Here is a 72,089-nt window from a genome sequence, read left to right on the forward strand (position 1 = left end):
GGAAGGAAGCGGAAGATATAGAGAAAGTAGGGAAATGGGAGGGGAAAGATTAACTTATAAAGGGGACCTTATTCGGTCAGTGAGTGAAAGAAACAAGCGGGGGGCAAAAGCTAGAAGAATAAACAAGAGAAAAGGGAAGCAAAGTCCCCTAATAATTGGGGGTAAATAGTATAGATCAAAGAAGTGTGAAAGGTAAAAAAAAAAAAGAAAAAGAAAGGTTAACCGTAGAGTTAAACTCTACTAGACTAGTATGTAGATAGTCTAACAACAGGGGTAGTAACCCCTACACTCTCAGCAAAATAATTATTTCAATTAACATTATAACTTGTAGGCAAATACAGCAATCAACATAAATAACCTATAACATAGTCTTTGTTTTGCTCATTAATTTTCCTAACTTTCATTGACCTTTAAGTGTTTTGGCTGACTCATGAGTGAGCTACTGTTCTCTTTTGGGGTAATGCTACGTGTCAATTAGTGACACAGGGTGACTTCCCTTAGTGCTATATATAGGGGGTGTTATGTTGCACCTTTGATTTTTTTGTTTTTTTTGTTTTTTGCTTTGTTTTTTTAAAAAGTCCACAATAACCCCTGGGGGTCATGGTTGACTCTATCATGTAGCTATAGTAGTACATCTCTACAGGAGCTAAGGTGCTCTACCAGATGGCAACAGAATTACACATGTATGTACCTACAGCTCAACATTTACGGACAATGCCTGTGTGATAAGATTTAATCCCATGGGTCACTTTATATGTATCCTAAGCTTCGGAGTACACTATAAGCCACTGATCTCCACTATCACACAGTAGTTTAGTATAATTAATGACAGCAATTGGTCTAGTAGTGCAGTCAGCTCTACAGAGTTTGTGATATCAGTATAATCCTGACATTTTATAATCTACCCAAACCCTGATCGTGTCTGTAACTCATATAAAAATGGTAAAGGTAATCCGTCATATAAGGGTGGGGTTAGGCCTGTCTTTACTTCTATGTTTGGTTCCTATAGGTGAGTGCAGCCTTAGTATTCTGTGTCTCGACAGCATACTCTCTAGGACAGGTCTGGAGCACGTGCCCTTATTAGTATTTTACAGGCAATAGAGAGTAAGATTTCCATGTGCTTAGCTATCATACAATAGAAACATTTGTCAGTACCAGCTATCATGTATATTCAACCATCAGTAACTTAAGTGGAACAGTAACCCTAAAGGTATCCAGTGCCCTGGGGTTCTGGACTTATCCATCCCTTGCTTATCTATAGCAAATGCATTAATCTGTCTTTATAATGAGCATCAACCATTTACTTACAATAGGTCCCAGTGTTTACAGGCAAACGGAGCTACAGCACGCTAAACATTAAACTATTAAACCAGGTCTGAAGCATAAGTCACATCCACAAGTGTGCAAACAAACATGAAAAAGAAAAAGAAAAAGCAGATAATTCAGTATGACTTTGTACACTGAGCTGTCATAGTCTTTGTTTTACCCATTGATTTTTCCTAACTTTCATTGACCTTCAGGTGTTTTGGGCTAGCTCATAAGTGAGGGTCAGGGCAGTGGCGTAGCGTGGGTTGTCAGCGCCCAGGGCAAGGCAAGTATTGCGCCCCCCCTAACCCATTAGCAGTGACAGAGTCTCTTCCACCAGTACAGTAGGGAATGGGATTGGCAAATTTGCTTTGAATCTAGGAGCCTGCAGCTCTCCAGAGCTGGGCAAATATATACAATATTACATTTGAAGATTTATTCTAGTTTTACACATGGGGGAAAGCCCCCCTTAACCCCCATCTGGTGGTGATGCCCTGATCTGTGAAACTTCATGGTACAAATACTGCAGACCACAGGGTGCACCCACCCCCATATTGCAGCACCCCATATTGTATATGTGGTGCAATAGGTTTTTGGTAAGTCGTTAAAAAGAGGAAAAGGGGACACACAGGTTGGCAGCTGTTACATAAGGTTGTCCCTGCTGGGCAGACTGTCTTTTGGGTGCCAATGAGATATAAAAGTGGGGTATATATTCTACCTTAATAAATATAACAATTGTAAGTAATCAATATAAAAGGGGCATGGGACAGACAACCCAGCATTACATACATATATGGGGGGAGGGTGTATGGTATTTAGGGGTGCTGTTAAATTTATTTACCAACACAAATTATAGTTATTTTTTTTACTTTAAATGCAGTAAGGGTGGGTTTAATGTATATAAAAAAGGCAATGAGCACCCACACCCTAAAAATCGGTCCACACCTCAGGAGTCCAGCAAGAAATAGATTCAAGATTGTGAATTCATAGGACTTCTATGATAGGAGACAAACACAGTGAAATGCCTGGTGAGCAGCACAATCCTGGTGCCAGACAGCACACAAATCCCTAAATCTACTTCTGCTCTGGGAAGATCATAGAGGGGAAAAATCAAATACAGGAAACAAGGTCTCATTTTTGTCACAAATATACTTTTTTTTTGTGCAAGGACAAGATGGCGTAAGTTGTAAACCGGTCAAACATGAAAGTATGGTCTCTGATCACCCCACCATCCCACATTCCCACTAACTAGGTAACTGGGGTTAACAGAAAGGCAGAGCCCAGCCATGCTGCCACCAGTGCCATGGGTAGGTGGATTTGAAAGAGATTTATTGCAATTTTTAAGGATTCCTCCCCCTCCCTCTGCTTAGAGATCCTTAAAAAGTGCCCCGGGCAATGCATGGCATTCTAGCACGCTCTGGGTCCTTTGTTGGAAGGGAACTTACTTGTTGGGTAATAATATAACCATAATTAAGCTGCATTTTGCGCGTTGCTAGTATCAGGCAAAAGCAGAGCTGTAAGTAAGTCTGGTCCTGATACCTTACCTTAGTCGCGGCGCACTTGACAGTCTAACTCTGCTGCTCTTCTTCTTCTTCCCTCCTGACCTTCGCACTAGGATGGGATGGACAAAGTGATGTAGCAGGTAATGGTCCGGATAACACTTCAGGTCGCACTTCACAGTCACTTCAAATTCCTCAGTCTCTCAAGATATCAAAATCTGCCACCCGACGGAATGTGTGACCGTGACGTGACATCACCACATTCCTGACGGGTCGCAGAACAGAGTTGGGCACCTGTCAGATTTTTTAGCCTCCCTTCTTCCCTTTGCTAAGTTGAGTCTGGAAGCGCCCCTCAGAATTATGCGCCCGGGGCAACCGCCCCTGTGGCCCCCCCACGCTACGCCACTGGGTCAGGGGGTAACATGTTGTGCCTTCATTTTGTTTTAAAAAGTCGCCGATATCACCCAAGGGCAGAGGTGACACTATCATGTGGCTATAGTATTATATCTCTACAGGAGCTAAGGTGTCCTACTTGAGGGCTACAGCATTATACAAGTATGTACCTGCAGCTTTAAGTTTACGGGCGATGCCTATATGAAGTGATTCAATCCCATGGGCCGTTTTACCTATATCTTAAGCTGCGGAGTGTCCTATACAACTGATCTCCGCTATCATACAGTAGCTCAGTTCAATTGGTGACAACAAGTGATTTGGTAGTGCAGTTAGCTCTATAGGGTTTGTGATATCAGTATAATAATGGCATTCTGTATTTCACCCAAACCCTGATTATGCCTATAGCTCGTGTTGAAATGGTAAATGTAATCCGCCATATAATAGCGGGGTTAGGCCTATCATTACTTCTAATTTTGATTTCTGTAAGTGAGTGCAGCCTTAATATTCTGTGTCTACACAGCAGGTTTTCTAGGACAGATCTGGAACATGAGCCCTTACTAGTACTTTACAAGCAATAGAGAGCAAGAACTCCATGTGCTCAGCTATCATACGACAGGAGCACTTGACATCACAGGCTATCATGTACATTTAACCATCAATAACTTAAGTAAAACAGTAACAGTAAGTGCTCTAAATCTGCAGAACATATAAAATAAAAAGAAAAAACAGTTAAAACAGTATGACTTCATTCACTTAGCTGTCATATGAAAAAGGCATGGTCCTGAATGTTGCATTCGCTGTTTATAGTTCACAACAACTTTAACAGTTCTGACCATGCGCTGGTGGTGTGGCTCTTTAGTGAAGAGGCAATGGACTCAAGGGGGCCCTCTGCCATGAGGGTCTTCTAGTGCTCTGTGATTTTCTCTTATGGGCACTGGTTCTGCTGCGGGGCCCAATGGCCTGATCTGTATTCCAAGGGTTTGATTGAAGGTTGTAAGATCAGCTATTGTGCGGTATGTGGCTGTGGCTCCATCCTTAGATGCTATTAGGCAGGTTGGAAAGCCCCATCTATATGGGATCCTTTGTTCTTTGAGGCCCATTGTTAAAAAGCGCATTTCCCTCCTCTTTTGCAGGGTCGCGGGGCATAAGTCTGTGTATATTTGGATCTCCACTCCGTCATGCATAAGCGGTTGCTTGTTTCTGGCGTGCCGGAGTATGTCCTCCCTGTCCCTATAAGACAGAAGCTTAATAATAATGTCTCTAGGTGGGGCTCTCGTTGGTGGTTTAGGCCTTAGGGCTCTGTGGGCCCTTTCGATATGTATATCATCCTCCTCAGGGCTGTTTTTAATACATTTAAAGAGTCTCTGTACATAATCGTTAATTTCTGTTGGGGCCACAGTCTCAGGAACACCCCTGACCCTTAGGTTGTTCCGACGACTCCTATTTTCTAGATCTTCAATTCTTTCATTTAGATTAATGATAGTGGTGTCCTGCGACTGTATACAGCTAGAATTATGTTGCACATCTGAACGCAGTGCTTCTTGTGACTCCTCTACTAGTGTGACCTTATGGTCTATGTTGGCAATATCTTTTTTAAGTTCCCCAAACATGTTTCTCATTTCCAATATGGCTGCTTTTATGTCATTTTTAGAAGACAGGTGTCTGATATCTTCTTTTGTGACATAACCATGTTGTTTAGGGTCACAGTTAGAAGGGTGGGCAGGTTCTTGGGTGTTAGATTGATCTGGGGGATCCTTTTGTGAACCCTGCCCTGAGTCTGTTGATATTAGATAGCTGTCCATGTTTGTTGTTTGCAAAGTTTTCTGAGGTTTGGGGCCTCTTTTGGTTGACATGTTATTATTATAGTTCCCTGTTTATGCTTTTCTAACAGCCCTGAGTATTGCCAATTTATTAAATTTACGTGGAGGTTGCAAAGGTGAGAGAGGCTTAAAATTGGCGATTTAGACAAAAAGGAAAGCGTGGAGAGTTCTAGCACAGGCCTATATTGGTTTGTTATTTCCTGGCCAACTGGCGAACTCTGATATGTCTCAATAGCCCTTTGCAGCCTAACGTGTATGTATGCCTTGTGTCTGTTGCTTTCGCTTTCCAATTACTTATACATGCGTCTTTATACTAATTTAAGGCCCAGATGTAATTCGCGCCTAAAGGCGCAACTCACCGCTTAACGGACCCGGATCCTTCTCTCTTTGCGGGTCGTTTCTTCTTGTGGCGGCTTGAGCCTGACCTAGTTTTTGCTGGCCAGCGGTGTTAACGTGCCCCTACGATTTACTAGTGTGGCTGGGCACCGTCGATCGTGTTCCGGTAAGAGCCTCTCTGGTCAGTCTGTGGGCTACGAAGTGCTGCACGCAACTGAAATAGCCTCCCGAAGCTCCGGTATATTCGTTGCGGACAGGTTATGCTGTTGTGTTGCGCAGTTCTATTTCGGGAGCGCAAGATTTAAGAGGCCGCGGCTCCGTTTCTTCTGTCCTGCAGGCCTCGCCCTGCGTCTTGCCCTCCACTCGGGTCTTACTACAGATCGAGCTTCATTATTGATGTACTCTATTATCCTGAGTCAATAGGTCTCTTTTAGACATAGATTAATATATTTTGCTGTATTTAGCCTTATGCTGAGAGTGCATGGGTATCAGAGCACTTTCAGTGTGCAGCCATCAGCATTCGTGGCTAGGCTCCGCCCCTAGAGCATTCAATTTTAAGTAACTTTCTAATTTACTTCTATTATCAAATGTTCTTTGTTCTCTTGCTATCTTTATTTTTAAAAGAAGGCATCGAAGCTAAGGAGCCAGCAAATTATTGGTTCAGAACCATGGACAGCACTTGCTTATTGGTGCTGTCCAATCAGCAAGGACAACCTAGGTTGTTCACCAAAAATAGGCCGGCATCTAAACTTACATTCTTGCTTTTCAAATAAACATACCAAGAGAATGAAGAACATTTGATAATAGGAGTAAAATAGAAGGTTGTTTAAAATTGCATGCTCTATCTGAATCACGAAAGAAAAAATTTGGGTTCAGTGTCCCTTTAATCTTCCACTGGCTTGCATGCATAGACCTAAGCGGATGAAGTAATCTTCTTATAGTCTTTGTTATTGGTGTATCCTTTTCTAGTTCTGAGCTTGGAAGTCTCGGACCCCTGTTGGGCTGGTCCTGCGGGTCTGTCCGTTCTACCTGGGCGATAGCCTATGGGTTGCCTTATCTTTTATTTTAATCCAATGAGGATGATTTTTATTTGGTCTAAAGCTCAGGTTGTTGTGATGTTTCCATCTGGAACCTTCTTCTCTGGAATTGATACTTGCGATTTTTTGGTTGCACTGTTTATTTTTACAAAGGTTTGTTTAAGTGTGAGGACGTAATAGTCCTATGCTGTCTGACTGTTCTTTATCCCTCCATCTCAAGGGAGAATCTATGTGGCCTTGGCAGTGCTGGGGCCCTTGGTTTCAGGCTGGTCCTGACTGGGTACAAATCCTTCTGTCTTTAAGGCCTAGTTTAGACATGTGGTGCCTTTTTATGCCTATCTGGTCCAGTGAGGGCGCCTAGTGATCACAATATGATTTGTGTTGTTTACTTGTTTTATCTTACAAGCTTCAACTAGCATCCTGAGAGGACTTGATGGTCCGTGGTTGCTTAGGCCATGGGGGATTGCTTCAGTCCTCATTCACCTTTCAATCTAGTGGGACATGACTCCATTGAGATCCGCGGCGACATGCTCAGTTGTTTCTGATTTTTCCTGGAACTAGAGTGTTCCTTCCCGTTGTGGGTTGGAGGTTTGGAGGATTTAGGTCCTTCATACCACTGTTCTTACAGTTTTGCCTTTCATGGTCTCTTTGGAAGTGTCCTTTTAGGACTTGTTCCTTTTAGAGGTTCTCTTCCTTTGGGTTGAGACTTTCTGGAATTCGTCCGTTTTTTCTGGCGGCTTTGGCCACTTAATTTGGAAGTGAAGGCCGTGAGGCTCTGTCTTCCTTCGGGAATTAGTCGTCTCCATATCAGGGGCGATAGGAGGTGTTGTCTCTTTTTCCAAGCTTTTTGCTTAGGAGAGGTTTTTATGCATGGGTTCAGGATGCTTTGTATTCTTCTCTCTTGGGTGTGGTCCTCTGAAACGTTAATCTGAAAGGATTATGGAGACTAGCCTTTCTTTTCTACTCTCTCCTTCGGGTGACTCTGTTCTCATTCCCCTTAGTGTTGCCCTTGGGCCTTTGGGCTCCAGAGAATTTTTTTTTGGGGGGGTGTTGTCCTCTGGTTAAGGGTGTTCTCTTCCCGTTGGGCTGGGAATTACGAGTGAGTCCTGTACCCATTCCCTGGGGGTGTCGTTTGTTCTAGGGCGATTCTGGGTCCCGGGTCAAGGGTTCTTGTCTTGGATCCTTCTTGGATGTCTGGAGACTTAAGATGCTGTGGAATGGTTCGGGACAACCCAGTTTCTTTAGGGTCCCTATGTTGCGACATAGGGGCTAGCTCATTGGGCTTGCAAGCAGGAGGGTCAGAGTTCACATCTACTTTCGGGTACTGGTTATAAACTTTAAGGCCGGCTTGTCCTTCGGACGGAGTGTGCTCCTCTTCATGGGAAGCTTTTTTCTCTGTTAGGTCAACAGTGGTGTATGGATGATTTATTTATTTGGTCTGTGTTTTGAACATACTATGGCTTTATGTCTTGTGGACATATATGCTGGTCTTATCTGTGCCCTTCTCTTTTGAGGGGATAGTTTGTCTTCCTTATGAACTTGGGTTTCCTCTATCTGGAGGGTTATTGTCCTGCCCTGTGTATAGGGGGTTGGATCTGGTGGCTTATTTCTGTAAGTGGCAGCATCTGCTGCTCTGTGGGCTCTGTTCCACCTGTTGGAAATTGATCTCTCTACGTAGAGACTGTTTAAGAGAGTTGTGACAGGTCTTCCTACGGATCTATTGCACTTTTCTCTGTTCCAGGTCCTAGGGAGTTCTCCTTGGGAGTGCCTTATTTTGGAGGAGCGGATTGGGTTGGCACCCAAGCTCTGTTGGGATGGGTGAGTCCCCCCTTTTCTTTCCATTCCCTGTGGGCTTGTGGTTGGGGTCTTTCTGCCCCCACTGTCTATCAGACATATCTGACGCTTGGGCTGGTCCGGTGTTGGAGCAGGATCTGAGATCTGTTACTCTGCTAATTCGTCCTCAAAGCATTTGAGATACGGTAAGCCTCTTTGAGGTTTCTCCTTTCTCCACGTTCAAGTTTGTGGGAAGGACTGGTGGCTTTTAGATAGCCTGCAACGTTATCCACTAGTTAGTGGATTCTTAGCAATCTGAAGGATCCTATTTTCAGCTGTTTTCTACTTGCCCTGCAAGTATTTAAGTTTCAGGGTCATTTTTAGATGACTGCAGCTGTGTTTTTGCTTCAGGTGTTGTTCGTCAGACCTATCTGAGCTTGCTGCACGAGGTTTCATTTCTAAATATATCGGTATTCTGAGCTACCTTTTTGCGACTTGGGGACCTTCGTCTTCAGTTGCTTTTTAGATTGCAGTTGCACTGTGTTAGGGGAAGATCCTCTCTCTGTTTCATCCCGTGGTATATCCAGTGGTTTCTGTATTTCTGAGGTCTGGGCAGTGCCTCCCCTTGTTTCTATGAGACTGGTTGGGTCTCTGTTAGCCTGATCCGTTTTCTCTGGGTTTTTTTGCTCTGTTTTTATTTAGGACTCGTTGTGCCCTTTTTAGGATTTTTTTCTGGAGTTCCTTATGCTAGCTGGACAGCTAACTCAGCATACTAATGCACTGTGGCTATTCTGTACTGTAGCAATTCGAGGGTTGCAAGTTCGATCCCCGGCAAGGTCTACTCAGCCTTTTCTCCTTTCAAGGTTGATAAGATGAGCAGCGCCTTGAGTCCCTTAAGGGGGATTAGCCGTGCTTTACAAGTACAATGCTTGTGGACTATGTGTCCTTGGGCATTTTCCTTTTTTCAAAGCAGCATTTTGTTGGGTAAGGATTTTCAGGCCTGGTGCCCGCAGAATGGGTCGCCTCTTGTATCCTCCTGTTTCTGCATTCAGTGTCCTCTATAGCTTGGGTATTATTTTCCCAAAAGTAATGAATGCAGCTGTGGACTCCATTTATGAAGAAAAACTTAAATTATGCTTACCTGATAATTTTCTTTTCTTCAGATGGAAATAGTCCACAGCTCCCTGTCTGTATTTTTTCTGTGGGGCGTCTGTATTTTTGTTCTTCTGGCACCTTTTCACCCTGATATTTCTTCTACTGTTCCTTGTTCCCTCTGCAGAATGACTTGGGGATGAGGGAAGTGGGAGAGGTGTTTAAGCCTTTGGCTGGGGTGACTTTGCCTCCTCCTGGTGGCTAGGTTCTGAATTCCCAAAAGTAATGAATGCAGCTGTGGACTCTTTCCATCTGAAGAAAAGAAAATTATCAGGTAAGCATAATTTAAGTTTTTATATTTAATATCACAATAACGTGCCTTAAGATAACTAAGTTAGACCTAAAGTATGAAACCCAAAACACGTTATACATATTTTACATTCCTATGTTCTTCACAAAGAGTTTTATTTTTATTATTTAATATATATTTCTATATATATCTTATAATGTTAATGTAAAATATATAACTACAGGGAGTGCAGAATTATTAGGCAAGTTGTATTTTTGAGGATTAATTTTATTATTGAACAACAACCATGTTGTCAATGAACCCAAAAAACTCATTAATATCAAAGCTGAATAGTTTTGGAAGTAGTTTTTAGTTTGTTTTTAGTTATAGCTATTTTAGGGGGATATCTGTGTGTGCAGGTGACTATTACTGTGCATAATTATTAGGCAACTTAACAAAAAACAAATATATACCCATTTCAATTATTTATTTTTACCAGTGAAACCAATATAACATCTCAACATTCACAAATATACATTTCTGACATTCAAAAACAAAACAAAAACAAATCAGTGACCAATATAGCCACCTTTCTTTGCAAGGACACTCAAAAGCCTGCCATCCATGGATTCTGTCAGTGTTTTGATCTGTTCACCATCAACATTGCGTGCAGCAGCAACCACAGCCTCCCAGACACTGTTCAGAGAGGTGTACTGTTTTCCCTCCTTATAAATCTCACATTTGATGATGGACCACAGGTTCTCAATGGGGTTCAGATCAGGTGAACAAGGAGGCCATGTCATTAGATTTTCTTCTTTTATACCCTTTCTTGCCAGCCACGCTGTGGAGTACTTGGACGCGTGTGATGGAGCATTGTCCTGCATGAAAATCATGTTTTTCTTGAAGGATGCAGACTTCTTCCTGTACCACTGCTTGAAGAAGGTGTCTTCCAGAAACTGGCAGTAGGACTGGGAGTTGAGCTTGACTCCATCCTCAACCCGAAAAGGCCCCACAAGCTCATCTTTGATGATACCAGCCCAAACCAGTACTCCACCTCCACCTTGCTGGCGTCTGAGTCGGACTGGAGCTCTCTGCCCTTTACCAATCCAGCCACGGGCCCATCCATCTGGCCCATCAAGACTCACTCTCATTTCATCAGTCCATAAAACCTTAGAAAAATCAGTCTTGAGATATTTCTTGGCCCAGTCTTGACGTTTCAGCTTGTGTGTCTTGTTCAGTGGTGGTCGTCTTTCAGCCTTTCTTACCTTGGCCATGTCTCTGAGTATTGCACACCTTGTGCTTTTGGGAACTCCAGTGATGTTGCAGCTCTGAAATATGGCCAAACTGGTGGGAAGTGGCATCTTGGCAGCTGCACGCTTGACTTTTCTCAGTTCATGGGCAGTTATTTTGCGCCTTGGTTTTTCCACACGCTTCTTGCGACCCTGTTGACTATTTTGAATGAAACGCTTGATTGTTCGATGATCACGCTTCAGAAGCTTTGCAATTTTAAGAGTGCTGCATCCCTCTGCAAGATATCTCACTATTTTTTACTTTTCTGAGCCTGTCAAGTCCTTCTTTTGACCCATTTTGCCAAAGGAAAGGAAGTTGCCTAATAATTATGCACACCTGATATAGAGTGTTGATGTCATTAGACCACACCCCTTCTCATTACAGAGATGCACATCACCTAATATGCTTAATTGGTAGTAGGCTTTCGAGCCTATACAGCTTGGAGTAAGACAACATGCATAAAGAGGATGATGTGGTCAAAATACTAATTTGCCTAATAATTCTGCACTCCCTGTATACATATATATATATATATATATATATATATATATAAATATATACTATATAGAAATATGTATTTACAATAAAAATAATATATTCCTGTATGTGAAAAACATTGGAATGTGAAATATTAATAACACCTGTCGGGTTAGCACAAGAGCAAGAAGTGTTAGGGGCATATTTATTAATGTGTGAGCGGACATGATACGAAGCATGCGCTGTCGGCATTTATCATTGCACCAGCAGTTCTTGTGAACTGCTGGTGCAATGCCGCCCCCTGCAGATTTGTGGCCAATGCCGCTAGCAGGGGGTATCAATCAGCCCAATCGTATTTGATCAGGTTGATTTCTGTCCGTGGCCGGAGAGCAGGTGGACAAGTTACGTAGCAGCCGGAAACAAGGGGCGTCAAGCTCCATACGGAGCTTGATAAATATGCCCTTTAGGCTTTTTCTGTTACGGTCTCCTATAGGGAGAAGAAGTTAGCACGGTCATGAAATCCGAAGTCCTCAAGTTAGTATGTTTCGGGTTTCACTTGGGTTTTCAATGAAGAAATCTTCGCTTCTGGGTTTGACTATGCACAATTTTTCACACTAGTATAGCAGTCACCCTAGAAGGGAGGATTTGAGCTGTACGCATACACCATTTGAAAAGTTATGTATAATGAATTCCCCTCCTAGACACTCGATTTCTATCATTTATAAACTCCTCTTGCGTGGTGCTGACTTGCTCCCTTCACATATACACATAGGGCAAGATTACAAGTCGCGTGGCAAATCTGTTTTTCGTAGTTGCAAAAACAATATGGCTTGTTTTGTATCTGGGGTTGCGCACGTATAGCAAGTTTCAAAATAACTTATTTTGTGCGTGAGTTAACCCGCGTAATCCAAAAAGCCAAATCGCGTGCGAGTTCACGTATTCCCCCATAGAAGTCAAAGGAGAAGACAAATAGAAAAAAAACCCCACTAAAACCCTAATCTGTTGCGCAAAGTCCATGACGTATTCTCCTCAAAAAGTGTACATAAAAGTCTACATGAAAATGTTTTCTTAACTTAATATGTTCTATCCTATAATATAAAAGGCCAAGTGTGTCCGAAGCTGTCATGCACAGTAGAGACAGCACGAGGACAAACACACCTGGCCTTAGAGTCCCTACCTGATCTGCTGTTTGTAGCCGGTGCGGGCACAAGTGGACATGGTCGAGTGGGCGTGGCCAGGTGAGACAGGGGGTGGGTGATGGGCATGAAGGGGCGGAGGCGGTCGTGCACGCGAGATAGAGGGGAGAGAGATAGAGAGGGGGAGAGATAGAAAGAGGAAGAGAGAACAAAAGAGATGGGAAATAACTAAAGATAGGATAAGAGAGAGCAAAAGAGAGGGGGAAGAGCAAGAGAGGGGGAGAGAGAGCAAAAGAGAGGGGAAGAGACAGAGCAAAAGAAAAGGGGGAGAGAGAGCAAAAGAAGAGAGGTGGAGAGAGAAGGGGAGATAGAGAGAGGAGGGAGAGAGAGAGGGGGGGAGAGGGGAGAGAAAAAGAGAGGGGGGGTGAGAGAGAGCAAAAGAGGGGGAGAGAGAGAAAAAGAGAGGGGAGAAAGGGAGCAATAGAGAGGGGGAGAGAGAGCAATAGAGAGGGGGAGAGAGAGCAAAAGAGAGGGATGGAGAGAGAGAGCAGAAAAGAGGGGAGAGAGAGAGAGCAAAAGAGAGGGGGGAGAGAGAGAGAGATCAAATGAGAGGGGGGAGAGAGAGAGCTCAAAAGAGAGAGGGGAGAGAGAGAGAGCACAAAAGAGAGGGGGGAGAGAGAGGGCAAAAGAGAGGGGGGAGAGAGAGTGCAAAAGAGAGGGGGGAGAGAGCGCAAAAGAGAGGGGGGAGAGAGCGCAAAATAGAGGGGGGAGAGAGCGCAAAAGAGAGGGGGGAGAGAGTGCAAAAGAGAGGGGGAGAGAGAGAGCGCAAAAGAGGGGGAGAGAGCGCAAAAGAGAGGGGGAGAGAGAGAGAGAGCGCAAAAGAGAGGGGGAGATAGAGAGCACAAAAGAGGGGGAGAGAGAGAGCGCAAAAGAGAGAGGCAGAGAGAGAGAGCGCAAAAGAGAGGGGGAGAGAGAGAGAGCAAAAGAGAGGGGGGAGAGAGAGCGCAAAAGAGAGGGGGAGAGAGAGCAAAAGAGAGGGGGGGGAGAGAGAGCAAAAGAGAGGGGTGGGAGAGAGTGCAAGGGGTGGGACCACTGTACTGCAAAAAATGGCCCGTGCGAATGGGCTTTAGGATTAGTTTATTTCTAAATACATATTTCTCTATATATGAGATGATTTTTGGACTGATATATCTATTTTTTGCGAGATATGTATATGAATATATATGTTTAGATATCTCAAGATCTATATGCGAATATATCTTTGGAAATCCCTCTGAATATTGTTTAATGTGCATAGGATTGTAATGTGAAATATTTTCATTATCTCCATAGTTAAACATATCTATATACATATAAATCCATGTTTCTCTATGTATGTGTATGTATGTCAATGTAAAATCCTTTTGTCTGCTTTTTTTTTCTAACACCCGAGATTTAATATCTTTGAGCCTAATTTTTATTAGACAGTGTTAATATGAGTGTAACTGCCCTTTGTAATGTATTTTTGAATTGTTTTGTGAAACTTTTATTTTGCGGAAAACTACAGCTCTTCGAGTGCGGAAAAGATTGTTACGTAAATGGAGATTGCACATATGCAATCGCAATTTTTCAAGACTTTTAATATATGCGCAAAAATTGATTGCAAAAAGACCATATCGCGAGCGGAAAACCCATATTGCACGACTTGTTAACTGAATTGAACTCTCATATAGACACTAAGGGGCCTAAGTGTCCGCCGCACATCGATAAATGTCGACAGCATTTATCATTATACAAGCAGTTCTTGTGAACTGCTTGTGCAATGCCACCCCCTGCATATTTGCGGCCAGTCGGCCGCTAGCAGGGAGTGTCAATCAGCCTGATCGTATAGATCGGGCGGATTGATATCCACGGCCTCAGAGCAGGTGGACAACAGGCTTGTGCGGAAACAGGGGCATCAAATTCCATTCGGAGCTTCATAATTCAGCCCCTAAATCTTGGCAAAAAATCTCTAAAGCTCACAAATTCTCCTCTAATTCTGTGCAGGTCCAGGAAATTAATTTCAAGTTCCTATTAAGATGATACCTTTCCCCAGCAAGGATCAATCATATTTACAAGAGTGGGAGATGTTTGAGAAGGTATTGGGAAGAAGCCTCACTTCTTCATATCTGGTGGAACTTCCCGTGATTAGGAACCTTTTGGGCAGATACCATTCAAGCAATTTCCAATGTCTTGGGTATGTCAGTGGACACGGTCCCCGAATAGTGTTACTAGAACCCAATGGCAGGAGACAGAGAATAACCTAATATAGCTATATAAAAAGTAATCCGATACATCACAACAAATAAGGAAAAGGCAAACATTTGGTCAGGAGATCCGTGGTCAGGGCAGGCAGCCAGTAGCGTAGTCAGTAAACAAGCCGGAGGTCAAAGGCCAGGAATTCAAGGTATAATAAGGACTCAGGGAAAAGGTACTTGGAAGAAAATACTTGGTCTCTGGAAACAGACAAAATAACCTAGCACTGAACTAGGGGACTGCCCAAGGTTTATAGCTCATAGGGATAAAGAACACCCCCATAACTATGGTGAGGCTAGGAGTAACCCTCTAGGAGGCCAATCAGCATTCAGCTAGTGGAGGAATTTTCCCTGGACACTCCCCATATTGCTTTGATGCCAGGGACATGACACGTGCACCCGTGCCACGCACTTTCGCAGGTACCTATGCGCTCACACCCGCAACCAATATGTATATGTTGTAATAAGAGGCATATTTACATGTGTATGTATACATATGTTTTACAATAAAACAGTCCAAATAATAATACAGGGCAACTCTAGCTACCACAACCCCAATTTGTGCAACTCTAATAACTAAATAAAATAATCAGATAATTTTATCCCAGGAATACTTATCTCAATTCTCTAGTATCCAAAATCAGTCATCTTTATCAAGAGAGGGAAGGGAAGAGAGAGATAGAGAGTTTGGTTTCTCAATTTTATGCTCAATTCAAAAGGGTTTGGCCTATCATATGCCAGTCAAATGCCAAACTCTATATTTAAGTGTCTTTAAAAACTAGACTACTGTAAACACCTAGCCTTAGAGACAAAGGTGTATCTAGGTGGGGGGGATTTTAAAAACAGCTATGTGAATATTCCAGGGATAAAGTCTGTAAGCTATGTCACCACAACAATGATTCTTTTTCCTTGGTTTTAATTGGCATATTGTAACTATGATCCCAATCACTCATATTCCCTTTCCTTTCTCAATGCTTCCTTCCCGTCCCCTTTTTTCCTCCCTACCCCATTTCTGCTCTCTCACTGGGAAACTTGATCTTGTGTAATCACTGATTCACTCGGATAGAAAAACCAAAATGTTTATTTTCACTGATTAATTCTGTATTAACTACTCAGTGAAATAGTAAGTTGTATTTGATTTATGTTATAATGTTATGTTTTTTTAGAATATTTTCATATAATTCATAAATTTTTAAAATATTAGAGCTTTATCCCTTTTTTTTTTACATGTTATATTTTCTCTTCATTTATATATATATTGCAGTCTCTCACAAATTACTTATAAGTAAATTGTTCAATGCATACTGGATACAGCTTTTTGACAAAGATCCATCGTTGACAAATGTAAATGCAACTATAAATCTTTCATGGACATTTCCCTTCTTAATGTGTCTGCAATTATTTCAACCATTGTATTTTGTTGATTGCCAATAAAGCAAAAATAAATAAATAATAATAATAATAATACATTTTTTATATATATATATATATATATATATATATATATATATATATATATATATATATATATATATATATATATATATATATATCAGTGACGTGCAGTGAAGTCAGAGGTTGGTGAGGCACTTGCTATGATATGCCAGACAAACCCATATATGAACCTAATCGATGTAGCTTAAATATACAAATAATTTAGCAGGTTGCACAAGGGCAATTAGCACATTAATTACAACACACACTTTAACTATATTTTATTTGCTGTTTAGAGAGGTTAAATGACATATACATATTTGTGTCACTGGCTGTGTAATTGTATTAATGGTAAAAAGAAATCAAATAATTGCCTGAGAGTGACAGATGACAGTCAGACGCCATTTCTGCACTGTGGAAAGATTCTCCACAGTGCAGAAATGGCGTCTGACTGTCATCTGTCACTCTCAGGCAATTATTTGATTTCTTTTTACCATTAATACAATTACACAGCCAGTGACACAAATATTTATATGTCATTTAACCTCTCTAAACAGCAAATAAAATATAGTTAAAGGGACATGCTCTATTAGAATCATGCAAGTTTTATTTTTAATTTCCTATCCCTTTAAAGGAATATGAAACGCATATTTTTTCTGTCATGATTCAGAAAAAAGCAGCAGTTTTAAGCAGCTTTCTAATGTACTCCTATTATAATTTTTTGGAGTAGTACATTAGAAATTTGCTTCAAATTGCATGCTGTATCTGAATTATGAAATAAAAAAATATTGGTTTCAAATCCCTTGAAAGTTTTAAAGACACAAATGCTGCTGAGCATATCTAGATATTTTTATTTCAACAAAAATTAACAAGTGATCAATACTGCAAACACTACTGCTGCCACTCAAGAAACGCACATGCTCTATCCCACTAGGTATGCTTTTCAACAAAGGATTAAAAAGAGTTAATTAAATAATAATACAATTACATTAGAAAGTTTCCAATTTTTATCAGAATCATGGAAGTTTAATACTTTAGCCAAGACAGTTAGCAAGCACGTGGCATGCTAAGTTATGTAAACAGTGCTACTGTTAACCCAAAATGTACCAATGAATATCATTAATATGCAATGAATACAACATCTCTAAATTGGATTGTACATTCAAAATGCTATTCCTCATTTTCAGTCCCCTATTTCAGTGATATGGGTCTCTTTTATGCTGTTAGAGTCTGAGTTCAGGGGGTTAACATTAAACAGAAAATAAACACATAAAGGAAGTTGCATCTAAAAGGAAGATGTCTTTAAAATGTCAATGTCCTTTATATTATAGATGCATGAGCCATAACTGGTCACATTTATATTACATAATTCACATAAATGTGTATAGAAAGATTATATAATCTATTAAAGGCAGTTAAATACAGTGATATATTATTTCTGCAGTGCACATTCATTTTATTATTCTATCCCTTGATCATCATATCAGTCAGGACTAGTCTCTCTCTGGATCTGGTATATTAAAAAAAGAAAAGCAAAACGGACCAAAAGCATCATTACATAACTACTATTTGTGCACATTATTTTTTATTATAATATACCTTGATTCATGATCAGGGTATATTATAATAAAAATAATGTGGACAAATAGTAGTAAAACTATGTATTTCATTAACTCCCCTGCTGCTGCATCATTACATAACTACTATTTGTGCACATTATTTTTTATTATAATATACCTTGATTCATGATCAAGGTATATTATAATAAAAATAATGTGGACAAATAGTAGTAAAACTATGTATTTCATTAACTCCCCTGCTGCTGCATCATTACATAACTACTATTTGTGCACATTATTTTTTATTATAATATACCTTGATTCATGATCAAGGTATATTATAATAAAAATAATGTGGACAAATAGTACTAACTCCCCTGCTTCTGCCTAGATGCGCTCTCCCGCTTTAAAAATGAAAGCATTAGCATAGACCCTTTCTGTTGTGACTTACCCATCAGCAAGCTGAATATTTTCTAACAAATTAGTATATGGCCAGGCTCCGGTGCTCCGTCGCTCCGTCCGCGTCCAAGTGAACCAGAAGGGATGAGCTGATCAGGTGGTAACACACAGCCCTTCCTTCACAGACTTTGCTGCCAGCCTACGTCTCCAGTACTTCTGCACTGCGCTCTGGATTCTATCTTGCGCATGCGCAGGGAGCCAATCAATAACGGTCACGTTCTCCTGTTGTTGTCAATCACAGGAGAACATGACCGTCTGATTGGCTCCCTCTCTAAGAGGCATTACGAGTCATGCCTCTGATTGGCCTATATTTTCCTGGCTGACAATCAGTCAGCCTGTGACAGCCAGTGAGTGGTGTTTTGATCCTTCGCCGGTTATTTAAAAAATGCCATGATGTTACGCAATGGAGAGGTACAAAAGTACAGTGCCTCTCCATAGCGTAACTTGGGGAAAAAAGTGAATAGGTTGTGTTATGCCAGCAGGTGTCGCTAATGTTCATAATATGCACCCATGTTGCGCTATGGAGTATGTCTGCTCTGCATCTCCATAGCGTAACATGGGTGAGAAATTAAAAAGTAAATTTTTTTTTTTTTAACACAATTTTTTAATTTTATTTATATTATACATTTAAATAAACTTTGGGCCCATATGGCAGGGGAGGCTCTGCCTCCCCTGCCTCCTATGACTGCACGAGGTGGTAAATCGCCATAGAACAGGCTAACAATGGTATTGAGCCAGTTGTTCGTACCTGTGAGTGCACTTCTCTCTGTATGTATTTAGTCTCCCTATGGGAAAAAGGGGCAACCAGACGTGGACTCCTTGCTCAGTGTGCTTAGCGGAATATGGCTACACCTCACTGATGAGGCCCAATGAAGGCTGAAACGATCATCTGGGGTTGCTGTGTTCCTTGTTCAGAGTGGAATTGCCTGGTATTTAGGCGATGGACTGACCGTAATAGGCGGGGTCAGACTGATATATTACAGGAAAGTTCTACTCTGTGAAAAGCATTACTGGGCTAAAAAGCTGCACCCAGGTGGTAAATTACCATAGAACAGGCTAACAATGGTATTGAGACAGTTTTTCATTCCTGTGAGTGCACTTCTCTCTCTCTCTCTATCTCTCTCTCTCTCTCTCTCTCTCTCTCTATCTATATCTATATATATATATATATATATATATATATATATATATATATATATATATATATATATATATATATACAGGGCTCAAAATTTCAAGCCCTAAGCTACTAGCCAGCTCAAAATGTTACTCGCCACTTTTGATCCCAGCCACTACCCATCCATACCACACCCTCTAACCCACCCATACCACACCCACTAACCAACCCCATCTTTGCATATGTTTAGCCAATGTGAAACAACTTACTGTGAAGTAATTTTTTAATATTGTTTATGTTTTATACCATAAATTAAATTATGCTACATACAGTAATAAATTAACAAAAATAAGTACATAGCAGTGAGCCGCATCAACTAGGGTTCTGGGTAGGCAACAGCTGGATAGAAAAATGTTGTTGGACTCAGAGAGTGCAGAGAGTGGTCAGTGTTAACATTGATGTGAGGTCATAGCAGACCTGGAAATATTGTTTTATAATTATCATCTTTCATCTATCTTTTTCCACTCCCTCCTCTCTTCAATCACTTTTTACCCCTCTCTTCTCTCTCAGGCCATCTTTTAAATTCACTCTCTCTCTACTCTCTCATATCTTTTCACTCTTTCGTAAAGCGATTTTTTATCTACTCTCACTTTTCCTCTCCAATCTCTCTCTGCCCCTGTTTACCCTGACCACTCTTTCAGTTTAACATTTTTCTATCCAGCTGTTGTCTTCCCCAGAACCCTAGTTGATGTGGATCACTGCTATGTACTTATGTTTTTGTTAATTTATTACTGTATGTAGCATAATTTAATTTATGGTATAAAACATAAAAAATATTAAAAAATTACTTCACAGTAAGTTGTTTTACAGTGGCTAAACATATGGGTGTTGTATGGGTGGGTAGTGGCTGGGATCAAAAGTGGCGAGTAACATTTTGAGCTGGCTAGTAGCTTAGGGCTTGACATTTTGAGCCGCATATATATATATATATATATATATATATATACACACACACAAACTTTTGAGACGATCTGAGTTAAACACCTTGATATTAACCAGTGTTTCTCAACTCCAGTCCTCGGGACCCTTAACAAGCCAGATATTAATTATATCTTAACTAGAGAACAGGTGAAATAATCAGCTGATCAGTAACCATGGTTACTAACCTGCTCTCAGTTGATTATTTTACCTTTGCTCTAGTTAAGATATAATGAATATCTGGCCTGTTAAGGGTCCTGAGGACTGGAGTTGAGAAACAGTGATATCTCTTTTTATCTCTATTTATACGTTTATCAATAATAAACTTATATTTTACATGCAGTATATCTATATATGAGTGTAATCATTTATTTTAATATATTTTACATATTTAAAGTATAGGGCGCACTAAAGCTATGTCAGTTGCGCTAAACATTCTCTGGTAATTAATTTTTTCCATGGACTTGTAAAATCAATTTGCACGCTAATTTTAACATGGACGGGTGATATTGATTTTCAAGATAAACACAAATTCACAAATCTTGTTAGAAAAAAGTACGCCTAGAGATAGATGGGGAAAAGATTTTAATCTTTAGTGATTATTCTTTTGAAACATTAAACAAGAGAAGGAAAATGACACCACTTTGTACAAAGGTAATAGCAGCTGAAAACAAGGCAATAAATTAATTTATCCAGCTAAGTTAAAATACACTGGCTCAGAAGGTATAAAAGTTTTCAGTGATCCAGAAGAAGTTAAAACTTATTTTAATCTATTGGATGAGTAAGATATATAGTTATACTAGGAAGGTATTACTGTAATTATCTATGGATACTCAAGATGAATGTAATGTCATTAATATATTGAGATTTAAAGTCCAGGGACTAGGCAAATGTGTTTGTTTTAAAGAAATGATAATGTTTTATGCTTGTATTAAACTTCAGGACAAATCACCCACCTGTCTCCTCTTTTGTCCCCCTCTCTCCTCCTCTTGTCTATCCCTCTTCCTCCACTCTAAGTAAAATTAATGGGAATTCTATTATTTTTCTTGATTAGAATATACTACATTTTGATATATAGAGAAATATGGTATTAAAGAATCATAAGCTAGCTTCGTGGAATGTCGGTGGAATTACATCTCCCATTAAAAGGAAAGTCCTAATGAAACATCTTAAAAATCTAGGCACAGACTTAGCTCTAATACAGGAGACCCATTTAAATGCAATAGAGAATACTAAACTTAAATTCGGCTGGGTGATAGCTTCTGAGTGTTCGGCTAGGAAGAAAGGTATAGCTATACTTATTAATAAAAACTTAAACAATAAAATATTGGAAAAAGTCATCAACTCTAATTACCGAATAATAATTATTAAAATCTGTATTGGTTTCGAAATTTTTATAATCTGCAATGTTATGGGCCTAAGGAATTTAATAAAAAATTCTGGGAAAATCTGTAAATTAGGCTGCTAGAATATACGGACACTAAAATAATTTTGTAAGGTGACTTTAACATGGTGCCTAAGATACCAATTCATAGACTTAAGTTAGGGGTAACAAAACAACAAAATAGATACTCTAAAAGTGAAACTAAGATGTTCAATAGTATTTGCGCAATTTTGGGCATACGAGATATATGGAGGTATAGAAATTCTACAACTAAAGTTTATACATGTGTCTCAAAAGCCCATAAATCACATTCTAGGATAGACCAATTTCTTATATCAGATAAGTTGACACCATTAATTACAGAAACCACAATACATCCAATAATAATATCGGATCATGCTCCTATAGGTATAACATATGGACTGCAAGTTAAAAAGGGAAACAATTTTTTTTATCTCTATCAAGAAATATAGATTTTTTTGAGTTTTTAAAAAATAAATTGAGGGAATATGAAACATTTAATAATGAGTACATACAGAAACCAATAATATATTGGGAATCAGCAAAAGCAGTCTTGAAAGCAGAAATTGTACCTTTTCTAGCCCAAAGGAAAAATAAATTAAATGCACGAGAAACACAAATCTCTAACACTTTGCATAATGCTTATAACAGATACCTAAGAAACCCATCCATGGAAAATAGGAATAAATATCTACTAGTTAAAGATCAGAGGAATGCATTCCTTCTTCAAAAAACTACTCAAGAAGATTTAAGGGTTAAAAGTAGATTTCAAAGATACGGCAATAAGGCAGGTAAATACTTAGCAAGTCTAGATAAGATCTATAAAAATAAAACTGTTCTTGAAAGCATAAAAATAAATAACATAACCATATCTTCACAAGAAGAAATGTAAAAAAAAATTACAGAGTATTATTCACAAATATACAAAACACAAGGAATAGATCAGGCTAAAAAACAAAGCTTCTGGGAAAAATTAAATGTACCACAGATTTCTGTAGAAGAATTGGACTGGTTAAACCGCCCAATCGAAAAGGAAGAAATAGAGAAAATGATTAAAAGTCTATCATTAAATAAGGCTGGTCAACCACATAACTTACCAAACAAATTTTATAAATTAATGAATACCAAAATAGTACCAATATTAGAAAAGGTATATAACTATCTATTCTCTACCAATTACAAACAACATTTAGGTAGATTTGCGGATTCTCTAACGACACTAATATTAAAACCGTGAAAGGACCAACAAGATAAAGCTTCTTTCAGACCTCTATCATTGTTAAGTTCCGATTTTTAAATATTAACAAGAATTATTGCAAATAGATTACAACATGTTATTCCATTGTTAATTCACCCTAATTCATCTGGGTTTATAAATGGAAGATCATCTTTTTATAACATTTGGAGGGTAACTAAGGTTATTTCATACGTCTGGGCGAATAAGGAAACGCTAAATAAAAAGGGCCTGTATTTACTATTATTAACATAATAATAAGATAGGGAATACTATTTTTAGTATAAAAAATTGGGATACTCTGAAACCAATTATAAATCTATTCTCACAAGGAAACACTTCTTGCTCACTCTTATATAAGAAATAAGAATATTAATGACCAAAAAAGAATTAAATATATTCATGAATTTGTCAACAAATGGTTAAGACTTTTTCCTGGCTCAGAGATAACAAAGGAAGATATAAAATTTAGTATGAATAGAGTTAGAAACGCAACCTTGCTATCAAGCTGGAGAGAGTCTCAATAAAAAATATTATATTAATCCAATCTAACTCCGTATCTGATGGCTAAATGGAAAAATGTGATTGGCTAACTAGATGTTCAGCTGCCAGTAGTACAATGCTGTTCCTTCAGCAAAGGATAACAAGATAATGAAGCAAATTTGATAATAGAAGCAAATTGGAAAGAAAATTGTTGGGTTTACTTTCCCTTTAAGGATAAATAATCGCTATAGGTTATTTTATTATCTAGACTTATAGTTAAAATGAATGTTTACAAAGAATGAAACAAAAGAAAAAGAAAGAAAGAGAAAAGTAGGATAGAGAAAAGAAAGGAAATAGAATATAAAAAACAGGGAATTAACTAATATGTACTGTAATTATTTCTCAACATTGTTTTTTGTAAATACTCTCATACTTTGTGACCATGATTTAGTTTTATATGCTGTAAATGTTGGTAATAATATAGAAAAGAAAGGGAATAAGTGAAAAGAAATTAATAAGAAAGATATGAAAAAGTGGTACTGGTGATCTGTGAATCACAATCTCTGTTTCTTTCTTTATAATCCACAATATGGAAAGATTTTCTTTCTTCTGGATGATTTTGTATTTTTAAATTATATGTGGATCCCCTTAATAAATAAAAATGTGAAAATATGAATGGGTATAAAACGAGTACAGATTACATAAAGGGGTTAAAATTTAGAATCTGAACTCCTAAAGAAGGAGATGAGATAGATCTTTAATTTTTTGCGCACATACAGTGATAGTGGTTTAAATAAAGATAACAAAGTATCAGCATTTGTTTAAAGAACATATCATATGTTTATATTTAGAATAACCCCATAAAAAAGAAAAACAAAAATGACAGTGAAGAAAAGAAAAAGAAAAGCAGATTTAGGCACACTATCTTCTACCCAGAATAGTTAACATTATGGGGTATATTTATCAATGTGCGAGTGGACATGATACAAAGTAGCGTATCATGTCCACCGCACATCGATAAATGCCGACAGCATACCCTGTTGGCATTAATCATTGCACCAGCAGTTCTTGTGAACTGCTGGTGCAATGCCGCCCCTTGCAGATTCGCGGCCACTAGCAGGGGGTGTCAATCAACCCGATCGTATTCGATCAGGTTGATTTCTGTCCGTGGCCTCATAGCAGGCGGACAAGTTATGGAGCAGTGGTCTTTAGACGGAGCTTGATAAATATGCCCCTTAAACTTTATTAATAAATATTACAATTTAAATGCATAGGTAATCCGGTTCTATAAATTACAATCACCGACAAAAAGGCCATAGATAGAGAGAGGAATACAAAATACTATAGTGACAAATTCATACAAAAACTATGGCTAATTTGGAAACTATAGTTTACAGTCATAAGTTTTCTTAGTCATAGCAGAGACTACATTCACTCATTGGAAAAACAAATGCTTGTTTGTCACAGAGGCATATCCCCCAAGTATTTTCGGCTGATATACAGGAACCCTGGCATCGGTCTGGGGAATATGTATGGTACGGATCCGGCAGTGATACAAGCAACACATACAGACGCTTTTCGGCCTGTAAATAGGCCTTTTTCAATGTGATTCGTGCAATAAGCAATTCTTGAATGACCTCCATACATCTAAATATTTAAGGATATCATGTGCTCCCTTCCCATATTTCTGATTAAAAGAATATTGTTACAATTATACTTCCCTTCATATCAGATCACCTAATATCATTATTCAATCTGTTATAAAAACACATAATACATCACACTCAATACATTCCTCAGTATTCCTTACTTGTTATCAAGATTAATACAGCATATACTGTAGATGATTTAACTAGTCTCTTTTAAATGTAGACCCAGTAATTATTATATTCATTCATTCCATGAGGGGCGTCATACAACATGTCTCCCCTTTTTTGTATTCTTCACATTAACAGTACAACTTGCCAGTTATTGTTATTTTCTTGTTATATTTAGAATAAAGCACAATTAAATAAAACACACAGTAGGTAAATTAAAAGGAATAGGATGCACTGTAGGAGAAACCATTAACACATTAAAATTGAGCTTTTTTGACTGGAGGGGTTAATATGTACCACTTATGTTACAGTTGTGAAACTTGCTGTGTGTACTGCTGTACTGATCTAGAATAAAGTTTGTTCAAGAGAAGTGATTTAGTCACATGATCTAGCTGCCATTTTGAAAAGTGCTAAAATCTTTAAACATCTTCTCTGAAGCCGCTAAATGCAATGAAGCGCAAATTTGCACATGTGCTCTTTGCAAGGTCATCTACCAAGATTGTTCAAACTGTGAATTTTTCATAATCAACATGGCTGCTATGAGCCATTCACCTTTTTATCGTTGTTTAATTGTGTAAATTTGCACTTTATGCATTATTTTTACACTATTTAACTATATTACAGTGTAGTAGACACATGATTACACAATATTGCAGTCAAAATTTGCACTGCACAGTCGCCTTCGTGAAATAAAACATTTGCACATTTTCATGAAACGTCTGCAAATTGTTGAGGTCTATAGTGAGCATTAGTATGTGCAATTTGAAAGCCATACATTGTATAGCTTGGCAGTCATTTTGTTTTGTATGCGCTGTCTTTAAAAACTACAAAAATCTTTTACTCAGAAACCGCTTATGGGACAGACTAACATTCAGATTTGTTCAATAAAAGTTGATATGTCATGAGGTTTGGCAGCCATTTTGAATTGTTCAAAAATGCTTAACAATATTTTTAAATTAACAATAAAACAAAAACTGTTTTACAAAAATGCTTTGTTTATGCCATGTTTATTGACATATATGGTGAGAACTATTGTGCATAATATGGAGACTGTATATCCTATGATCTGGCAGCCATTTTGTTTTACGCGAACATTTAGAAAATCTATTTCTTTCCTAAGATATGGAGAGTCCACGACGTCATTCAATTACTAGTAGGAATATCACTCCTGGCAAACAGCGCCACAGCAAAGCTGTTAAAGGGACACTGAACCCAATTTTTTTCTTTTGTAATTCAGAAAGAGCATGCAATTTTAAGCAACTTTCTAATTTACTCCTATTATCAATTTATCTTCATTCTCTTGCTATCATTATTTGAAAAAGAAGGCATCTAAGCTTTTTTTGGTTTCAGTACTCTGGACAGCACTTTTTTATTGGTGGATGAATTTATCCACCAATCAGCAAGGACAACCCAGGTTGTTCACCAAAAATGGGCCGGCATCTAAACTTACATTCTTGCATTTCAAATAAAGATAGCAAGAGAATGAAGAAAATTTGATAATAGGAGTAAATTAGAAAGTTGTTTAAAATGTCATGCTCTATCTAAATCACGAAAGAAAAAATTTGGGTACAGTGTCCCTTTAAGTGTCACTCCCCTACCCATAATCCCCAGTTATTCTCTTTGCCTCTGTCGATGGAAGAGGTGAAGTTTGGTGTCTGATGAAATTAATTCCTTTTTCGGGTACTTTTCCCTGCAAGCAAGGATTTGGGTTTAGCTGAGTCCATGTCAATCTCTTCAATAGAGTAGTGGTGGCTTTTAAGCAGTTAGGAAGTTGTGAGGTTTCCTAGCACATTGCTGCCCATGGTACAGAAAGCCAAATTTGGTTACTCTGTTCTTTCTTTTTCCACAGGTTTCTGTAAGGAGAATGTGTCCTTTCACGCCTTGTGAGCTGTCTTCCTGCCGGACAGCTAGACTGCAGGTAAGTGCTTTTGTCTTCTAGGTCTTAGAGACTTGCACTTCAGAAGAATGTCATATGCAGTAGATGGGGATATTTTTAAAATCCTTTATACAGGATTTTCTTTGGCAGTGGGCAGGCACATTATGTATGTTGAGACTAGGGGTTAATCTTCCCTTTATTGGGATGTTTTTCCTCTTTGGGCTAATTTTGTTGAAATGTTTTATTAGTGTGTGTGTGGCTTATGTTTTATACAGGGATTTATGTATAAACTTAACATTTGGCAGTTGGTTTTCTTGCTTCCTTAGCTAGAACAGGCTAACTGACAAACTGCTTGAGTTTAAAACCAGCTGCAGCTCCTTGCATCTTATGTTGTAGGCAAAGGGAAACGTGCGCCTTTTACTTGCTGCATAGTTTCCTCTCTCTGCCGGTCATGTGACTTCTCTCTGCTGTCGGATATTCACGGAGCGGCGCGGCGTCGTTGAATTTCAGTCTCTTCAGAGTCGATATACTATACAATCGTTTTAGAACCTTCTGGCAGCCAAATTGTGGTATTAAAAATTCTTAAAGTGACAGTGTATTTAAAAAAATTCTACAATTTGGGGAATTTTTTATTTCATATTATGGACATGGACCAAGACTGTGTTTTTTGACAAATGCTTGTTATGCCTAGAGGCATAAATTGTTTTGCAATTCTGTGCTGCATGCTTAGCTAGAACTCTTCAATTTAAAGATAAATTGTTGCTCTCTGAGCCCAATGTCTCTCTGGATGAGGCTGTTCAGACAATGCCACAGCTTTCTTCTTAAACGTCCCAAGCCTCTATGGCGTCACATACAGTGCCCTGCAGTTCCCCTTGGCCTCCTGGAGGAGTTTATTTGCCTGCAGATTTTGCTTCACAGATATCTTCTGCGGTATCTGTGGCATTATCTGCTTTTTCTATACTGGGAAAACGCAAGAGGAAAATTAGACATTCAGATAGTAAGGTTTCTGTTCCACCTACTGCTACGCAGGTTGCCCTCCCTCATAAGTCTGATGAGGAGGATACACCGGTAGCCTCTGAGGGTGAAATCTCAGATTTGGACAGTATTATTTGTTACTGAAGAAGTAAACTTCAGATTTAAGCTTGAACATCTTTGTGTACTGTTAAAGGAGGTATTGCCTACTTTGGATGACTCTGATACTTCTGTTGTTGTCAACCCTAAGAAGTCTAGCAAACTTAATAAATATATATATAAAATATGTTGGGTCAGTAAAAAAGTGTAATCATACGACACGCGTTTGACCTACTACTGTGCACCTACTTTTTAACTTAGCTTCAATAAAGCTTGTTTTTTAAAGGCAATTACCCTGGCATTCTTACTTTGCTACCCAGATGGGATGTGCACTTCCAGAACTGGATTTCTATTTTTCATTTTATTTGGGGAGTTGGTGAAGGCTCCCGTTGTTCAGAGGCACTATTCTAGGTGCTGCCATTTCCATTGGGACCGCTGATGCTGTGACGCTGGTTCAGCATGAGGATTGCCTGCTGTTCCTGGGGACCGCTGAGACTGTTACACCAGTCCAGTGCGTGTGTAGAGATCTACATTGACAACAAGACAGTGCAGCTGTACACTGAGGGAAGCAGACGAGGATCAAGAGCGCTTACTTTGTTTTTTTGCTTTTAAATACTATGATGTTCCTTTCTCTGTGGAAGTTTTTTCTGTACCAGACCATGTGACGGAGATTATTTCACAGGAATGGGAGAAGCGAGGGATTCCTTTCTCCCCATCTCCCGTATTTAAAAAGATATTTCCTGTTGCTGACTCCATTAAAGATTCTTGGCGCATGGTGCCTAAAGTAGAAGGGGCTATTTCTACTCTGGCTAAGAGAACTACAATCCCTATAGAGGATAGCTGCTCCTTTAAGGATCCCATGGACAAAAAGCTGGAAGATTATTTGAAGAAGATGTATGTTCATCAAGGTCTTCAATGCCAACCTGCCCTTTGTATTGCCACAGTAGCAGGTGCGGCATCTTATTGGTGCAACGCCTTGTCTGAATCAATTTCAGTAGAGACTCCGTTGGACAAGATACAAGATATGATTAAGGCTCTCAAACTAGTCAATTCCTTAATTTCTAAATCTAACATGCAAGTTATTAGACTGGGAGCCAAGATGTCTGGCTTCACTGTCCTATCCCGCAATTAGTTCAGGTAGCAAGGTTTACTGTTAAGTATTACCTGGTAATACTATTTTAATTTACAAATATAGAAAACAAAAGCATTACCAATCTAAAAATGAGTATAATGTATCTCATAAATACATATTAAAACATATTGAAACGCAGTGTCAAGTTTGCACATATTAGAGCTGGTAATTGCTGCAGCTCCTATTGTATTAACAGCTCAAAAAAAAAAAATATGAACGTATTAACAACTCAAAAAAATAGCTAAAAAAATAAATAAAATACATATAATGATAAATTAAAAATTTAATTAAAAATAGTCCAAATGCGAAAAAATGAAAAAAAGTGAAAAGAAGTGGAAAAAGAAAAAAAAAAAATAGAAAAAAGAAAAAAAGAAAGTCCAAGATGTATGAATCCGGCTGAAGTGGTTGCAGGTTATCCGGGAGCAAAGTTTAATCCGTAATGTGAGGTCAGAAGCTGCAGAGTCCGGATGCCTAAAGGAAAAAGAAAAAAATACAGGTGCACCAAAAAACTGCTGCTAAAGCAGGGCTCATATAGGAAGTGTGCTCACTGTGTATCTCAGGCTTGTATGTCAAATGGGGGTCTGTCAACGTGTTTCGGCCTGGGGGCCTTTATCAAGACTATACCAGCACTCAGAATGACTAAGATATTTAAAGGCTAGTTCAGCCTATCAGGGAAGAGGGGGTGTGACAAATATTGGCACCATTTAGGAACATTTATGACATCCAAGTTAGTGGCGGCCATCTTTAAAATGGGCAAACAGGTAAAATTATGGGCAATTTAAGATCAATGTTCCGAATATTTGGCAACCATCTATAAAGTGGGCAAATGGATGTTATGGGCAGTAGCATTTTAGAATAACTGTGTGTCGTATCTTTATGTGAATCAGGAAGACCACAAAAAATACTTACTAGGGTTACGAAATATGTATATCAACATATGTCTGCACATTATGGATCATTCTAAATTGAAAGAGTAGGAGGAGGAGGAAATAGAGTAAGAAAATCCACCTCTGGAAGAGGTATACACATATATAAAGCTAATGTGAATGAAGATCGAACATCGAGTGAAGCATCTGGATCCAAGTCTTGTTCTCTAGATAATCAGAAATGTATCTTTAACCTAAGTAAAATTGATCTCTCAGACAAAGAGAAAGAAGTCCTTAACGTGGGTCTATCTTTTGCTCCGACTGCAAAACTAGATCTTGTAAGGAAACTTACCCTAAAGTGATTCTTTCTAAAATTGCCATTAGAGAACACCCACCAAACTCCACCTCTTAATAATGGAGTAAGATACGCTCATACCAACTTATGGCAGAAGTCTACTTTCTATCCACTATCAAGCAAAGGATCGGCTATTGAAACCTTTAAAGACTGATATGTAATTATATCAAGAAACTAAGTTGAAATAACCAATGCAAGCAGAACCTCACTAAAAAACAACTGGACACGATAAGAACCCTTGAATGTAACAAGGATATAGTCATCAAACCTGCTGATAAGGGAGGAGGTCTAGTAGACCTCAACAAGGAGGATTACACTAATGAATCATTGAGAATCCTACAAGATCGGAAAACCTATGAACTCCTAACCAGCGACCCCACAAGCAGATTTAGAAAACTACTTGATGACAAAGAAATTGGGGATCATCAATCTTAAGGAATACAACTATCTTGCTGTAAGTCACCCAAGGAGTCCGGTCTTTTACCAGCTACCAAAAATCCACAAGACCCTATAGAATCCTCCTGGAAGACCTATTATTTTAGGTATAGGGTCCCTTACGAGCAATCTCTCTAAATATATAGACCAACACCTACAGAAATTTGTGAAAAAAATTACCATCCTTCCTGAGAGACTCTAAGGAGGTGTTAAATACCCTCAATAAGATCACGTGGGAGGATAACTATATCTGGGTCACATGCAATGTGACGTCTTTATACAGAAGCATTCCCCATTCAGGCATGAAAGCGGTCGGCTATTTTTTAGACCAAGATCCTACCATACCAGCATCCCAGAAAGACTTAATTCTTGAAGGGATAGAATACATACTCACTCATAATTATTTCCATTATGAAGGGAAATATTATAATCAACTATGTGGCACTGCGATGGGGACCAAGTTCGCACCAAGTTATGCCATTCTCTATATGGGAAGATGGGAATCCATCTTTTGGGACTCTTGCCCAGCTGGTGCGGACTTGGTCCTCTACCGCAGGTACATAGCCGATATACTAATGATATGGAAAGGGAGTATTGAGGATCTTGAGTATACCCTTAAAGTTATGAATAACAATGTATCTAATTTACAATTCACATACCACTATTCATACAACTAGATTAATTTTCTAGATCTGAGTATCAACTCTACTAAAGGGGTAATCAATACATCCACTTATTTCAAGCCTGTCGACTGCACCAACTATCTACACCAAACCAGCTGCCACCATGATAACTGGATAAAGAATATCCCTAAAGACCAGCTGATGAGAGTGAGGAAGAAATACTCTCAAAAAGAAGAGTGGCAGAAACAATCACAAATCTTATTAAAAAGATTTGAAGAAAGAGGGTATAATATGGCAGAAATCAAACAGACCTCCTCAGTTATAAAATGAAAACCATCCGGCCTAATAAAGGGACCATAGATGTTCCATTTATCACTGAATTCAGTCAGAATAAGTATAGAATAGAAAGGATAATTAGAAGACATAGGGGTGTATTGAAAGAAGACAATGTCATTGGAGAGACACTAAGCGAAAGACCACACTTCATATACAAAAAAACACAGAATTTAAAAACCATTCTGGCTCCCAGTGTTAATGGCAGAAAGCCCAATATAATGAGAGGTGTACAAGGAGACACACTTAAGGGTTTCTTCCCCTGCTATACATGCAAAGCATGTAAGCATGGCATTAAAACCCAAACTGGCCAGTCATTTGTAACAAAAGAAAAATTCAAAGTACATCTGATGATCCACTGCAAAGTATGTAGGACAGACCTGTAGGCTTCTAAGAGATCGGATCAGGGAAAACCTCTTGAAAATAGAAGGTAATAAAGATGAAGCACCCCTATATAAACATTTTCGGGAAAAACATAATGGAGACACCAATGCCCTCAAATACATAGGCTTACAAAAAGTGCATAAAAACTGGAGAGGAGGGGATTTTTCGAAAAAAACTCTTTTGATGAATGAATATAAGTGAATCTTTGAATGTACCCCAAAGGTCTAAATGCAGACTTTGAAGTGGCACACATCTTATAACATATACCTTATAGTATACATTTCTTAATAACAGTAGAGGCATTCTATATGTAGGTTTTTTCTTCCATTTCATCTGAGTATAAAAAATATACTCTCCGAAAATATACTCTCCGCAATGATAATCAGGTAATATATAGACTTTATCCATATGCCCTAGAGATAACATATATACTTATGATTATTATTTCCTCCCTGGTTTATTATACCCTTCTTTTGGATACATTACACTAGGGAGATATTTATATCTATATCCATATACTTAGGAAATAGTTTCCATGGTGAGATGTCTCAGAGTGGCCTTTACACACACACAATATATATGAGCTTTTGCCCAAGTTCTCTTAGTCTAAGACTGTTCTTCCCTTTGGTGTAGGTTGTTTCTGTAGATATTATTATACACAATAGTGTTTACTATATTCAACTTTATTTCCAGTCCATATGTGTATTTTTTATGTATAGCCATAGCCACATTATAACCATTGGCCATATCCAATATGTAAAAGTGTGCTTCACCTCTCAGGCTGGTTCTAACATGAGACCATAACATATAGACAATATCTAGTCCAATTGAAGCTATGAGTTTGGCGATATGCATTATGCCAGTGTTAGAAACCTTTTGAATACGCTGTTTCATATGTATTCTCTGGTACCTTTTTATTATAACTGCAATAGGCACAGACTTAACACTCATATTTTGCTTATATGTAAGAGGTTTCAATTTAGAATGATCCATAATGTTCAGACATATGTTGATATTACATATTTTGTAACCCTAGTAAGTATTTTTTTGTGATCTTCCTGATTCACATAAAGATACGACACACAGTTATTCTAAAATGCTTCTGCCCATAATAACATCCATTTGCCCACTTTATAGATGGTTGATAAATATTTGGAACATTGATCTTAAATCGCCCATAATTTTACCTGTTTGCCCATTTTAAAGATGGCCGCCACTAACTTGGATGTCATAAATGTTCCTAAATGGCACCAAAATTTGTCACCCCCCCTCTTCCCTGATAGGCTGAACTAGCTTTTAAATAACTTAGTCATTCTGAGTCTTGATAAAGGCCTCCCCAAGCGTTGACAGACCCCCATTTAACATACCAGCCTGAGATGCACGGTGAGCACACTTCCTATATGAGCCCTGTTTTAGTTTTTTGGTGCACCTGTATTTTTTTATTTTTTTCCTTTAGGAATCCGGACTCTGCAGCTTCTGACCTCACATTACGGATTAAACTTTGCTCCCGGATAACCTGCAACCACTTCAGCCAGATTCATACATCTTGGACTTTCTTTCTTTTTTGTTTTTGTTTTTTCTTTTTCCCCCTTCTTATCACTTTTTTTAATTTTTTCGCATTTGGACTATTTTTTATTATTTTTTTAAAGGACCAGTCAACACATTAGATTTGCATAATCAACAAATGCAAGATAACAAGACAATGCAATAGCACTTAGTCTGAACTTCAAATGAGTAGTAGATTTTTTTTATAACGAATTTCAAAGTTATGTCTATTTCCACTCCCCTTGTACCATGTGATAGCAATCAGCCAATCACAAATGCATATACGTATAGTCTGTGAATTCTTGCACATGCTCAGTAGGATCTGGTGACTCAAAAATTGTAAATATAAAAGACTGTGCACATTTTTTTTAATGGAAGTAAATTGGAAAGTTGTTTAAAATTACATGCTGTATCTGAATCATGAAAATTTAATTTAGCCTGAGTGTCCCTTTAATTTATCATATGTATTTTATTTATTTTTTTTAGCTATTTTTTGAGCAGTTAATACATTCATATTTTTTGGGGCTGTTAATACATTCCTATTTCTGCAGCAATTACCAGCTCTAATATATGCAAACGACAATATGTTTTAATATGTATTTATGAGATACATTATACTCATTTTTAGATTTGTAATGCTTTGTTGCTCTGTATTTGTAAATTAAAATAGTATTACCAGGTAATACTTAACAGTAAGCCTTGCTACTTGAACTTATTGTATATCACCTGTGACACATAACCATGTGTATCCGGTACTAGATATGATTTAAAGTTACACTCCAACACCTTTTGAAACAACTTTCCACACACTTAAAGTACTTTATATAATTGAGTTATTATTCCTATGTCCTAATTTAATGTTCTTATTCACTTGTACTGATTTGTAATAGTATCCTTGATTGCAACTTTTTAACCTCTTATTTATGTAACTTTATGGGATTGTTTTCACACAGAGAGATTTGTTACTTAAACTGTAACTCAAAATGTTACAGTTTTTTTATTACATTTTTTATCACATTTCTGATCCACTGTATCTCTTTCTTATGATACACCTTACGTTGATATACTATATATATATATAACTAGCACACTATATGCTTTTTTAAATTGCACATCTTTAAAACATTGCAGCACACTTCCTGCACTTTAAAACATTGCAGCACACAAATTGCAAATTTTTTAAAACATTGCAGCACATGTTCTGCACTTTAAAACATTGCAGCACACCTCCTGCACTTTCATATAGGGTTTACGCATCTATGCCGCACTCAAGCCACCCTCTGTTGAAGGAGGCACTCCTTTCCAAATACTTGTGTAACCTAAGTCAGCATTAAGGGTCAGCCCCCGGTCCGGGTGAGGATCAAATGGGGGGCAGACTTTCCCTGTTTTGTCAAGCGTGGATATGAGATGTCCTAGATCCTTGGGCTGTGGACATAGTATCTCAGGGTTACAAAATAGAATTCAAAACTTCCCCTCCCAGGGGCAGATTCCACCTTCAAAGATTATCTGCAGACCAGGTAAAAAGAGAGGCATTCTTGAGCTGCGTTCAGGACCTTTCTTTCCTGGAAGTGATTGTTCCAGTTCGAGTAAGGGAACAGGGTCTAGGATTCTATTCAAATCTGTTTGTGGTTCCCAAAAAAGAGGGAACTTTTTCGATCCATTTAGACCTAAAGTGCCTCTACAAGTTTCTCAGAGTACCGTCCTTCAAAATGGAAACCATTTGTTCCATTCTTCCTTTGATCCAAGAGGGTCAGTTCATGATGACCATAGACCTGATGGACGCGTATCTTCATGCTCCCATTCACAGGGATCATCACAAATTCTTAAGATTTGACTTTCTAGAGTCTAGAAAAACACTTTAAGTTTGTGGCTCTTCCGTTTGGCCTTGTCACAGCTCCCAGAATTTTCTCAAAGGTTCTGGGGGCTCTTTTGGCAGTGATCAGGTCTCCGGGAATTGCAGTGGCGCCATACATGGACGGCATATTGGTTCAGGCGCCATCTTTTCAACAAGCAAACTCTCATACAAAGTGAATCTGGAAAAGAGTTCCCTTGTTCCAGCTACAAGGGTGGTTTTCTTAGGGACCATAATAGATTCCCTACCTATGAAAATGTTTCTGAAGGAGGTCAGAAAATCCAAAATTCTCTCCTCTTGCCTCTCTCTTCAGTCTACTGTTCGGCCATCAGTGGCTCAATGTATGGAGGTAATTGGTCTGATGGTCGCTTCCATGGACATCATTCCCTATGTTCGATTCCATTTGAGAGCTCTGCAATTAAGCATGCTCAGACAATGGGACGGAGACCATTCGGATCTGTCTCAGAGGATAGATCTAGACCAGTCGACAAGAGACTCTCTCCCGTGGTGGCTTTCTCAGGACCATCTGTCTCAGGACACATGCTTCCGAAGACCTTCCTGGGTGATTGTGACCACGGACACCAGCCTGCTAGGCTGGGGAGCAGTCTGGGACTCGTTAAAGGCGCAGGGACTATGGACTCGGGAGGAGTCTGCTCTCCCCATAAACAACTTGGAGTTGAGAGCAATTTACAATGCTCTGATGGCTTGACCTCAATTGTCCTTAGCCCGGTTTATCAGGTTTCAGTCGGACAACATCACTTCAGTGGCTTACATCAACCACCAGGGAGGAACTCAGAGTTCCTTAGCCATGAGGAAAATGGCATGGATTATTCAGTGGGTGGAAGCTCACAATTGTTATCTATCTGACATCCACATTCCTGGAGTGGACAACTGGAAAGCTGATTTCCTGAGCAGACAGACATTTTATCCTGGGGAGTGGGCTCTCCATCCGAAGGTGTTCTCCAGGTTAACCCTCAAATGGGGGGGGGGTGCCGGAGTTGGAGCTGATGGTGTCTCGGCAGAATGCCAAGCTTCCAAGGTATGGTTCAAGGTCAAGAGATCCTCAGGCCGCTCTAATAGATGCTCTGGCGGTTATTTGGGATTTTGGTCTAGCATACCTGTTTCCTCCGTTTGTGCTCCTTCCACGAGTTATTGCTTGTATCAAACAAGAGAGAGGATCTGTAATTCTAATAACTCCTGCATGGTCTTGCAGGATCTGGTATGCAGACCTAGTGAAGATGTCTTCTCGGTCGCCTTGGAGGTAGCCTCTGAGGAAGGACCTTCTAACTCAGGGTCCATTTCTCCATCCAAATCTCGTTTCTCTGAAGCTGACTGCTTGGAGATTGAAAGCTTAGTTCTGTCTAAGCATGGATTTTCGGAGTCGGTCATTGAGACCATGATCCAGGCTCGCAAGCCTGTTACTCAAAAAATTTACCATAAGGTATGACGTGAATACCTTTATTGGTGTGAAACTAAGGGCTACTCTTGGAGTAGGGTCAGGATTCCTAGAATTTTGTCTTTTCTCAAGGAAGATCTGGAGAAAGGGTTGTCAGTCAGTTCTCTGAAAGGTCATATTTCGGCATTATCTATTTTGTTTGTCTGGCGGATGTGCAGATGTTCAATCTTTTTGTCAGGCCCTGGTCAGAATCAGGCCTGTGTTTAAACCTGTTGCTCCTCCTTGGAGCCTTAATCTTGTTCTTAAAGTTTTGCAGAGGGCTCCATTTGAGCCAATGCATTCCCTAGATATTAAGTTGCTATCTTGGAAGGTTTTGTTTCTTATTGCTATCTCTTCTGCTTGGAGACTTTCTGAACTTTCGGCTTTGCAGTGTGATTCGCCTTACCTTATATTTCATGCTGATAAGGAGGTTCTTCGTACTAAATTGGGGTTTCTTCCTAAAGTGGTTTCTGATAGAAATATTAATTAGTAAATTGTTGTTCCTTCTCTCTGTCCCAATCCTTCTTCTCTTAAAGAACGTCTGTTGCACAACTTGGATGTTGTGCATGCTCTAAAATTCTACCTACAGGCTACTTAGGATTTTCACCAGTCTTCTGCCCTGTTTGTTTGCTTCTCAGGAAAGCGTAAGGGTCAGAAGGCTACATCTACTTCTCTTTCCCTCTGGGTGAGAAGTATGATTCGTTTTGCTTATGACACTGCTGGACAGCAGCCTCCTGAGAGAATTACAGCTCATTCCACTAGGTCTGTCTCCTCTTCTTGGGCTTTCAAAGATGAAGCTTCCATGGAACAGCTTTGCAAGGCTGCAACTTGGTATCCTCTGTATACTTTTTCTAAATTTTACAAATGTTATGCTTTTGCCTCGGCTGAGGCCTCTTTTGGGAGAAAGGCTCTTCAAGCAGTGGTGCCCTCTGTTTAGGTCTGCCTGTCTTGTTCTCCCTCCCTGTTCATTCTGTGTCCTCTAGCTTGGGTATTGGTTCCCATTAGTAATTGAATGACGTAGTGGACTCTCCATATCTTAGGAAAGAAAACAAAATGTATGCTTACCTGATAAATTTCTTTCTTTCCGGATATGGAGAGTCCACGACCCCACCCTTTATTAAGACAGTTATTTTTGACTAAACCTCAGGCACCGCTACACCTTTGTGTTATTCTTTTTCCTTTCCCTTCGGTCGAATGACTGGGGATTATGGGTAGGGGAGTGACACTTAACAGCTTTGCTGTGGTGCACTTTGCCACCTCCTGCTGGCCAGTAGTGATATTCCCACTAGTAATTGAAAGACGTCGTGGACTCTCCATATCCGGAAAAAAAAGAAATGTATCAGGTAAGCATCAATTTTGTTTTTCTACGAAACCACTGATGTTATAACTGTGAAACTTGCTGTATAACTTTATATTGTGACCTAGAGTCACAGTTTGTCATGTTGAAGGAATTGGTCACAAGCTGTGGCAGCCATATTGGTTTACACGATAATTTTGAAAATGTGTTTTCTTTGCAACCACTTATGTTAAAGCTGTGAAATTAGCTGCATAAACATATATTTTGACCTAGAGTTACATCTGCTCATGTTGAAAGTACTGGTCATATGGTATTTCAGCCATCTTGAAAAACACAAAAATTTCGAAAATGTGTTTTCTTTGCAACCACTTATTTTAAACATGTGAAATTTGCTGTATAACCATATATTTTGACCTAGAGTTAGATCTGTTTGTGTTGAAAGTATTAGTCATATTGTGTGGCAGCCATCTTGAAAAACGCAAACATTTCGAAAATGTGTTTTCTTACCAACTGCTTATGTTAGAACTGTAAAAACTTGCTATATAGCTTTATATTGTGACTTAGCTGCTTGTATGCCATTGCTGCTCTATTGCTGCTTGCAGCTATATTACAATTTTATTTTTATAAATTAATTTTGCTTACAAAGGGCGTATGTTAATTATAAATATGTTATATTTAAAATTCTTAATATTACCTTTAAGGTTCACAGTGCGGGTCAGGTCCGACAGACCTTGCTGAATGTGGAGAGCAATACGCTCTCCGTATTCAGCATTGCACCAGCAGCTCTTGTGAGCTGCTGGTGCAACGCCACCCCCTGCAGATTTGCGGCCAATCGTCCGCCAGCAGGGGGTGTCAATCAACCCGATCGAACTCGATCGGGTTGAATTGCGGTGATGTCTGTCTGCCTGCTCAGACCAGGCGGACAGGTTATGGAGCAACGGTGTTTAGACCGCTGCTTCATAACTGGTGTTTCTGGCGAGCCTGCAGGCGTACGGAGCTTGATAGATATGCCCCTTTGCCTCTCAGTATTGTGCTACTGCAGTCCACTCCTGCCATCTTTTTAACAGCAGTAAAAAATAAGGTATCTTATAAATGGCAATCTGCTCTAAGTTAACACTTTCTGTGCAGAGTACTGCTAATCACATACTGGAATAGTTTGTTAAAAGTTTTGGCAATAGAGGAATGTTTATTTTGCATATTTTAGGTAATGCACTATTAGCAGTTTTAGGCTTTATATGTATAGGTTAATTTATATTTTGTGTTTAATTTTGATTATGTTGTTCTTCTTTATAACTATATAATGCAACAAATAAGCAAATCACTAAATAATAAATAAAACTATAAGCTCCTTTTATTTCAATTTTTAAGTTAGGAGTCTGAATAAAGACATACATTTTATTACACCACAAAAAAAAATGTGTAAAAGTGTATTAAACTTTAGTATATTGTGACTCCAAAATTTATGGTGTATTAGTAGGACTAGTAGCATTTTGGGATACTTTTTAACCCCTCATATATATATGTGTGTGTGTACTTGTGTCTGGGCATATTTCACTTTATTGCCCACCCCTCCCCTGGAAACATTTCTGGTGTTGCCCATGGTTCAGTATAAATGTGAATGCCCTTAAAAGTTACAAATTCTAAGGCTTTTATTATTTTATTGGCTGTTTATGCAAATAACAAAAACTATCTCTTTGCCCTATAATGCGTGTAACTGGCGAATTCTTTCAAGAGGTTTACTGAAGAAGATAAAAGGCGCATCATATATCAGAACCACTGAATGCAAGAACGGCACACAGTGATCTTGCACGTAGATCCTCCATTCCATGGCTCCAACACTACCTCTTTTATTGTATTGTCCTCTAGCAATAGTTCTCCTGTACGTTTTGTACCCGGCCTTGCTTTTAAAGGCCTAAATGTCTGCGTAAGCATGCTATGCTTTTTGATCAATTTAGTCCTGTGAGAGACTGAAGATATAATCTTGCATTCCATCAGTATCCTGAGGTCTGTAGTCCTTTCTTCTTTAGGCCTGGGAAAGTAGGACAACATTTACAAAGAACATTTGTCACTAAATCCACAACAATTCTAAACTGCAACAAATGCTGTGTTGGCAAGTGCCAGTTAACAGTTCTGGACTGTAAAATATGATTTACAATAAGAATTAAGGTTTAAAATGGACACATTTAATACATTTAGGGCCAGAAGTGACGCGCTATTCCCCCCCCCCTACTTGCATGCTAACTGCACTCAAAGTAAAAAACTTACTTGTATTACAAGTTGAAAGTAAAAAGTTAGCATGAGAGCGAGAGACTCAGGCGTCCTAATTTAAGGACTAAGGATATTGCAACTGCTCTAACTTCTTCTTTCCATAGACCTAATAGTTATCGATCGTGAGCTAACCTGACACTGCACTAGATCAACTGTGCTAAACCCAAAGGTGAATTAGGAATACTTCAAATTCACATAGAAGAACATTTTATTTTTTATTTTAAAATATATATTTCTATATATAGCTGTTTTTAAAAAATATATATACTGTATCTATCTATACCTATATATCTATATAAATATACGTATACATATCTATATATAGTATAGTATATATAGATATACTGTATATAGAAATATGTATTTTAAAATAAAAATTATATTTTCCATGGCCATGACAGCAATACGCCAGGGTTAGCTCCTCCCCTTACCCCCTCAGCACAGGAAATTGAATCAAAAGATACCATAAGTACCCTATAGCCCCTGTACTCCTCCGCTCTTTTTCCTGTCCACACTCCCTAGGACTTCGTCTTTTCCTTTATGGATATTTTATTGCTTACCAGGTTCTGTTTAGCCTCATGCCTGGGGGGAGTTCTTCCTCTCTCCCCCTGGAAGCTGCAGTACATGGCGGTTCTCCAAGGGTGCCCCACTGCAGGACCCCCTTTAGCGACCGGGGGTAAGAAGCTGCAGTGATCCGCTGGTAGCAGCATGGAACTCAGGGGCAGGATAAATCCTCTGGTACCTGCAGAACCCTTTGGGAATGGTTCATTCGTACAGGTAAGGTGGAGGAAACAGGTTAACACTGCAAATCAGGAACTTCCTGTTTTTCTTGTTGCCATGGTAACTTTTTTAGTCAGTTTGAATGTAGCAGGGTGTTTGTTACTTCCTTTTTGTTCTCCTGGTCTATTTTCAGTGCAGCAGGTAGGTGTTTTTTTGTTTGTTTTGTTTTTCTCCCTTGTTTTCTTTTCTGCTTTTCTAGGCATTCATGCTTTTCTTTTTTACTTAGTTTGTGTTTTTTACTGTTAGTTGCCCAGGTTTTCATGGCTTCCCCACGCATAGAAAAAATAGATCGCATTCAAGAGGTTCAAGGTAAGCAATGCTCAGTTATGGGTAAAAAAAAAAGAGCTAGTATGTTTTGATTTTAGACTTTTTTAGTTTCCTCAGGTCTCCCGATAGATCCCTAGCTAATCATGTGGATAGGAGTCCAAGACTCTCCCGCTGTATGGCATGTGATGAACCAGCGGTCGAAGGGAAAAAGCTATGTCTTAACATGGCGGCAGGACCCGCAACCTGCCAGGCTCCTTCAACAGACGTTATATTCTTTATACGTCAGGCTGTAGCAGAAGGGGTAAGAGAAGCTATCCACAGCCGCAAAGAGGACAAGATCAGTTGTCTCAGAGGAGACTGAGGTGGGGAGCTCAGAGAAGCCTGAGGTGGGAAGCTCAGAGGAGGTTCAATTGGGGGGTGACCCTTCCAGACAAAAGGATGATCCCTGAAAACAGCAGAACAGAGGCCCTTATTGAGGCTATTAGGAGAAACATAGGCTTACAAGAGGTCTCGGTTCATGAATCTGCTGGCAGCAAGCATTTTGCCAACCTGAAAAAGAAAGACTTCTCCTTTCCTATTCATGATACTATCAGAGACCTTATTAAAGATGAATGGCTAAAAGTAGAAAAGAAAGTTTCTATTCAAGGAAGGTTTGGCAGATTGTATCCTTTTAAGGAGTCAGAATTGTCTTCCTGGATTGCAGCCTCTAAGGTGGATGCAGCTGTTTTGTGGTTGACTAAGAAAATTACTTTACCTGTGGACAATTCAGGTTCTTTGTGTGACCCTATGGAAAGAAGGGTGGATATTAATCTCTCCAAAGCCTATGTGGCATCTGGGGCAAGTCTACGCCCAGCTGCTGCTCTTACCTCAGTCTCAAGGGCCCTCAAGCAATGGGCAGATGACCAAGAAGAGGATATTAATGAGGGGGTCCGTAGATCTCAACTCTTAAATACAGTTGCAGACATATAAATGGCAGCAGATTTTTGTACTAAAGCTTCAGTGGATCTGGTCAGATCAAAGGCACGATCCATGGTGTTAAATGTGGCAAGCAGGAGAGCCTTATGGTTGAAGGCATGGGATGCTGATACAGCTTCCAATAACAGCTTGTGTGCCCTTCCCTTCCAGGGTGAGATGTTGTTTGGTCAGCATCTGGATGACTGTATTAAAAAAGCTGCAGAAGGTAAAAAGGCCCTTTTGCCTTCAGACAGAACAGGAGGTCGCTCATCTGGCAGGGATCACTGTTCCTTTCGGTAAACAAGGCAATTTAAACCATTAGGGACAGAAGTTCTAGTTTCTGGCTCAGTTTCCAGAGGAAGGGGCAAGATTACTCAGGTTCTCTGGGATCTGATGCCGATCCATAGAAGGTGCTTTGGTCTGCAGTGTCATCTCAATAGGGTGTCATCTGGAGTTTGAAGACACTCCTCCTCCTCCAAAGTTTATTCGGTCCACTTGCCCAGAGGACTGGGAAAAGAGGGCAGCTCTGAGGCAGTTTGTGTAATCCCTTCTGCAGGACAGGGTTATCTGTCCAGTTCCACAGGGAGAGCACTTCAATTGTTTTTATTCCAGACTGTCTCTGGCTCTAAAGGGTCCTGACAATTGGAGGACAATCCTGGATTCCTCACGGCTGAATACCTTCTTGCATGCAAGAAAATTCAGGATGGAAACCTTGCAGTCCATTATAAAGGTGGTCTCTCCAAATGTTTGGATAGCTTTAGTGGATCTAAAGGATGCCTATTTCCACATCCCCATGGCCATTTCCCATAAAAAATATCTGATGTTTTGTCTGGACAACAAGCATCTGCAGTTTCAAGCCCTCCCCTTCCGTCTAAGTTCTTCTCCCCGAATATTCTGGTAGCATTGATTGCAGAGATATGGAAGAAAGGGATTCATATCTACCACTACCTGGACGATATTCTTATCCTGGGGGAGGACGAGTTATCTTTGGAAGTCCATTGCTCACAGGCCATGATCATTCTACAAGATTTTGTTTGGGTCTCCGCAAGAGTCAGTTGGTTCCCTTTCAGCAGATAATTTTCCTGGGCACCCTATTCAATACCCAATGGGTTCTACTTCAGTTGTCAGAGGACTGGGCAGTCAGGCTGAGGGAGAAGATTTTGACTGGTGCTCCAGCTTAGGTAAATCTCAGCAAAGGGTTTTATGAGTCTGCGGGGGACGCTTTCCTTCACAATTGGTCTGATCAGGTACGCTCAATGGCACCTCCGGTTTCCACAGTGGTCCTTCCTTTCACAGTTCATCCCGATGGACGCAAGTCAGTTGGGATGGGGAGCTTATATGGGCAATTACCGTGTTCAGGGAACTTGGTCTATCACTATGAAGAAGATTCCATCGTACCTCTTAGAGTTGAGGGCAATGTTTGAGGCTCTGATTTAGTTGGAAAGTGAAATCTGTCATCATTGGGTCAATAGTCAGATGGATAACAGGACTGTGGTAGCATACTTGAATCATCGGGGAGGCACACGCAGTCGGGACATGATGAGAATTATGGTTCCTCTGATGCGATGGGCGCAATCCAGCTTGAGGGGTCTATCAGTTGTCTATCTCCTGGGTACAGAGAACATTGAAGCAGATTACCTCAGCAGACATGTCATTCAACTGGGAGACTGGTGCTTGGCAGACTGGGAATTTCCGATGATTGTGGATCGCTGGGGTCTTCCAGAGGTGGCTTCCCTTCAGAACCGGCAGGTGAAAAAGTTCCTCTTGAGATCTCTTCATCCTCAAGCGGAAGGCTGGGATGTCCTGTCCTGCTCATGGAAGTTCAAGAGGGTTATGCCTTTCCTCAAGTGCCTTTGATTCTCAGCCTTCTCAGGAGAATCCGCAGTGGAGGTGTTGGCAGTAATCCCTTATTGGCCCAGGAGACCTTGGTTTCCCATTTTGTTGAGTCTGTTCATAGGATCCTATGATTCTACCTGCAATGCCAGACCTGCTGTACCAGGGTCCTCTTCTACATCCGGATTCACAGTCTCTAAAATGGAGGGTCTGGAGATTGAGAAACAGCAACTGAGAGAAAAGGGTTTTTCGGATCAAGCCATCTCCACTCTCAAGCAGGCAAGGAAGAGGTCAACTTCTACTGCATATTACGGAATTTTTATTTTTATTTTCAGAATGAGCCTCCCACAAAGGGATCCCTCCATGTTCCTTCTCTTCTGTGGAGCTTTTGAGTTTTCTCCATGATGGTCTGGACAAGGGACTCATCTTGAATATCTTGAAAGTTCAAGTTACAGCATTATCGGCCCTTTCAGGTGTTAAATGGGCATTGAATCCATATGTGGTTCGATTTCTACGGGCTGTTATACACATCAGACCTCCTAGAAAGTCTTTTTCACCTCCATGGGATTTGCCTCTTGTTTTATCTGCTCTTCAGAAAACTCATTTTGAACCTTTGGAGGACATCCCTTTGATGCTCCTTACTCTAAAATCTGTGCTATTGGTGGCCCTGACCTCAGGTCGGAGGGTTTAAGAACTGTGTGCTCTGTCAGCACAGGAATCGTTTATATCTTTTTTTCCAGATAAAGTGGTGTTGCAGGCTGTTCCTGAATTCCGCCCTAATGTGATTTCCTCTTTTCACATTGACCGGGAAATTGTTCTGCCTACATTTTTCCCGAATCCTATGTCTGCGGAAGAGGAGGCCTGGCATACCCTGGATGTTGTCCGGTGTTTGTCTATTTACCTTTAGGGATCTGTGAATTGGAGGAAATCCTCACAGCTCTTTGTCCTTCCCACGGGTCCGAAGAGAGGGGAGACGGCCTCAGTGGCTACTATTTCTCGATGGATAGTGTCCGCCATCTCAAAGGCCTATGAATGTTGTCAGGTTCCGGCTCCTCAGGGCATTAAAGCACATTCTACTTGAGCCTTATCTGCTTCCTGGGCAGCTGCTGTACACGTTCCTACGGACCAGCTATGCAAGGCGGCATCATAGTCTTTTGTGAATACATTTATTTCTCACTACCTCTTGGATGTCAGATCAGCTAAACAGGCTAATTTTGGAGCAGCTGTTTTGGCAGCATCATAATAATTGTTTTGTTAACAATAAATACACTTTTTTGCAGTATCTTCCGTTGTTGTGTTTTCTTCTCCCTCCTAGAGTTCTTGTGCTAGGGTATTACCTTGGCGTATTGCTCTCATGGCCATGCCCAGGAATAGGGAAAATTTACTTCATACTTACCGTTATTTTCCTTTCCCTGTTATGGACCATGACAGCAATACGGTCCCGCCCTTTGGTGTTGCTGGTTACGAACTGAGGAGTACAGGGGCTATAGAGTACTTATGGTATCTTTTGATTCAATTTCCTGTCCTGAGGTGGTGAGGGGAGGAGCTCACCCTGGCGTATAACCTGGCGTATGTCATGGCCCATAACCGGGAAATATAAATAATTAGCCGGTGGCCAAGCACTCCTTCCATCTCAGGTGTAATCACCGCCTGGGTGCGATCTTCACTGATTCATTGTGGTGCTCTGTAGGAAAAGGAGGATTGAGCTGCTTTCTTTTTGTATAAAGGCAGACTAAATAATGTGCTGGTACTGGATCGGAGGTTATAGGAGGTGGGAACAGCCGGGGAGAGCCTACTACTCAGACAGGGTGGGAGCTTCCCAGAAAAGCTCTTAAACACAAGGTTGGAAAGATGGAGGGTGCATCTGGATTCCAGCGACAGCCAATTTAGTTCTTTTAGCATGTCACAATGGTGGGTCCTGTAGTTACATTGTAGCACAAAGTGGCAAAACGAGTTATACAGTGTATTAAGTTTATTAAGGTGAGTTTGCGGTGCAGGTGCATATACTACATCCCATAATCCATGATTGGCATCAGCATTTGCTGTAAATCTTTTCCTTTACTGTAGGGCTGAGGCAGGATTTGTTTCTGTACCGGATAGAGTTTATATGCAATTATTTCTATGTGGAGGCCAAAAGATAGATTGGGGTCTAACAACATACCCAAGTATTTGAAAGACTTGACAATGGTCAGTGTGCAATTTGATTTTGTTTTGATGCGTAGATGGGAATTTTGTAGTTTGTGTAATTTAGGTCCCGTTCCAAAGATCATTGTGACAGTTTTGTCAGTGTTTAGGAAGAGTTTGTTTTTTGAGATCCACTTTTCTACCTCTGTGAACTGGTCTTGGAGCACTGCCTCAAGCTGCGGCAGATCGGATTTGTTTGCATAGATTACCGTGTCGTCTGCGTACATGTGTACAGTTGAGGATTTGCAGATATTTGGCAGATCATTTATGAATAATGTGAATAGTAGGGGGCCGAGAATGGAACCTTGGGGAACACCACACGTGACTGGGAGAGGGAGGGAGTCGCTGTCAGAAATGGAGACATACTGTGATCGATCCGATACATATGATCGAAACCAGGTTAGCAGACGATCACCATTACCTGAGTTTTTTAGTTTGAGCAGTAGTTGTGGTCTACTGTGTCAAAGGCAAAATCAAGGAAATTGCTCCAGTTAGGTCTCCTTGTTCCATGCCAGTTTAAATGTCATTGCAAACTTTTAGGAGGGCAGTTGTAGTGGAGTGATTTGGGTGAAAACCTGATTGAACAGGGGTCAGATAGTTAGATTGTTGGTATATATATCTAAGTATGAGAAATATATGATCTATTAATAGGTTATCTTTCATAATATATACATAAGTGATAAGCTACTCATAAGGAAAGACATTGTTTGTAAACCTGATATTACATAATGTGTATGTGTCAATATGTTAAAAACGGTGATCTTGTAAAGGCTGCATGCTATGTGACCTTTTATGTCCCATCTACACCACAGCCCCCAGGAGTCAATATCCAGGTTCACCCAGAACGGTGCACCTCCGGTATGGTTCAAGTGTTATCACTTTTTAAAAGATCAAATGTAATGCTCAATATTTGACAATAATATAGGCATTTAAGATATGGCATAGAGTTAAGTCCCTATGGAGACAGAGTTTGTAGTTTGAAAATCCATTGCATCTCTATCACGGCCTAGAGAGATAATGACCATTCAGGAAGGGACCCTCTGGTAAGGAAGTGAATATGAAAACAGAGCGTCCCAGCACAAGGGTTTAACCCAGAACGTGACCAGTATAAATAGGCCAAGCAAAGTTGTTCAGGCAGAGTTCGCAACAATTTGGCAGAGAAAGTACCAAATCAAAGTCCAGAAGGAATGGTGAGTTCAGGCATAAGGATCAAAAACCAGACAGGTGATAAACAGCCAAACTCACAAAACAGGAGAGTAGTCAAATAAGAGCCAAGGGTCAAGGAATCAAAACAGCAGTCCAAATCGCAATCCAGAAGAAATCCAAGCAAGAAGTTGGTACACAGAAGGAATTTGCAGTAGAAGGAATCACACCCATGAAAATTTATTTTATGAACAATAAAGACATACAATATTAAATGTGTATTTGTATTAAAGAAAAAGACCGTTATTAAACCGAGAAATGTCTCCAACATTTAATAATGTGACAGTATTAGATTTTAAAGAGAATTTAATCATTAATATTTAACGGATCACGGATATTAAATCTGCGTCACACATATCCGCATGACAGGCCCATGAGTTACTAATAATTCTACATGAAAAATAAAGTAACAGCACCACCATGAGGTATGTGTAAGGAAGTTAATAAGATATGAAACATTAATGAACGGCCAATCCGAGTTCATCACACAAACACAACTTGAGTCAGGATGGTCTCACAGACATTCTAACAATATTTCAAACTTTTATCCAATCAGATGTACAGATAACTTGTCCCATGGTGCATCTCATGTTTACTTCACCATATAAAAGTCCATTACACGTTGCCATCTTTGTCAGTTCTCTAATGCCTGCAGGCGTACTCAATATATTTTTATATATATATATTTTAGAAGACAACCCAGCAGGCATGTCAGCTCCCAGGTTCACCAAGGAGGAGAGCGCTGCACTGGTCCACGCCGTCAAGGACTTTTATCCCCAGCTGTTTGGGAACAAGAGGAGGTTGACAGATACGCACGTTAAGAAGGCCCTCTGGGAGTCTATCACCAATGCGGTTAGATTGGTGTGTGACGTCCAGAGGACCCAGGATCAGATCATGAGGAGATTCGGAGATATGAGGTTGCGGTTAACAAAAAAAGTCAACCTCATAAGGGACTGGGTACAAGCCCGTAAAAGAGGTGGCAAAAGAGAGGCCCCGCGGAAACTGTACCTACTCCCTTATGAGGTGACTTTATGCGAGCTCCTCAATCTCCGGGTCCCCAAAAGATTTCGATCCTCGCCATCCTCGGCCTCCTCTTCTTCCCTCCCAGCTGCGGGATCTGAAAGTCCTGACGTGGGGGCCAGGGCAGCTGCTTCTCCGTCCGGTGGCCTGGGAGGAGATGGAGAATCTGAACAAGGTAATTATCCAACTTCATATAATAACTTAATATTTGTTATTTTTATCCAAAAATGTGTATATAGTCAGATACTAAACCTATACAGATCTCACAACATACACTACATATGATGTTTAGATATCTGATTTTAGATTAGTGATACATGAAATAGGAATGATGTGTCTTGCGCTCTACAGAATATGCGTCACAGAGTGAAAATAGAATTTCGCATCCACGTTAACATGGCTTTGTTGTAAGTGGCATTGCTTTCTACATGTTGGTCAAATGACGGATGCGTAATTCCGCTTTGAATCATTGCGCAATGATCGCGAAAATGGAATTGCGCATCCACGTTAACATGGCTTTGCTGTAAGTGGCATTGCTTTACACATGTTGGTCAAATGACGGATGCGTAATTCCGCTTGGAATCATTGCGCAATGATCGCAAAAATGGAATTGCGCATCCACGTTAACATGGCTTTGCTGTAAGTGGCATTGCTTTACACATGTTGGTCAAAATGAAATGTGAATTATTATATATGTGAAGAATACAGTATTCTTATTTTCAATATTATACATAATAAAAAAAAGAAGAATACAAATAAATTATAACATATGCCAATCAATTGATGAGAATGAAATAACAACAAAAAATAATTAAAGCTACAGTAAACAACAGAACTGATTGAAAATAACAGTACAGGATATATTTATCATGAATTTAATTGAGGAAACAATTAACTCATGGGACTACCAAAGGATTAATAGTTTTAAATTGATTTGCTAATAATGTAAAGATTTTAAACATGGCATGATTTGTATTAATGATATGCAATCCTCATTTAATATATTACAGATATGGATGTTGCTGCTGGATCCTTAAGGCAGGGCTTGTCACAGTATGGTATGTCTCATTTTAATTGACATTTGTCTTAGAAACATGGACAGAACATTACATACTAAATCCACATTGTTCAATATTTATATGTAATGTCCCTTTAATAGATGAAAATTAAATAATTCTTCGGATATCCTTAAATAACATATTAGATTTGAATTGCATGCTCAATCCCATTCATTACATCAACATATGGAGTAGAGAATTCATTAACACCAACATTGTCAAATCAATAAAATTTTATATTAAAGGGATACTGAGCTACAATTATTAATGTTGTCATTCAGATAGAGTATGCAATATTAATAAACATTTAAATATAATACTATAATCATATGTGAAATATTCTATTGCTAAATGTATTTTAAAATCAAGAATGTACGTTTATCTGCAGCTCAATTTTGGTTGACCAACCTTGGTTTTTATTGATGATTGGTGGATACCTTCAACAAACAATATTTATGGAATCCAATATTGCTTATCTGCCTTTAATATTAAAATGTAGCAACATTAAAATTATAATAGGAGTCAATGTTCAATCATTTTGAACAGTTTGAACAGTGAAATCAATGATTGAAATAAATCATGTCAGTGTCCCTTTAATAAACAATAGATTCATTCATCTTTACATTCTTTGTATTAAACAATATTGATATATAATTCACATATTCACTGTTGGAGTTACTTTATAGATATCAGCATACTCTCACAGCACCATGATTACATATTTGTACTAATCAATTTTGTTTTGTATTGTGATCAATATGTGTTGTGTCCTAAACAAGATTACTGTACATTGCACAAATGCCTCGATGTGCCACATGTCTTTGTTTATATTTGTCAACAGCTGTTCTTCAAAATGTGGTTTGTGTGTATTGTTTGAAGAACATTGATCAATGGGTATATTTAGATATGCAATAGCATCGTATGAGATGAGTTTGATGTCTAATATAGTCAGAAATTAAACATATGTTCAATACATCATTTTTAACAGAATCCCCTTGATTCAATCAAGCATTTTTTTGTTTAATGACTGCTCTATTCTTCACATTTTAAAGTTGATTAATCATAAAATTCGATACAGATGTGATTTAGTCATATCCCAAATGTGTTTCCTAATATATATCTATATCATTCATAGAGAGAGTTGGTGTGGGGAGCCCACAGGAATCCAGCAGTGACACAGAGCCGCCTTTGCAGTCCCCTGGTAAGTCCATTGACTCATTTATATGTCATTGAAGGTGTATTGGTAATCAATATTATGAGCATGATTCTGATGAAGCATAACATTTGAAACAAACATATAATTTTCTCTTCTGATTATATATTAATTTTCTTTGAATATTGAAAGATTAATAATTACAACTTTATTAGTCTACACCTTTGTTATTCAGAAGATGTATAGCATATGTTTGTTTCCATGTTCATTTTTGACAACAGTCATCAAGTGATACACACATGAGAAATCTTAAATGTTCTATGTACTATGCTTTTCTGATTTAGAAATTAATACAAACAATACATTGAAAATCTGAATCATTGAGAATAACAAATCTAATGTAATTTGTATGCTCCATCAAAATGATGTAAATCATAACTTTGGGTGTGTATATCTTTAATGCAACATTGATGTGTGTCTTTGAACAACAGTAACATATGTTATAATATCTGATCTTAACGTGTACACAACATGTTATGTTTTACAGAGCTTGATGTAACATGTGTGACGGAGGAGGAAGAGGCTGCCTTGGAGTCTGATGGTATGTGAAATATATCTATCATGTTTCCAACATGTTGCTTTATTTGAAATCATTTTATTGAAGACATTCAAAGTCTACAGCTTTTGCACTTTAAAAAGGAATATTATTTGTCTGTTCAAATACACTACTGCCCCCTTTCTATATCAGGCAGCATGAAAATATTTTTCTTTTTAAAAATGTATAATTCATGCCATCATTATGTCACATGCATATTCCAGGCCAAAACACAATAATAATGTTATAATTGTACAGACAGTAATTGATATTCATCTGAGTGCCTATATGCATACCATATCCTCATTTCATAATTGTTTACAAATTCAAACACACTTCGAAGTATATTGAAAACATAATCAATTTGAAATGAGTTGATTTGATTTCATGATGTATGAGATGTTAATATATATTTTTTTTTTTCAGATGGATCCGCCACTTCTGGTCATCTGGTTTCCGCCCCTGCCCAGTCCCCTGACCATGCCCAGACCCCTGCCCAGGCCCAGACTCCTGACCATGCCCAGACCCCTGCCCAGACTCCTGACCATGCCCAGACCCCTGCCGGCCCTTCCCATTCGTCATTTCCTGTCCCTCCCAAAACACGCCCCTACACCCCCTTCGCCACTCTCCCCGTATTATGGGCCGTACAGCTGCCCAGACCCAAACTCACCACTCCCCAGCTGTACGGCCTACCCCGGAGCAGCAGCTCATCCCTCCCCAAGCCAATCCCATCCCTCCCCAAGCCAATACCATCCCTCCACAACCCAATCCCATCCCTCCCCCCTGTCTCAACCTTCATTGTCCTGGGTGTTGGATTGTCCTTCCCAGGCACAGCTGTAAGTATCATTCAAAATCAACATTATAAGATACTTAAAGGTACACTGAAGGTAAATATTTTATATTGTGATTCAAATAGAGCATGCAATGTTAATCAAATTTATAATTTACTACTCTTATGAATTATTCTTCATTCTCTTGCTATATTTATTGAAACAAAGAAATGCCTAGAATTATTTTTAAATAGAAAATAATTGTGGACATCATTTCTTTATTGTTGGATGAATGTATCCATCAACCAGCAGGGACAAACAAAGTTGATAAACAAATATGGCCTGCCCTAAAAACCGACATTCTTGCATTCAAAATCTAGCTAGAGAATTCTAACATTTAAAGAATATGTGTAATTTTTTCATATTTGTAATGTCATGCTCTATCTGAATCAGTCAATTAAATATTTAGGTTCAGTGTCCCTTTAATTTGATATCACTACATATACCAATCACCACTACTTGGATCCAACAATTTATGTACAAATGTTGATACATTATCTCTTGTCTAACCCAGTGGGAATGTAATTTCTTCAGGTTGCTATGTTTACACAGCTTGTCCTCAACGCCAAAATGTTTAAGGATAGGTGTGCCTACCACAGTATAATTAAAATATTTAAATTGCTAATGTAAGTACAATGTAAATCCTTTAACAAGATTTTATACACTCAAGCTGTATAAGTGGATCATCGAAAACCAATTAAAGGGGACAACATGTTTGAGTAAACTGTCCCTTTAATGATTTCGGTCTGTCTGAATAACATATTTCATGTGTAAAGAATCAATGAAAACTAATTGATGTAAAGAATGATTTGTCTTTATGATGACAATGTATCTTTGCTTATTTTTTCGTCTGTTGTGTAATTATCCTTAATATTTAATTTATTCTTTATTTTAGGCTGTGACTCAGCATGGCTCATGCTAGAAGGTCTAGCACGAGTAGAGCAGGCCGTGCTGAGGAACGCAGCTGGCCAGAGAGGGATGAACGACACCATGCAGGCCCTGCTCCGGATTCAGGAATTGACTCTGCGTGAAATAATGCGATTAAGTTCAAGGCCTGAATCTGGAGCTGGACATGCACAGGACAATGAAGAGGATGACCAGTAAGTGGAGGATCTGGAGATGCTCCAAGGTCGCAGATAAGAATCCTCTGTCCACATGTTGATGTTTTGTTTTATTGTTGCCATTTGGCCTTTTTCAAAGTTTATTGTTGTGCCTGTTGCACTCTTTTACCTTGTCATATGTCTCCAATGGGGCTATGGTGGCCCTTGGCAACTCTCTTCATGGACTGTGATGCACTCTGTTACCTTGGCATATGTCTCCAATGGGGCTATGGTGGCCCTTGGCAACTCTCTTCATGGACTGTGATGCACTGTGTTACCTTGTCATATGTCTCCAATGGGGCTATGGTGGCCCTTGGCAACTCTCTTCATGGACTGTGATGCACTCTTTTACCTTGTCATATGTCTCCAATGGGGCTATGGTGGCCCTTGGCAACTCTCTTCATGGACTGTGATGCACTCTGTTACCTTGGCATATGGCTCAAATATTCCTTATTTTTACAAGATTATTTCTAAACGTTGTTGATGTTTTCTTACATACTAATAAAAGACATGTCATTGCACCAATCTTTGTCCTCATTCTTCATGTTATTTTTTGAAAGCTCTAGTTTATCTTGTTGATCCTTAAAGGGACCTACCAAAAATAATTTATTATAAAAAATCATATATGTAAGACAATTGTAAATGACTTTAAGATTAACATCTCCAATGTAATCTTATTATTTGTCTTTATATATTTTTCTCTTAGCTTTATCATTGCATGATTATGATTAGCATAGTAATTGTTTTATATATGTATATATAGATTGTTATTTGTGTATATATGTATATTTCAATTTTCAGATCCATGTGTGTATTTAGAAACTCTGCATGAATTGATGCACCTTTAACAAATGATCTGAGTATTGATACAATGATATAATCCCTGTAAAGTGTTCATTTCATTGAAATAGTATTGTCTATGTGTATCCTCTTTTTATAAAAAAAATCATGTCCCTTTAAGTGATGGTGAGCACAATTGTTAATGAATGTATTTCCATTTCTAAAGCGTTTTTGTCCTTTTTACATGAACAAGGACATATAATCTTATTAATAAACAATCTTATTGTAATGTTGACAGCACATGTATTTCATTTTCAATTCTATCTTATTGTAAAAGTGTAACCAAATAAATCTCTGTGTGTAATGCAAATATTTTAGATGATGAATATTTTTTAACAAATATGTTAACAAAATACTTCTCCTCCCATATATGGCTATAGGTAGGCTGACCATATTTAAACTTGAATAAATGACACGTTTAATCAATCCATGTATCATTATTGTTATTCCAAAACAATCAAAACATATCTTAAAACATCAATGGCATATGTATTTCTCATGTGTATCTTTTAAATGTTAAAGATATACACCATAGCTATAGTTCAAGGGACAGTCAAGTCCGAAAAGATGATTCATGATTTGGTGACATTCCTAGATAGCAATCTAAAATGGATCTATAAGAGACTGCGCCTGGAATCTAATCTTAAAGCTCCTTTACAGGTAATCTTCCCTATAATTACCGTATAAAATTACAAAGTGTTAAGACAATATGGAGTAAAGGAGCGCTGTGAGCTAAATAAGATAGTCTGGAGACCTCTATACAATTTGCCAAACGTACATTTATTTTAAAAAAGGATTAAAAAGTTTAATGCATTAGTATATATTAGGGACGTCTCCCTGAAATTAAAACAATTTTATATATAAAACAATACAGTATAAAGTGTTTCGAGTGCTCTTTTTAAATAATTCCACCTTTCTATTTTAGTTATCCTATTCCACCTTAAATAATATGGTGCCGCAGCTGTAGTGGCTTTTTTCTTAGTCTTTCAATCACAAAGCAACAATGTCTCTTTTCATGATTCTATAAATTGTAATTGTGTAAGTCACTTATCTTTACAATGTCTTTTGATGTTTTCTGTAATTTGTAGACTTGTCTGTAATACAGATATTTTTATTTACGTATACGGATGGGCTTACCGGGTCTTCTGACACATCTGTGTCTGATGTAAGTTTCTTGGGTGTCAAAACCTGATCCTCGCTCTTTGGTATCGAAACCTGGACCACGCTCCTGCGTGTATGGGTTTCTTTTATGCTGCCGGTTTGAAGCAACTTTCACCCCTGCAGTCTGGGTTCTTTGTTTCCCGGGCAGCCTCCTGAGACAGGTAATCGCGATGCACGCCTCCAGCGCGTGTATGGGAACTAGGACTTGAATTCGCAAACGGCCGTTTGTCTTAAACTTTCTTTCCCTCTCCTTTTTTCCAAAGTGGGGTTAGTTTAATGGGTGTCCAGTTCTTTGTAGTGTAGAGAACGTCTACGCGTTTCGCCAATAGGCTTTATCAAGACGGATGATTTTGGTTGTTACACCGGCATTTTAAAAAGCCCTCCTTTCATTTCTATTGGTTGATAGGTATTCTCTGAGAAACAAGATGTATTAGTTTCTAGACCCTTGAGAGAGCAGGTATAGTTGAAGTTGCTTCCTGAACAACCAGATAATAGGCTGTTGCAGCAGAGAAATTAGTTCAGCTGACTGTGGTAACAGCTGCAGATGAGAGAGTCCTGGTTAGTAGTAGCAGGATGCTAAATTAAAGTATTATTCTTTTGGATAAAGCAAACACAGAATGCAGGCAGAGAGCAAGCCTGATTCAGCAGCTTAAAAATAAATAACCAAGCCTAATGATATAATCCCTGTAAAGTGTTAATTTAATTGAAATAGTATTGTCTATGTGTATCCTCTTTTTATAAAAAAAAATCATGTCCCTTTAAGTGATGGTGAGCACAATTGTTAATGAATGTATTTCCATTTCTAAAGCGTTTTTGTCCTTTTTACATGAACAAGGACATATAATCTTATTAATAAACAATCTTATTGTAATGTTGACAGCACATGTATTTCATTTTCAATTCTATCTTATTGTAAAAGTGTAACCAAATAAATCTCTGTGTGTAATGCAAATATTTTAGATGATGAATATTTTTTAACAAATATGTTAACAAAATACTTCTCCTCCCATATATGGCTATAGGTAGGCTGACCATATTTAAACTTGAATAAATGACACGTTTAATCAATCCATGTATCATTATTGTTATTCCAAAACAATCAAAACATATCTTAAAACATCAATGGCATATGTATTTCTCATGTGTATCTTTTAAATGTTAAAGATATACACCATAGCTATAGTTCAAGGGACAGTCAAGTCCGAAAAGATGATTCATGATTTGGTGACATTCCTAGATAGCAATCTAGACACATACTAGTTCCTAAAATATAAATACGTTTTTTAGTGATATGCCAAGCTGTCAACTGAGTCCTTGTATTGGCTGCGGTTTTTCAGCTATCTCGGATGCGCCATGTTGCTCAAAACGTCACCTGCCATGCTGTCCAATGATTCCTTGTATTGACTGACGTTCTTACGTGATCAAGAATGTTCCTTTTATTGGATGGCGTTTTTACGCGATCAAGGATGCACCTTTTTTTTTGGCCGTTGTTACGTGATCAAGAATGTTCCTTTTATTGGATGGCGTTTTTACGCGATCAAGGATGCGCCTTTTTATTTGGCGTTCTTACGTGATCAAGAATGTGCCTTTTATTGGATGGCGTTCTTACGTGATCAAGGAAGCGTCATGTTAAGACGTCACATGCAAAGGTAAAAAAACGTATGATTGGATTACGTAGTCCCGCAATATTTGTTTGTGCACGTTAAACACGTTTGTGACTGCAGGCAATTTTAAAAACCTTGAGAATATGTATTATTTGCATCATGTTACATTGTTGACCCGTAGCTGATAAAGACCACCACATTCTCTTTTGATGGATGTCTGGTTGAATAAACGAACGAAAGCAAAATGTTTTCATGCATATGATATTTCGAGGCAAGTGCAAATCTCTATAGTCCATGTTGTTTAATATGTTTGTCAACAATATGTTCCTTTTTCATAAAAATGACTGTTGTTTTTAATGTTAAAGATATCTAATTAATAAATATGCGCTATTGTGTTAGAATAAAGTAATCAATATGCATTTAGCTTTATCATATGCTAAATATATGATGCCGACTTCTTCTAAATGTAATTTCGTTGTAAATTTTATTAAAGGTTCATTAGACACTCACATTATAAATCAAATTTTTTTATTTTGTCTCTAGTTAGATAGTCCATTGTTTAACTAATACACGTTTCATTTTGCTTCTGTTCAAAGAAAATGTAATTAATTATCAGACTCCTCGCCAAGCCTCTAAGTTTCATGTGAGTACCATCTCCAGCTTTCTCCTATTTGTGTAAAGGGTCTTTTCATATGTTAATGATGGGGTATTGTCTGGTTTTACGGTTGTAATGGGGGTTCATCTATATTTTCAATAGCGATAACCCGATTTTCTTTGAAAGTGTTTGAAGCTTTGTAATATTGATATCAGTATATGTTAATCTTGTTGTTTGTAGTAGTGTCTATTACATACAGTTCTGTTAAAAATATAGTATACTGTCCCTTTAATGCAAATGTTGATTTTTGTATCATGTATGAGTTCCACATTGTTTAATCTTCAAATATATTATTGTTAGCATATTTTCACCCCCCACTCCTAAAAGGACTTTAAACCATATTCATTGTTCAAACAAATGTCTTTCTTAAAAAAAAATTACACAATAATGTCTCTTTAAGAAAATATACTTTATTTAACACGTCAATATAAATCTGATTTCAATATTTAATTTTTGACCAAGTACATGTAGATATACCAACAAGCTTCAAATATGTGTTAGCATATGTAATTTTGTTAAAGGGACAGTTTAGAAAACAAATTGCATTACTATAAAAGTCAATTTTGTAATATCAATGATATCAAAGGTTTCTCACCAATTAATCATTTGTCTTTGTTTATTTAAATTTGCTAGCTAAACCTATGAGGTTCGTGTGCTCATTTCTTCGAGCTTGAAGAGTGCATGTAATCATTATACAATTTGACCACTAGAGGGCATTTGGATAGCATTTGTATATGTAAAACCTTGTGCTCATACAGCATATTATTTACCATGTATTGATCATTGATATCTAAAAGGTTGTTATGTCAGAACAACAAATAAGTGGTCATTTTTCCTAGGCATAGATACAAGGTTAAGCACATAAGTCATACGTATTTCTCCATGTTTTGTTGTTTCCAACTTGATAATGCGTAATACAGTGTTTTCTTTGTAATCAATAATTTTCTGACTGTCCCTTTAAGCTGTGTTATTGGCATTCAAACAGTAATATGCCATCATGGATAATTGTAATGGTAATTTTGTTTGCGATTCGGGAAACAGTTTGGACATCACATCACAGAAACCAATCAATATCATGAAGAAGGATAGGTATGTGATGATGTGGTTTTCACACACTTATAACCCACACTCTGCAAACAATCTGCCTCCATGGACCCGGTCCCATAGAAGTAGATTATATACAGAGTGTGGTCCACAAGTGTATGAAAACCACATCATCACATACCTATCCATTACACATTAAATAAAAAAAAAATTAAAGATGAAAATAAATACTTACTTCCTCTTCCTTCCCCTCTTCCCATGGGGCTGAGGCTCTGGGAGGGGCAACTGCCGACTCCGAAGAGTTCTCCTTGGAGAGGTTGTGGGAAGAGTGGAAGGAAGAGTACTGGGACGACCAAGGTGAGGAGGAGAAGATGGCTGAGGAGGAGAAGATGGCTGAGGAGGAGAAGCTGGCTGAAGAGGAGAAGCTGGCTGAAGAGGAGGAGATGGCTGAAGAGGATGAGATGGCTGAAGAGGAGTAGATGGCCCGGCAGGAGTAGATGGCCCGGCAGGAGTAGATGGCCCGGCAGGAGGAGATGGGCCGGCAGGAGGAGGCCCAGCAGCAGGAGGCCCAGCAGCAGGAGGCCCAGCAGCAGGAGGCCCAGCAGCAGGAGGCCCAGCAGCAGGAGGCGGACCAGGAGGTAGACCAGCATGCGCCTCCCGGAAAAAATTGAACATCTCTTGGTGCAGATGAAAGATTCTGTTTTGGCCTTGTTCGATTCTATTGAGTATGTTTATTATTTGGTTTTGTCCTTCAATTATTTGATTTTGTCCATCAAGTATTCTAGTGCGGCCTTCAATATTTTGTATCCGGGAGTTACGCATCTGGTCTATGTAGTCCAGTAGAACCCGCACCTCCGCTATTTCCTCTTGTTGTGCTTGGCGGGGTACGCGTGCACGGCGGGGTGCCCGTGCACGGTGGTGTGCGTGTCCTTGAGGGTCCTCTGGTTCCGCGTGCTCCTCCTCTGCTTCCGGGGCCTCTTCATCAGCTTCCGTGCGCTCTTCGTCATGGGGGGCCTCTTCCCTCCAAAGTGGAAATTCCTCCCCACCACTCTCATCCCGGGGAGATAGATGAGGCTGTGTTTCTTGTGCTGCCTCCTCCCCAGACTCTGTATATTAAAAATTTTTTTTTAAAAAATGTATATATTAGCATATTTGCAAATCAAGCTTTAAATGACTTAGCTTACGATACAATTACAAATGCAGAATCATTAATCCACTTTGAAATCTAACAAACAATCAATACGATTTCCGCTTTTTCAAAACCGTGTTTGTGATATTTCTGGTCAATCTGATTTTTTTCGCGTTTGTTTTCAGTCTGTTTAAATGCACACCTAACCTATAGCCTAGATACTGATGTAACCGCAAAGTAATTGAATGCGTGTAAACAACGTTATAGCATTAATCTGATCCTTAAAGGGACATGAAACCCAATGTTTTATCTTTCATGATTTAGAAGCATACATTTATTATCAACTTTCTAATGTACTTTTCGTATCTAATTAGCTTCATTCTCTGGATATTCTTTGCTGAAAAGCATATCTAAATATGCTTATAAGATGCTGATTGTTAGCTGAATATAGCTGCCTCCTGTGATTGTTTCACCGTGTGCATGGCTATTTCTTCATTAAAATATATCTCAAGAATGATTCAAATTAGGTAATATAAGTACATTTGAATGTTTTGCCAAATTGTATTCGCTACCTCAATCATGAAAGTAAATGTTTGCGTATAGTGTCCCTTGAAATACATTCGTATGTGAAATTATTGTTCAATGAGCTTACCGTCAGATGAGAGTGGCAGGTTCCCGGTATCAATTCCTCCGATACCGACTATTTCCACCTCGGAGATGCTGGGCCGCAACATTTCCTCCCATCGGCAGTACTCTATTTCCAGGGCAGGTCCGCCACCGGTTCCTGCGGCATGTCGGGCCTCCAGACTTAACTTTTTCTTGAGATCCATCTTACAGTCCCGGTAGCGATGTTTTATTGAATCAAGATCTCTGTTCCGGCCACCCACTGCATTGACTGCATTTCTTATCTCATTCCAGAGCCTCCTCTTGTCAGTCGGGGTAGTCTTCTGGTGCTGCAGCCTCCTATACCTGGCCATATAGGCCTCTATGAGGGCCTCCTTCTCCTCCATCGAAAACCTCGCCTCCCTAGTCGCCTTGGCCTTCCCCTGTGACGATGCCCTCTGTTTCCCGGACTGTGAAGCCCTACTCTGTCCGCCACTGGGCCCAGCCACTTGTTCATCTTGAACCAAGTGGCTGGGTCCACCCACCGCTTCCACCCCCGCTTCCTGCCCCCCTTCCTGCCCCCCTTCCTGCCCTGTTCCTCTCCCCCTCCCTCTCCTCCCCCCTCTACCTCTCCCCTGCCTGGCCTCCATCTGTTCCCTAAACTAAACCCCAAATAATCAAACAAAAGTGAGTGTGATGAAATGAAAGGGGGTCAAAATAAAGAACTAAAAAGACAAAAAAAGTGCTGAAAGTGTGAGAGGGATGTAAAAAAACAAAGAGGGTAAGGAGTATTTAAATAAACCAAAAGAAGAAGAAGACTAAAAGGAGGAAATGTAAACTAAATGTAACTAGGGGATGGGTATGGGATGGGTATGGGGTATGGGATAAGAGTAAATGGGATGAAAGGGAATGGGACTACAGGGAATGGGGTATGGAGTGTAGTATGAGGGGGTAGGGGGTATGGAGTGTATGTAGTGTTATTGATAAGTGTATGTATGTATTGAATGTGTTTGCGTGTAAATGTGTTAAGTGTACAGAAAAATCACTCGCTCGCTAACTCACACTACTACTAATTCTCACTAACACACTACTACTAATTCTCACTAACAAACACTCCCACTAACTCTCACTAACTACCAGTAACTTACACTCCCACTAACAACTCTCACTGACAACTCCCACTAACTCACTCACGCTCCCACTAACAGACTCTCTCCCACTCCCACTAACTCCCACTAACTCACTCACGATAACACTAACAACTGACTCTCTCACGCTAACACTAACTCACTCACAATAATGCACCAACTCTCTAATATTAAACCTCCAATCTCCAAAGACCCAACAGCAACACAGTCAAAGAAGCCCTGCTTGTGTGGTGCTTATATACCCTGTGTAAATGTTTAATGATGTACCTATTTGCGTTGTAAATTGTGTTCATGTGTGCTTTATTAGCAATTAATATTAGTGCAATGTGTATTAGGTGTGTGAATTTGCGCATGCTCATTTGGAGTTAGTATTTGTGGAATGTGTAGAATGCGATGATGTCATAGTGGTCGTTTTCTCTAACATTGTCCAATAGTATTCTTTTTAAATGTGAATTTGCGATGGTGTGTTCTTAGTGAAGTGTTGTATACGTATGTTTGTCCTAATATATAGTTATATTGAATGCGATTATTTTTCTAGTGTATGTATATATTTTTTATTCCTTGTTGTTATTTTGCGATTTTCCGCATCTTAAAGTATATGCGTATTCCCCGTATTAAATTTTATTTCAAATCCTCCCGTTTGTGAATGTGTAATGCTTGTGTGCTTTGTTGATTGATTGTTGTTGTGACATTTGCGGCGTGTTATTGTTGTGCATGATGTGGTATGCGTCATATGACCGAGCTGTGCGTATTCTCGCGAGATCGAGTGTTAGGTGAAAAAAGCAATTTTTTTGCTTTCCCATTTATCTCTATGGGAGACTGTCTTACGCGGGCAGTATTACGCGTGTGACATACACGCGTTAGGAGCATCGTTAGATGGTCTGTTTTGAACTCTAAATACCGGAGTCAAACAATGCCGTGCGTTAGACATAAAACACGCGTGGCGTTAGCAACCCATCTACCGCCGAACTCCAAATCTAGGCCACAGTTTTTCTAACGTTTTTGCAAGCTATAGGGCAATAAATACAAGTAGCACTTTGCTATTTCCAAACCATTTTTTTTTTTTCAAAATCAGTGATAGTTACATCAGAACACTGATATTTGTCAGGAATCCCTGAATATCCCTTGACATGGTAAAAGGAGAGTAAAGAATCTTGAGCAAATACAGTAAAAACTTCAATGCTTTAAAGGGACACTCAATCAAAATTAAACTTTCATTATTCAGATAGAGCATGACATTTTAAACAACTTTCCATTTTACTTCTATTAACTAAATGTGCACAGTCTTTTTATATTTAAACTTTCTTTCATGTAATTGGCAAGAGTCCATGAGCTAGTGACATATGGGATATACAATCGTACCAGGAGGGGTAAAGTTTCCCAAACCTCAAAATGCCTATAAATACACCCCTCACCACACCCACAATTCAGTTTTACAAACTTTGCCTCCTATGGAGGTGGTGATGTAAGTTTGTGCTAAGATTTCTACGTTGATATGCGCTTCTCAGCATTGTTGAATCCTGATTCCTATCAGAGTACAGCGAATGTCAGAGGGACGTGAAGGGAGTATCACTTATTTGAATACGATGATTTCCCTAACGGGGGTCTATTTCATAGGTTCTCTGTTGACGGTCGTAGAGATTCATCTCCTACCTCCCTTTTCAGATCGACGATATACTGTCAATTTACCATTACCTCTACTAATAACTGTATTAGTACTGGTTTGGCTATCTGCTATATGTGAATGGGTGTCTTTTGGTAAGTATGTTTTCATTACTTAAGACACTCTCAGCTATGGTTTGGCACTTTATGCATTTATATAAAGTTCTAAATATATGTATTGTACTTATATTTGCCATGAGTCAGGTTCATGTATTTCCTTCTGCAGACTGTCAGTTTCATATTTGGGGAATGTAGACATTTTTAGAAATTTTTTTCTTACCTGGGGTTTAGTCTTTTTTCAATTGACTACTTCTTGCAATTGCGGGTATTAGGCCTGCGGGTGCGTCAAGTGCTAAACTTTATTGCGTCATTCTTGGTGCGAGAAATTTTTCGCGCGAAAAAATACGTTTATGACGAAACTTCGTCATTTCCGGCGTCATACGTGACGCCGGGACCTTTCACACGGCGGCATCATTAGTGACGCAAGTGTGTCATTTCCGGTTATTTTTGGCGCCAAAAAAGAGTTTACGTTACGTTGTGCGTCATACTTGCCGCCAAACTTTTTCATTATTTCAATACCTCTTGTATGTTTGCCTCTTGCTTTTTGCTATCAGAGGCCTATGCTATTGCATTTTTTCCCATTCCTGAAACTGTCATATAAGGAAATAGATCATTTTGCTTTATATATTGTTTTTTCTCTTACATTGTGCAAGATGTCCCAATCTGATCCTGCCTCAGAAGTTTCTACTGGAACATTGCTGCCTGACATCGGTTCTACCAAAGCTAAGTGCATTTGTTGTAAAATTGTAGAAATTATTCCACTGAATGTCATTTGTAATAGTTGTCATGATAAACTTTTACATGCAGATAGTGTTTCCATCAGTAATAGTACATTGCCAGTTGCAGTTCCTTCAACTTCTAATGTGCATGATATACCTGTAAATTTTAAAGAATTTGTTTCTGATTCTATTATGAAGGCTTTGTCTGCATTTCCACCTTCTAATAAACGTAAAAGGTCTTTTAAAACTTCTCATTTAGCTGATGAAATTTCAAATGAAAAACAACATAATAATGTATCCTCTTCTGATGAGGATCTATCTGATTCAGAAGATCCTTCCTCAGACATTGACACTGACAAATCTACTTATTTATTTAAAATAGAGTATATGCGTTCTTTATTAAAAGAAGTTTAAATTACTTTGGATATTGAGGTAACCAGTCCTATTGACGTTCAGTCTAATAAACGTTTAAATGCTGTTTTTAAACCTCCTGTGGTTTCTCCAGGGGTTTTTCCCATTCCTGAGGCTATTTCTGATATGATTTCTAGGGAATGGAATAAGCCAGGTACTTCTTTTATTCCTTCTTCAAGGTTTAAAAAATTGTATCCTTTACCAGCAAAATCTATAGAGTTTTGGGGAAAAAATCCCCAAAGTTGATGGGGCTATTTCTACTCTTGCTAAACATACCACTATTCCTATGAAAGATAGCACTTCCTTTAAGGATCCTTTAGATAGGAAGCTTGAATCTTATCTAAGGAAGGCCTATTTATATTCAGGTCATCTTCTCAGACCTGCTATTTCTTTGGCTGATGTTGCGGCTGCATCAACTTTCTGGTTGGAAAATTTAGCGCAACATGAATTGGATTCTGACATATCTAGTGTTATTCGCTTACTGCAACATGCTAATCATTTTATTTGTGATGCCATTTTTGATATTATCAAAACTGATGTTAGATCCATGTCTTTAGCTGTATTAGCTAGAAGAGCTTTGTGGCTTAAGTCTTGGAATGCTGATATGACATCTAAATCTAGATTACTATCTCTTTCTTTCCAAGGTAATAATTTATTTGGTTCTCAGTTGGATTCTATTATTTCAACTATCACTAGGGGAAAAGGAGTTTTTTTGCCTCAGGATAAAAAACCTATGGGTAAATCTAAGGCTTCTAACCGTTTTCGTTCCTTTCGTCAGAATAAGGAACAAAAACTCAATCCTCCCCCCATGCAATCTGCTTCCAATTGGAAGCCTTCCTCAAATTGGAATAAATCAAAGCCATTTAGGAAACCAAAGTCAGCCCCTAAGTCCGAATGAAGGTGCAGCCCTCATTCCAGCTCAGCTGGTAGGGGGCAGATTAAGGTTTTTCAAGGATTTTTGGATAAAATCTGTCCAAAATCATTGGATTCAGAGCATTGCTTCTCAAGGGTATCAAATAGGATTCAGAGTAAGACCTCCTGTGAGAAGATTTTTTCTCTCACGCATCCCTGTAAATCCAGTAAAAGCTCAGGCTTTTCTGAAGTGTGTTTCAGACCTGGAGTCTTCAGGGGTAATCATGCCAGTTCCTCCTCAGGAACAAGGTTTGGGGTTTTATTCAAACATATTCATTGTACCAAAGAAAGAAAATTTATTCAGACCAGTTCTGGATCTAAAAATTTTGAATCGTTATGTAAGAGTACCAACTTTCAAGATGGTGACTATAAGGACTATTCTGCCTTTTATTCAGCGAGGACATTATATGTCCACAATAGACTTGCAGGATGCATACCTACATATTCCGATTCATCCACAACACTATCAGTTTCTGAGATTCTCTTTTCTAGACAAGCATTACCAATTTGTTGCTCTTCCATTTGGCCTAGCAACAGCTCCAAGAATAGAGAACAGGGTATTGCGGTGTTTCCTTATTTGGACGATATCTTGGTACTAGCTCAGTCTTTACGTACTGCAGAATCTCACACGAATCAACTAGTGTTGTTTCTTCGGAAACATGGCTGGAGGATCAATTTACCAAAAAGTTTCTTGAATCCTCAGACAAGGGTCACCTTTTTAGGCTTCCAGATAGATTCAGTGTCCATGACTCTGTCTCTAACAGACAAGAGACGTTTAAAATTGGTCACAGCATGCCGGCACCTTCAGTCTCAGTCATTCCCTTCAGTGGCTATGTGCATGGAAGTTTTAGGTCTCATGACTGCAGCATCGGACGCGATCCCCTTTGCTCGTTTTCACATGAGACCTCTACAGCTTTGTATGCTGAATCAATGGTGCAGGGATTATACAAAGATATCACAATTAATATCCTTGAATCCCAATGTACGACGCTCTCTGACATGGTGGATAGATCACCATCGTTTGGTTCAAGGGGCTTCTTTTGTTCGGCCAACCTGGACTGTGATCTCAACAGATACGAGTCTTTCAGGTTGGGGAGCTGTTTGAGGATCTCTGACAGCACAAGGGGTTTGGAAATCTCAAGAGGCGAGATTACCAATAAATATTTTAGAACTCCGTGCAATTCTCAGGGCTCTTCAGTTCTGGCCTCTGCTAAAGAGAGAACCGTTCATTTGTTTTCAGACAGACAATATCACAACTGTGGCTTATGTCAATCATCAGGGTGGGACTCACAGTCCCCAAGCTATGAAAGAAGTATCTCGGATACTTGCTTGGGCAGAATCCAGCTCCTGTCTAATCTCTGCGGTGCATATCCCAGGTGTAGACAATTGGGAGGCGGATTATCTCAGCATCCAGACTTTACATCCAGGGGAGTGGTCTCTCCATCCAGATGTGTTTTCTCAGATTGTTCAGATGTGGGGTCTTCCAGAGATAGATCTCATGGCCTCTCATCTAAACAAGAAACTTCCCAGATATCTATCCAGGTCCAGGGATGTTCAGGCGGAAGTAGTGGATGCGTTGACACTTCCTTGGTGTTATAATCCTGCTTACATCTTACCGCCTCTATTCTTCTTCCAAGAGTGATCTCCAAAATCATCATGGAACAGTCTTTTGTGTTGCTGGTGGCTCCAGCATGGCCCCACAGGTTTTGGTATGCGGATCTGGTTCGGATGTCCAGTTGCCCACCTTGGCCACTTCCGTTACGGCCGGACCTACTATCTCAAGGTCCGTTTTTCCATCAGGATCTCAAATCATTAAATTTGAAGGTATGGAAATTGAACGCTTAGTTCTAAGTCATAGAGGTTTCTCTGACTCAGTGATTAATACTATGTTACAAGCTCGTAAATCTGTTTCTAGAAAGACTTATTATAGAGTTTGGAAGACTTACATTTCATGGTATTCTTCTCATAAATTCTCCTGGCATTCTTTTAGAATTCCTAGAATTTTACAGTTTCTTCAGGATGGTTTGGATAAAGGTTTGTCTGCAAGTTCCTTGAAAGGACAAATCTCTGCTCTTTCTGTTTTATTTCACAGAAATATTGCTATACTTCCTGATATACACTGTTTTGTACAGGCTTTAATTCGTATAAAGCCTGTCATTAAGTCAATTTCTCCTCCTTGGATTCTTAATTTGGTTCTGAAGGCTTTACAGGCTGCTCCATTTGAACCTATGCATTCTTCGGACAATAAACTACTTTCTTGGAAAGTGTTGTTTCTTTTGGCCATCTCTTCTGCTAGAAGAGTTTCTGAGTTATCTGCTCTTTCTTGTGAGTCTCCTTTTCTGATTTTTCATCAGGATAAGGCAGTTTTGCAGACTTCTTTTCAACTTTTACCTAAAGTTGTGAATTCTAACAACATTAGTAGAGAAATTGTTGTTCCTTCCTTATGTCCTAATCCTAAGAATTCTTTGGAGAGATCCTTACATTCTTTGGATGTGTTAAGAGCTTTGAAATATTATGTGGAGGCTACTAAAAATTTCAGGAAGACTTCCAGTCTATTTGTTTTATTTTCTGGTCCTAGGAAAGGTCAGAAGGCTTCTGCTATTTCATTGGCTTCTTGGTTGAAACTTTTGATTCATCAAGCCTATTTGGAGTCGGGTCAGGCCCCGCCTCAGAGAATTACAGCTCATTCTACTAGATCAGTCTCCACTTCATGGGCTTTTAAGAATGAAGCTTCAGTTGATCAGATTTGCAAAGCGGCAACTTGGTCCTCTTTGCATACATTTACTAAATTCTACCATTTTGATGTATTTGCTTCTTCGGAAGCAGTTTTTGGTAGAAAAGTTCTTCAGGCAGCTGTTTCAGTTTGATTCTTCTGCTTTTGATTTAAGTTTTTTTCTTTCAAAATTAAATAAACTTATTTTTTTGGGTTGTGGATTCATTTTTTCAGCGGAATATGGCTGTTTTTATTTTTATTCCCTCCCTCTCTAGTGACTCTTGAGTGGAAGATCCACATCTTGGGTATTGATATCCCATATGTCACTAGCTCATGGACTCTTGCCAATTACATGAAAGAAAACATAATTTATGTAAGAACTTACCTGATAATTTCATTTCTTTCATATTGGCAAGAGTCCATGAGGCCCACCCTTATGGTGGTTATGATTTTTTTGTATAAAGCACAATTATTTCCAAATTTCCTTTGTTGATGCTTTCTACTCCTTTCTTTATCACCCCACTGCTTGGCTATTCGTTAAACTGAATTGTGGGTGTGGTGAGGGGTGTATTTATAGGCATTTTGAGGTTTGGGAAACTTTGCCCCTCCTGGTAGGATTGTATATCCCATATGTCACTAGCTCATGGACTCTTGCCAATATGAAAGAAATTAATTTATCAGGTAAGTTCTTACATAAATTATGTTTTTTGAGTCACCAGCTCCTACTAAGCATGTCCAAGAATAAGTGTGTATGCATTTGTGAATGGCTGGTGGCTGTCACATGGTACTTGTATGCATTTGTGATTGGCTGATGGCTGTCACATGGTACAGGGGGAGTGGAAAAAGACAACTTTTAAAATTGTCAGAAAAAAAATCTACTACTCATTTGAAGTTCAGACTAAGTGCTATTGCAATGTCTTGTTATCTTGCATTTGTTGATTATGCAAACCTACTGTGTTGACTGGTCCTTTAATGGTCCAAACTTTCAAAGCCAAAAGTGATAATAACATGGATGTATAAAAACGCCTGTTCAGCAAGCTTACGCGTTTCGGCCGTAGCCTTACTCATAGTTTGGTAAAATGGTTTCACAGCTGTATATTTAAAGAGAAGCCAATACGCTGTGATTGGACTAAAAACAATAGAAGCGGAGCTGGTTATATAACGTAACAGCAAGGCACATATGTGCTAAATACATGATCATTATAGCATACCTGTTTGGTTTACCTTAAACTAATGTATGTAGGAACATAGATAAAGTGGGCTAATGGATCTATTAATACATATCATATATGGGAATGTGATAGTCTTTTACTCAAACCGAAAATATATACATGATTATGAGTGTGTATAGATGGCCCTCATATGGATGACTCTTGCGAAAAAGAAGCAGAGATGCGCATATAAATATAAACAATATATAAATATAAGATAATACTTATTATTATCATAATGTGGAGACGGCCATAAATAGAATACAGAATCTTAATCAGAAAATGCAATTAAACATATACTGAACTATAAACAAGGAATATATAAACATATGTAGTGTATTTGAAAAAGGTATATAACTATATACACACTTAACTACATCAATTGGAATACGGTAAGTAACTCTATGAGTACTACATTTAGAAAGATAAGTATTCCACTATATATGCCAATACTTAAGATACTAATTTAAATAAAATGAAGAAGGGTCTAAGGGAACTAGATAAAATAAGTGTCTCTATTCCCAGTAATTAATTAAATCATACTGGGAATTTAGACCTCCCAGATGCCTGGTTTCCAAATGGAAGATCCAGTACATCTCCCTTTTGTACAAAAGTTTCTCTTTGTCACCCCCTCTTTTGAGGTGACCACCTGTTCAATGGCCTTCCATCTGAACGTTGACAAATCTTTTTGATGTCTCTTAGCAAAATGGGTTACAATGGGTGTAGTGGCCTTCCCTATATTTATGGAGCTGAAATGTCCCTAGTGGTGAGTCCAACGTATTGTACCTTACACTGTATACACTGGATCATGTAGATCACATTAGAGGAACTACAATTCAAACATCACATGATGTCATATGAATTGTAATTAGCAAACAATGTAAATGTTGTAGTGACTTCTACATAATCACACGGCTTGCATTTGGTATGACCACACCTGTATATGCCTCTGTGTGTGAGCCATGAACTCACTCTCCCTGATTGAGGTCTTAACTGAGACCGGGACACAATATTCCCTATTGTACTTGCTCTTCTATAGGAGCATCTCAAGCCTCCCTCTACTGTAGTAACCAATTTGTCGTCTGCTTGTAATAAAAAAAAATGTTTCCGAATGATGCCACAAATTTGTTTATATTGGGCACTGTAATTGGTAACAAAAGATTTCCTATCTATCCTGTCAACTTCAGATTGGGCCTTTTTTTATATCCTCTTAGTTTAAGGCGTTCCACCAATGCCTGTGATTGTATTTTGTAGGACGTCTTGTCAGAGCAATTCCTTTTTAAACTTATAAGATGGCCTTTTGCTATTGCATACGGTACATGAGGTGGATGGCAGCTCCTGCCATGAAGTAGGGTATTACCTGAGATAGGCTTCCTGTAGCTGGTAGTTTCAACCTTACCAGCCTCCAGGCCCCTCATAGTGATATCCAGATAGTTAATTTGAGAGGCGTGTGTTTCTACCGTGAAAGCCAAATTCAGATCATTTACATTGATCCAAATCACAAACTCGTGCACCTTGTTAACCCCTCCTTTCCATATTAGAAGCAAATCATTTATAAAGCGTCTATAGATAGATGATAATATTTTCATGATAGGGGTTACTTTGTGTAAAGACGTGGGACAGCTCCCACCAACCTAAATATAGGTTGGCGTAAGAGGGGGCAAACTTTGCCCCCATCGCTGTCCCACCCCACAATTGTCCCATCTTAAGTACTGACAGAAAGTCTGCCAATACTAAAATAAAAGGCTTTTTTTTTCTTTTTTAATTTAAAAAAATAAATAAAAAATACATATTCTGCTGTGTAGGATCCCCCCTTAGCCCCTAACCTCCCTGATCTCCCCCAAACAGCTCTCTAACCCTCCCTCTTAACCTTATTGTCCGCCATCTTGGGAACTGGCAGCTGTCTGCCAGTACCCAGTTTGCATACAAATTAAAAAGAAAATGTTCATTTTATTTATTTATTATTTATTTTTCAGTAGTGTAGCTTCCCCCCTCAATAACCAACCCCCTCCCAGATCCCTTAGATAAAAAATGTCCCCCCTCCTCTCTCCCTCCTTCCCTTTACACTGTTCCATAGTGTAGGGCTCCCATCCGCTCCTGTCCCGTGCGTGCTCACGCCTCCGACCCTGTGCACGTGCCCACATCTGTATGCGCTCCCGGCGCCCCCCGGTGCTCTCTCTGCATCAATGTTTGAAAAAAGGTATTGCAGAGATGCCTCAATATCGAGGCATCATGGCAATACCTTTAAAGCGTCTGGAAGCAATCAGGATCGCTAACAGCTGCTTTAAACCCCTAACGATGTACAGGGTACGTCGTTGGTCTTTAATGACCAGTTTGTGTATGACGTACCCTGTACGCTGTGTGTCATTAAGGGGTTAAGTACAAGTAGCACTTTGCAATTTCTAAACATTTTTTTTTCTTCAAAATTAGCGATAGTTACATTGTAACACTGATATCTGTCAGGAATCCCTGAAAAACCCTTTACATGTACATATATTTTTTTAAAGTAGACAACCCAAAGTATTTGACAAAGCAGATGTGAAACGCGCGTCAGGCGTTCGC

Source organism: Bombina bombina, chromosome 3 (assembly GCF_027579735.1).
Source record: "Bombina bombina isolate aBomBom1 chromosome 3, aBomBom1.pri, whole genome shotgun sequence".
NCBI lineage: Eukaryota > Metazoa > Chordata > Amphibia > Anura > Bombinatoridae > Bombina > Bombina bombina.